Below are 60,948 nucleotides of genomic sequence, written 5' to 3'. Positions count from 1 at the left end.
TGTGGTGTTCATTTTACGCACCCCTGTGTCAGGGGCTCGAGGCTCAGGGCACAGGGGCAGTGTGTGGTGTGTGACCGGGTGGTGTTATCTTTTCCTATATTTAATTATCAAATTTTATTTGGCAATAAAATCATAAAGACCTGGAACTGGCTCTTGAGCCGGGCCTGGCGAGGCCCAGTCCACTGCAGATTTTAGGAAGACCGAGAGGGTGTGCCATCCATAAATCAAAATAGGCAAAGACAGAAACACTTTCCCTTGCTGAGACGCTTGACTGAGGGACAATCTCTTCCTTCTTTCTCTGCTGTTGGTAGGGAAAAAAAAAGGACAAGAACAGAAAGGACAAACATGGCGAGTGAAGGAGAGATGATGGTTGAATCTGCAGGAGCTACAGCAGCACCTGCAGAGATGGGCGAGATGAGCGAGACGAAGCCTCGGCATCGCCTGGAGCGAAAGTGGACGTTTTGGTTTGATAACCAGTCGAAGCCCAAACAGGGTGCTGCTTGGGGAAGCTCTCTTCGCAAAGGCTACACCTTTGAAACCGTCGAAGAGTTCTGGTGGTACGTAGTCAGAGAGTTGGAACTCATTCATAATATTCTTTATTCTTCTGTTCATAATGAATGATTTCGTTGAGCAAGAACTGAAGTGAAAAGAAGAAAGAAAATTCTTCTTTTGCATCACAGTCTGCTTGATTCTTTTATTTATTTTTTAATTTTTTTCTTCGTTGATTTTATTTTGTTGGGTTTTTGTCCTCCCCTATTTATTTTTTCTTAGTTATTTGTGATTCGGACTTGTTTGAATTTAAAGGTTGCCTTTTTTTCTGTCTTTTTCGGCTTACATAAGCTGTGATTTGACCCCCTACAGCAAGCAACGATCTATGCGCTCTTTCTAATTTTCATTCCGTCATGATTTTCTAGATGTAGATACAACCCATGTTTCTATTTTCACTCAGATCCTCCCTTAATTTTCAAGTAATTCTCTTTGCAGCTTGTACGATCAGATATTTCGACCTAGTAAGTTTCCTGCGAATGCCGAATTTCACTTGTTCAAAGCTGGGATTGAGCCCAAATGGGAAGACCCCGAATGTGCCAATGGAGGCAAGTGGACTGTTATCAGCAACAGAAAGACCCACCTCGATGCCATGTGGCTTGAAACTGTATGCTTTTTCTGTTATTTGTTTCTCCTTTGACAACAATTGTTTCAAAGCTTATTTCTGATATAACTATAACTAATCTGTGACCAATGATTCCATTTTGTAGCTGATGGCACTGATTGGCGAGCAATTTGAAGAAAATGATGAGATCTGTGGGGTGGTTGCGAGTGTGCGCCAGCGGCAGGACAAGGTTGCATTGTGGACTAAAACAGCTTCCAATGAAGCTACTCAGGTTAAGTCTATAGAAAAAAGATTGCCTTTTTAGATATCTGTATCACTCTGTTTGATATGGTTTTTTGATATCCTAAATGCAGTATTATTAGATTTCATATTAAAATTTGTTGAAATTGACCAATTTGTGTCTTCATATTTTGGGTAGTCGCCGAGTGTAATGGTTGGTTAAATCTAATTTCCTAGTGCTCGATTGACTTTGATATTCTGTGGTTTGGGGGGGGGGGGTGGTGGTGGTCTGTGTATGACTAAGAACTTGTTGAAATTAGTTGTCAAATGCTGAATGGTCATCACTATTTCATTTTCAAAAAACTTGTGATGGTATGTGCTGGATAAAGAAACAATAGAATCCTCTTTGAATAGAACAACTTTCTCCTTCATTGGTTCTCTTTTCAACTGTGGCTAGAAACTAGCATTCCAACTCTTTTTTCATTTGAGGGGCACAAAATTTGTGCATTTGACATTGACAATCATGTTAGGGCCCGTTTGTTTGACGAAAAAAAGGGGTGGGAGAGTTTAGATGTTTTCCATGAAATCCCAAAACCCATGGTTGATTGGTTGGATTGGGGTGGTAAACTACTAGACAACCTGTGAAGTCATTATTATAACTGTCGGCTGATGTGGCATGCTAATTTTCCCTCCCCACCCTTCCTCAAAATCCTACCGTTTTCGGTAGGACTTAATGGGAGAAGGGAGGAGAAAGTGCTCATTAACCGTAATTAGCATGATCGCCTTCAACTTCGGAGTCTCCTTCCTTGGGTGCAAAGAGAGAGAATAGGGAGGTTGGGGCTGCCAGTGGCCATAGCCAGTCAGAAAACCCGATGCGAGCGTCGATCAAAACAGAGAGTTTGCAACAACTTTTCACACCAGACCCGGAGTTCTTGTTTCAACCCCACACCAAACCCAACACCAGACTCAAATCCTGTGACTGTGTATCGGGCAGCAACGATCTTCAAAATCGATTTGTTTGCACAACAAGTAAAAGAATTTTGTCTGGAGCTAGGGTGTAAAGGGTTTTGATTGGTTGGTTAGTTTGCTACTGCCTGTAAATAACTTCTGTCCGGAGCTCTGAACAGTCATTTCGTCTGCTCATTTGATTCTTTGTTGTGGATCAGTTAACCAAATGAACAAAGATTTTATACAAAAAAAAGTTTCTTTACACATGAGTGCGCAAGATACCATTCATCCAGTTGTCTAGAGTTGGTTCGGGGCGTAGTTGTAGGTCGGTTGAGGAGGGCTGAGGCCAACTAGATGGTAGGGGAAGTGGGGCGAAGTGACGGGGGAGTGGTAGCTAATATATGCAGAGGGGGATGGGGTGCAGCTAGCTGGCGGGGAAATGCTATGAAGGGGCTGGGTTGGGTGCTGGTCAGGAGATGCAGAGGAGGAGGAGATTGAAAAAGACGACGTGGATGATGAGGAGGTTGAAATTGGGTATTTTATTAATGTTGACCCCACTATGTCATGTTTCCCATCCTTTCCTTTGCTTCCCTTTCCTGTTCCATTACTCTACTACACATGGGTCCCACCCATTTTACTATCCCACCCCTTTCCTTCCGCCAAACAAACAGGCACTTACAATTGAGTGTGTTGGTTACTTTTCTCTTCCATACCTTAGGTTTATGGTTTGAGTCTCAGCCAAAGAAAAATGCACAATACAGAAAGTCTCGAGGCACATTGCACACAGCATTAAAGGGTTAAATCCTTTGACCATAATGCATCAAAGCATTGATCACTGATGTGGATGTTTCATTGTTCCCAAATATGTTTTAAAACAACACTGTTTGCCCTTATAAAGAGACCAACGCTTAAAAGGATTATGGTTCTTATATCTAATTTTTTTCCAGTTTTTCGGTGTGCTTAAACTAGCCCTTCATTTTTAGGCACAACAGGACAAGGACCCTATACATCCGACTGAACTTGATGGAATATTTGGGGAATTGAACTTATGTCAATGAGACACAAGCCCTCTTTATTTATAATAAATGATAAGAAGTACAAGTTACAATTATACCCCTAGGGCAACGCAAGTTAAACCCCAGTGGACAATTATCCCCTTGTACCCATATTACAACACTCCCCCTCAAGTTGGTGCATAGATATCAATCATGCCCAACTTGCTAATAACAGAAACAAAGCTCTTAATAGAAAAACCCTTAGTGAACACATCAGCTAGCTGATCACCCGATGGGACAAACGGAATACAAATAACACTTTGTTCTAGCTTCTCCTTGATAAAGTAGCGATCAATCTCCACATGTTTGGTTTTATCACGCCGGATCGGGTTATGGGCAATACTGATTGCTGATTTGCTGTCAGAGTATTGATGCATGGGCACCTCAACTAGGACTCCAAGGTCCTGAAGTAACTCCCTAAGCCAAAGCAACTCACAAATGCCATGGCCATGGCACAAAATTCTGCTTCTACACTGGAACGAGCCACCATTGCTTGTTTCTCCAGGTGACTAAGTTACCACCAACATATGTATAATAGTTAGAAGTAGATCTCCTATTATCAGGGCAGCCTGGCCAATCAACATTTGTGTATGACTCAATGCGAAGATGGTTATGAAATGAGATGGGAACACCTTTTCCAGGAGTAGCCTTTAGATATCTCAAGATTTGGTATCATAGTTATCAAGGCGTTGCCTAGGCATCCATGCCCCTTGGTCACCTTGGACGCCTTGGGCGCCTAGGCGGGCGCCTTGCCGCCATGGCGATGTCGCCGTGATTTTTGACCCTCTAAAACGCCATAGTCGCCTTCCCGCCTTGATAACTATGTTCGGTATACAACATCCAAGTGAGATGAATATGGATCATGCATGTATTGACTAACCATGCTAACAGCAAAGGCAATGTCCGGGTGAGTGAGATAAATAGATTAGTCTCTTAAAGAGCCTCTGATAGCTACTCTTGTTAACCGGTTCTCCATCCTTTTTGCGATGATGAGAATTAGGATCCATAGGCGTGTCAGCAAGCTTACAACCCAACATTCCTGTATCGGTCAAGAGATCAATAGTGTATTTCCGTTGAGAGGGAAATACCTTTAGCTGAATAGTCTACCTCTATGCCTAGAAAATACCTCAATTTTCCCAGGTCTTTGATCTCAAACTCTTGTCCCAGGAAAATTTTCAAGGAAGAAATTTCCTCCATTCTACTCCCAGTGAAGACAATCTAATCAACATAAACAATCAAAATAGTAATATGGGCAGATGTCCTCTTGATGAACAGAATGTGATTGGCATTGCTTTGCTTGTAACCAACGGATACCATTGCCTTATGAAACGACCAAACCAGGCCCTGGGAGATTGTTTTAAACCATATAAAGCACGGTTGAGTTTACAAACCTTCCCAGGACTCTCCTGGGAAGCAAAACCTAGTGGGATATTCATGTATACTTCTTCCTCAAGCTCTCCATGCAAAAATGCGTTCTTGACATCCAGTTGTTGGAGGTCCCATCCTTGATTCATTGCACATGATAGGATTACTTGGACTGTATTCATCTTGGCTACCGGTGCAAAAGTTTCCTGATAGTCAATCTCGTAAGTCTATGTGAACCCTCTAGCAACCAACCTTGCTTTGTATCTGTCCACAGTTCCATCAGCTTTGTGCTTTACCACGAACACTCATTTACATCCTACAACCCTCTTTTTTGAAGGAAGCAACACCAATTCCCACATGTCATTCTTCCCAAGGGCCCTCATCTCTTCATTCATTGCCTCTTTCCATTATGAATTAGCCAGTGCTTCCTGCCAAGTGTTAGGGATGGAAACAGACGATAGCGAAGAAACAAAAGCATGTAAGGAAGGAGAAAGAGAATCATATGATTACTACATTAGAGATGGGATGTTGGGTACATGTTCTTTTTTGTTTTCGAGCAGCAATTGGTAAGTCTAAAGTTGGATCACTAGAAGGAAGAGATTTACCAGACAAATTTGGAACACATGTAGGACTTGAATCCGGTAAGGCCGATTGGCTAGGAGAGATGGTGGTGGTCTTGGAAGCTTGTCCTTTGTTGTTCTTTCTGTGAGAGCGTACAAAAACCTTCAAAGGAGAAGTAAGTGGTGCTTGCTCCCTCTGAACCGTTGGCTGAGGTGGAGGCTGTTCCTCTTGCACCATGGGCTGCCCTCTTCAATTTCTTCATCTTCTTCCATCATGGGCAGCTCCAAAGGAGCAATCATGAAAGACACCTCTTCACTTGGATTACTAATCTCCCCCTGAAGTGGTGTAGGAGAGGAGTAATAAGGGACCGTTTCTTGAAAGACAACGTCCATGGAAACAAACATCTTGCGCGAAGGAGGGGGATAACGTTTGTAACCCTTTTGTGTTGCAGAATAACCCAAAAAAAGTGCATCGAAGTCCCCTAGGATCAAGCTTGCCATGCACATAGTGATTTCGTGCAAAGGCCACACAACCAAAGACCTTCGGAGGGACAGTGAAAGTAGAGGAACCCATGAGAAGATCCAGAGGGCAGCAGCCATCTAACATACGAGAGGGTATCCAATTAAGGAGATATGCAGACAAGAGACCAACATCGCCCCAAAAACGTGGAGCAACAGATATGGAAAACATAAGAGAGCGAGCTAATTCCAAAAGATGGCAATTCTTCCGTTCAGCCACCCTATTCTGAGTCGGCATCTCAACGCTGCTGGTCTGGTGTATAATCCTATGATCATAGAGATAAGACTGGAGAGCACCAACCATATATTCTTTTCCATTATCCGTGTGAAGAATCTTAATCTTGGCATCAAATTGGGTTTGCACCATCTTATGGAAAGACTTAAAACAATGGAAAACATCACTCTTCTGGTGAAGCAAGTAAAGCCAAGTCGTGTGACTAAAACAATCAATGAAAGTAACAAACCATCGAAAACCAGAAACAGACATACGCCGAGCAGGGGCCTACACATCAGAGCGAACCACACCAAAAGGAACTAAGCTTCTATTATCAGAAAAAGGATAATTATGTCTAGTCTGCTTTGCCAAAGTGCAAGCATCACAAATAAAACCATTTGGATTACACTGTTTAAATACAACTGGAAAAAACTTAGATAACGTCCCTAAAGGGGGATGGCCCAACCGGCAATGGCCCTTGTGGAGTTCATATAACACAAGGGTAGATGATCCAGGGAGAGAACAACAGTCGACAATGCTGAAGAAGAGCCCTCAAGCAAGTATAGACCACCATCCATCCTACCACTGCCAATTGTACTGCCCGTTTTCAGGTCCTGAAAATACAGTGGGTAATGTGGGACAGGATTGAAGGTTCAACCAGTCCAAAAACAGGATCTGAAATCAGGGGGGTGACTAAGGTTAATGGAAATAGGGCTGGAATGCTCGGATGGATTTAAAGGGTTGGTCTAGGGTTAGGGTAAGGTGATGGAATGCGACTGAAACAGTAGGGGACTAAATGGGTTAAACAAAATTCAGTAAAACAGCAGGTTTCCCCTCTGCCAATTTCAACAACAGGCCAGGAAAACTGAGTTTGGGCAGAATTGGAGAGAAATCCAATAGCAGCCAATCTGCTGGGCAGATGAGGCTGAAACTTGGATCAAGTGGGGGTCTTGGAGGGGAGAAGGTGTGCTCAAAAGATGGGCGAAAGGTGATGGTTAGATTGAGCAGGGGAAGGGTGTAATGGAATTAGAAGGTTAGGCTGAAAATAGAAAGTAACCTGAGAATGAAGGTCTGAGCAGCAGCAGGGAGTCTCGGTTGATGGGAAACGCCTTCTAATGCCTTAACAGCTTGTAGGAGATGAAGAACAGCAACTGGAAGAGACCTCCTGGGCTTCCCACCACTAGGAGTCAGCTAGATCATACACTAGCTTCTTGTCCAAGGATCAAACACCAAGAGAAAACTTCAGTAGAAGCAAACTTGCATGGTAGCAGTAGTAGAATGTCAAAATCGTGGGCTGCTTGCCCTCCTGGGTTGGATTTATAAACTGAAATAAAGAGAGCAAGGATTCAAAATTGGAAAGTCTCAAAATTAGAACCTTCCAATTTTGGACCTTACTTGAGTTACAAGACACTACCAGCGCAATTAAATAGAGGCTGATGTGAGACTGACTATTCTAATAACAACTTAAATAAAGAAAAGACTCAACTAAACTATGGGACCAGCATTTAAACTAGACCAGCTGAACCAACCGGTTCACTGGTTCTTACAAGACTCAACAAATAAAACATAAAACAACCCAGTGGAACCGTGGGCTACTGCGGGACAGTAGCCTACTCAAAATCGTGGCTGGTTGCCAAGGTAGGCAGCAGCCTTCTTCTTTTTCTTCCTTGAGTACACCCTTGGTTCTGCATCAGTGGGATGGAAAAGAAGTTACTTCACAGTTTAAATCCTTTGTTAGACTACTAATAGACAAAAATTAGTAGAAAAGTTAGGGACATGCAACACAAAAGAAAGAGATAAAGTAAAGGAACATTTAATGGACCCTTTTCCTGAACAACTGCATATATCTCCAAGTCATAAGTCGAGTAGCGCTTCTTTGCATCATTTAATTTTTCGCTATAAAAAGCGATTGGGTGCCCTCCTTGCATTAATACGCCACCTAAGCCGACATGTGAGGCATCTGTAGCAACCTCAAATGCTCGGTCAAAATCTGGTAGGTGTAAGACTGGTGCTTTGGTCATCTTCTTCTGGATAAGGTGGAAGGCCTTTGTTGCCACTGCTGTCCTTTCAAATTTTCTCTTACTAGACTTCATACATTCAGTAATAGGGGCCATAACAGCACTGAAATTTCGAATAAATCTCCTGTAGAATGAAGCCAAACCATGGAAACTTCGAACTTTAGTGAGTGTCGTAGGTACCGGCCAGTTTTTGATGCTTCTAACTTTCTCGGGATCAGCTTCCACCCCCTAGCTTGAGACAATAAAGCCAAGAAATACAACCTTGGGCAGCATGAAAGAACACTTCTTGAGGTTCAAGTACAACTTCTCTTGATGAAGAACTCTCAAGACTTGTTTAAGATGGTCAATATGGTCATTTGGGTCCTTGCTATACACCAAAATAAGCAACCAAAAATCGACCAATAAAAGGACGAAGTACCTGAGTCATAACAAGCATGAAACTAGGTGCATTCGTCAAACCGAAGGGCATGACTTTCCACTCATATAGGCCATCCTTGGTTTTGAACGCGGTCTTCCATTCGTCTCCCGGGCGGATACGAATCTGATGATAACCGCTCCTAAGGTCTAATTTAGAGAAGATCTTTGCCCCGGATAGCATGTGTAGCATCTCATCAAGCCGTGGAATGGGGAACTGGTACTTGACAGTTATTTTATTTATTGCCCTGCTGTCCACACACATCCGCCACGAACCATCCTTCTTTGGAGTAAGCAAGGCTGGTACAGCACATGGCCTTAAACTCTCCACAATAAAACCCTTTTGAAGAAGCTCATTAACTTGCCGTTTGAGCTCATTAAGCTCCGTAGGACTGAGGCGATAAGCTGGTAATTTGGTTGCACCAGACCAGGTACCAAATCAATGGCATGTTGGATATCCCTCATAGGTGGGTAACTCATCTGGCAGCTCATTAGGGACTAAGGGACCACATGGTCCACATCAGAAAAATCAGAAAGTAACTCTTTGATGGGTGGAGAAAATGTTACCTCGGGTTGAGGAGTAACCTCCCTTGTAACAAGAGCCAATACCATTCCCGTATCATGGCTGGTATGGAGGAATTCCTTATGAGGAACGGCCAGCAGTTCTTTGTGTGGTACAGCCAGCATCTTCTTCTCATCACCGATGCTCTTTTGGTTGGTTCTCAAAGCTCTGTTGGCACAACTCAACGGGTACATTGATTGGATGGAAGACGGTGTAAACTTCCTTGAACTGGAATATGCACTGATTTTTTCGTCACCAACCATGACATCATTGTCATACATCCATGGTCTACCAAACAAAACATCAGTGAGGCGCATAGGAATCACATCACACCATACCTCTTCCTCATACCTATGAAGTTTCAGTGATACAAAACAACGCTGATTTACTTCCAAGGTGTTACCATTCAGCAAGGATACCTTATATGGTTGAGGATGCTTCTCCACCTTCAAGTTTGCCTTCTTCACAAAGGTGTCCAAAGCAAGATTCGAAAACTCGGTCTCGACCAGGTCGAGTTTTTTGAGATCTCGGCGAAACAATGTATTTTTTTTTTTTGGGGGTTTCGGAACAATGTTTCAGTGGGCAAATGGCCATTGTTTGCTTTGAAACTTTATGGGAAGCTTGTTTTAGGCTTAATAAACATATTTAAAGGTTCAAATTGAAAAAAAAAAAAATACCCAATTTGGTGTTTTGAATTTGCACCCTTGGCTGGCTGTAAAGGCCGAACTTTTAATGTAAACTGTCTATTCTACACATTGTTTGAAAGTAAAATAAGTAAATTATGCAATAATGGTTGAAGATTGAAGACACATAACTTTGAAAAGAAATAGTTAAAGACTTAAACCATAAGTCAATAATACATAACAGAAGTCCCAAGTCTCAAGTCTCAAGTCCCAACTCCCAAGAGTCCGAGACCTAACAATAAGTCAATAATTCCAACTAGGCAACTACCAAGTACAATGAATAATAATACATAAGCCCAAGTCCCAAGCCCCAAGTCCCAACAAGTGACTGCCTACTGATATGGACTATGACGTGCTGGATCGAGTCCACTTATGGTCCGATGGAGACGACGCGCATTGTCCTCTGTCTGCTTGACATATGAATGCCATGTCATGTTGTTCGAGAAGAAACGACAGTAGTCCTCCACAATTGCACTATAAATGGTCTCATCTACATACTGCATATAACCTATCCTAGGGTATAGGTCACCGTAATATGAGGAACCAATCATTGAGCCACTCTCATAAAATCCATACGGATACATGTACGGATGGTGGGTTGGGTAGGCGAAGAAACTATCGACAAAGGCTGATCTAGTATGTCCCTGTGATTGTGAGGAGGCATCATAACCATAACTCGGAACGGATGAAGAAGATCCATGATCCCCAACACCAATGGAATGCCAATATGAACTGTACTTTCCAGTAAAAGATGGGGCACGCCAATAACCACTTCCTCTACTTTCCCCTATACTCATCTCGCCCATAGTGCTAGACAAGCTATCAATGTCCATGCAATCAGCCTGCCTTCGGTTACGATTTTTTCTCTTGCAGGTGTTGGGACGTCCTCCGTGGTCCGTATCTTGTGTGGCATGATCAAATTGGGTCTCACCCGTGAAACGAATCGGCTCCGGCTGGCGCTGCACCTCCTGAATCTCCTTTCCTTAATCATATTGCTCTTACATTCCTTCATATCTATCACCGTCACCACCATCATCATCGTCGTCACCGCCATCGTCACCATCACCATCGCCATCACCATCACCGTCATCGTCTCCATAACCTCCATAAGTAGACGGACCGGATCGAGGCTGAGTCTGCTGACTACTTGAGGAAGTGGACCAATCAGGGTCCTCATCATCATCTACACCGGGTGTGGGCTCGAACGGTCGAGGTATCTGTGAGTGTATCCGACCCTCTATAGCCATGTACTCATCCATATTAACATCCATCTCACTGGCTATATGTGGGTTAGGCCTACCCCCAGGTTGATCCATCACCGGTTCACCTCTATCTCTAACCCAATCCACAATGGGATCCTCATCATCTAACTCGATCTGGAAAACATCGGCGAGCTCGATCTGGGAAGTGTCATTCTCCATACCAAGGAGTATGTGTTGCATCTTCAGCCTCATGTTTAAATGCACATACACCAAGTCAGCTAGGCGTTGGGAACCTAATCGATTGCGCCTCTTTGAGTGGATGAGCGAAAACGTACTTCAGTTTCGCTCACAGCTAGAGGCAGAACATGTCTGGGATAGGACCTTGATTGCTACCTTCCTCAAATTTTCTGCCGCACTCCCATACAACACCCACCATTCAGCTGCATTACAACAAGAGCACAAGTTTAAATACATATGTAAGTAAGAGAATATACTAGTATACTACTTATTAGTTATTACTTAATTGCTTACCAGCATCACTACAATTTTGGCCAGCCTTTGCGGCTGGGGATCCAAAACTCCCCATTGCATCCCTGAAACTTTTCATCTATACCCATTTGGAAAATTGTGTATGTTAGGAACCTCATCATATGCGTAATTATTTATTATATTCATAAAGAAGTACACAACTCACCTCATTGTTGCAAACAGCCTGTTGGGTTTTACTTGGTTCCAACTTCTCAACCACTGCCTTCACTGCTTCTATAAGGTTTGTTTTCATCCCAAGTCTATGGTTATATTGATACTTGGGGTTTAGGTAATATGCTGAAAATTAACATATAGAATTATAGATATTATCAATGTATTCTATATTTTATGAAGGTATGAATAACAAAATCTAATGTGAATTAGACACAAATTAAAATACTCACCAATCTTATGTAGTGGATTCATAAGTTGAAGCTCCCAACGGTCTTTGATAATCTTTAGGTACTTCGCACTGCCACGTGGCATAGTATTGTAGACTCTATCTTTCAACATGTCTACAACAGCATACAACTGTGGCATGGTGGGCTTGAAAGCACAGTCCACCATCCTCAAGACCGAGACAACTGGGTCTAACACGTTGACCCAACTGGGTCCAAAACTCCTTAGATGCAATGGTTGTTTGTGCTGCCCTACCACCAGGGGCACTCGACTCCCTCCACCAAAACCATTCTTCAGATGCAAACATAGCTCTGAGTCCAGTCTTCTTTGTCTCAAAACTCTTTAGAGCAATGTAGTTTGTTGCAAATCTGGTGATTCTGGGCCTGACCAAGTCCCCACCACACTTCTCCCCAAGCAAATTCAGTGCAAACCCATGGTTGTAAACAAAGGTGCTCACTTGTCTAGCTCTCTCAACAACAGACTGCACCAATTTCAGCTTTCCCATGTCCTTTCGTATCAAATCAATGCAATGGGCTGCACAAGGGGTCCAGAAGAGCCCTACTTTTTGTTGTTCATCATCTTCTGGCCAGCCTTCTTAAAGTTACTTCCATTGTCCGTCACAATCTGGACAACATTCTGCACTCCCACATCCTTAACAACATCCTTTAACAACTTATAATGTATTTTGCATCTTTTACCTCCTTAGATGCATCTACAGATTTTAGGAATACTATCCTCTCATCACAATAAACCATAAAAGTGATGATTGATTTTCTTGTGGGTCCAGTCCATCCATCACACATGATCGTGACCCCGTAGCTCTCCCACATCACCCTCAGCTAATCTATATATTCTTTCAGGTCGTTTTTCTCTTTTGGTAAATAAACATTCATCACCTCTTATGCAGTGGGCCCCTTGACCCCTGGGCTAGCCTCAGCAACCGCATCTAGCATCGGCTAGTAATAGGGCCCCGTGTTGACGTTTGCTGGGATGCAATGGAATAACAACCACTTAGACACAACTTCTCCAACCATTTCCTTCACATTACCCCATGCCCCCTTAATGCTGGGCTGCTTGTTGCCTTTTTTTTCTATATCTGGCGGGATCCTGCTATAGTATGGGGTCCACTCATGGTGGGACCACTGGAACTGGAGGTGGAGGTGGAGCTGCCCTAGTACTCTTAGATCTCCTGAAGGGAAATAAAGGATGCCTACCACCTCCACTACCACTGCCACCTGCCGTCATGGTACTAAATCTCGTTTCGTTTCGGTGTTTCGGTCTGACCGAAATTTCCGAGATACCAAAATTTCGTCGAAATATGGTATTTTTCTGTGGGTGTGAAATGCCAAAAATGACCGAGATTTCCGAAAATTTTGAAACGAGATTACCGAAATTACCGAGATTTCCGAAACGAGATGACCGAAATTTCCGAAATATTCGAAATATTGCATTTTTTTATATCGGACTTGCGTTTCGTTTCGGACAGGTCGAGATACTCGAAATATTTGATATCTCGACCGAAATTTCGCGAGTTTTAGTACGATGCCTGCCGTAGACCGACCAGCTCCTCCTCTATGTCTATCCTGCTCATCATGTAAGCTGGCCATGCTCCACGCCTGTGCCCACCTAAAATCTCTAGCCTCCGCCTTTGTCTCCACATCATCAGGCACATATGTAGGGTCTTCACTGTCATAATCACTATCACGATCCCCCTGTACACCAGTTCGGCGGGTCGCACAAACTGCCTCCTCAAATGCTGCTTTTTGCTTGTCCTTTTCTGCTTTCCTCCTCTTCCCTCCCTTCATGCTCTCACCCATAGCCCTAGCAACCTCAATAGGTACCTCCGTGCATGTCATCACATCTGTGGCACTCCCTGCCAAATGTTGTTTCGGTCTCGTGGCCCCACCTGAATTCATCACTTTATGACAATAGTTACATAGTGTTTTTCTTTTGTCACCATCAATAGGAACACCATGCTGCCATGGTGCCATGCTCTATCTCTCCTCTCACCTCCACCTCCCCTACCTCCTCCTCTGCCTCCTCTCTTACCTCTTCCCCCATCGCCTTCACTATCAACCATGATATCACCTCCTTACTGTTGGCTGTTGCATAAAAAAAAGAAGCCATTATAAACATGAAAACATCAAACATTCAAACTATGGTACAGAATTTGCAGCCTCATATGTGCTTCAATTGTTGTACCATAAAGGCATAAACATCCCTTATTTTTCTAATTAAAACAGAAATTTTTTTCTTATTTCTCCCTATTTATTCAATTAAATATTGGGCCTAATACTCAAAAAACAAGTATGATACAGCATTTGAAGCCTCATATGTGCTTCAATTGTTGTACCATAAAGGCATAACATCCCTTATTTTTCTAATTAAAACAGAATTTTTTTTCTTATTTCTCCCTAGTTATTCAATTAAATATTGGGCCTAATACTCAAAAAACAAGTATGGTATAGCATTTGAAGCCTCATGTGTGCTTCAATTGCTGTACCATAAACTTCCCTTATTTTTCTAATCAAAACAGTTTTTTTTTCTTCTTATTTTTATTTTTTTGAATATTGTAAATATTTTTCAAAATTAAAAAAAATTTATTTACTTGCTGAAAAATAAATTCGACACTGTGAGTCGTAGATCGGCCTCTGGTGTTTAACATATATATAATTGAGCTCCTTCCAAGTATTAACCTTATTTTTTTCTGATTTTGGTTGTAGGAAAATCATTTTTTTAACCAGAAAAATTGGTTTTAAAAAAAATAGAAACAAAAAAAATATTTTGACACCGTGAGGTCGTAGATCGGCCTCCGGTGTGTAACATATATATAATCCACACCCATACAACAAGTATTACTCATATTTTTTCCCCAAAAAAAAAGGTTTTGTGAATAGTAAATTTACCTAAAATGGAAGAATGTAGCCAAATGTGGAGGAATATGGAGCTCCCAAGTCTCTTTGTGGTGAATCCCAGTAACAAATGGTGAGATTTGGCCAAAAAAATGAAGAAAGTAGCTCAACCTTAGTGTTTTTCTCCTTCTCTAGCCCAAAGAGCTCTGTTTCGACCGAGAGAGTTCGACGAATTAAAGGTCGAGACATGGTTCTTTTATAAAGCAATTTTAACTTAAAAGCCGATATCTTGCGAGATTTTAGAAACTCACGAGATGTCGGCCAAGATTTTCAAAATATGACATTTTCATATTCCGTATTATAACTTGTCTCAGCTGTGTCGAGATTACCGAGATTTACGAGATTTCGGCGAGATTTTGAACCGTGATCATACCCACATTTTGACTTCCAAGTTTTTGCTTTAAGAGCAAGGCTTAGCACCTAATGGTGGGAGGGGAAATTTATGTCATAATTCAAAGCAGGCTCATCTTGTGGGTGGTGCCTGTCTATGGGCTTGAGTGTCTGCCTTAGTGGGGCTTATTGGATACTGTTTGATCATACCCACATTTCGGTGCCCAAGTTTTGCTTAAGAGCAGGGCTTATGGTGCCCAAAGTGAGATCCTCCTCTTGTCACAACACGAAAAGGCTCAACCTTGGGTATGTGAGGCGGGGAACTGCTTCTAGCATGGGTCAACGATTCGTCCTCTGGGTAAGATGCGATGGCTGCTCAGTGATCTTGCTGGTTCCACTAGGTTATCAATCAAAATGTGGGGCTAGGACATTGGCATCAGCAAAGGATGCCCAGTGGAAGGCGCTCCTTGTACCCTATGTAACTAGGTGCAGAGTTCAAAGTGCTTCTCAATGCTAACATCCAGCATGACCAGGTGTTTAGGGTGACACTCTAATACTGGGTAATCTGATATCTCGCTCGGCGACTCACGAGTGACAGATGGCCCACTTTCTGAGTGACCAGTTTTGGTTGGGGGGGGGGGAGATTGGATTAGTTGAGGATTGTCATCTACTCATGACCATAGTTGTCAAGGCTCCTAGGCAACCCAAAGCGTTGGAGGGCCGCCTAAGCGCTTAGGTGACAAGGTGCCCTAGTACAGCAACAGCAACAACAATGTGGACTGAATCTATGCACTAATTTGCATTATATCTAGCAACTTACTATGCCAACAACATATTCAGCAACAGCATATTACAGCAACATCATTACAACAAGGCCAATCAATATATGCTACTATTAGCAACAACAGTACAGTAACAGCAAGCCTTTCCTGTTATATGCTACTATTACCGCTTAAAAAAAAAGAGAAGAGGAATTAGTGGAAGCAGAGAGTGGGTTTTGTGGAAGGACATGGGAGAGAGGGTCTCAGGGAGGGGATTGGGGAAAGAGAAACAGAAACAAGAACAAAAAAGAGAAGAGGAAGAGGAAGACAGAAGAAGCAGAGGAGGAAAAGAAGGAAAAATAAACAAAAACAGAAATCAGAAGAGAAGAAGAGGACGAGGAGAGAAGGTACTGTCACTGAGAGTCCAGGAGAGGTGTTGTTGGCGTCGTTGCCGCTGGAGTTGCCACCCATTGAAATCGCAGAGCCTCGATGTTTAGGGTTCTTTGAAGTCTATTTTGATCACGTATTCATGCCTTTTTTATTATTTTCTTGTTTCTTTTTTTATCTTTTTTTTTTTTTTAACATCTTTAAGCCCTGATTCGAAGTATTTATGTACCACAATAATATACACCAACCAATGAATAAGTTAGAAAAGGAATCTCATTCATTTAATTAGAAAGAAAAAGCCCGAACTGCCAAGGCGAAAGGATGCCTTGCACTCTCAGAACCGACTGGACACCAAGGCCGGGCCTAGGCGACGCCTGGACAACTATGCTTGTGACATTTCTGTAGGTCATGAGCGCCCTCATCTATTAGTGACATTTCTGCAGGTCATGAGACATTTTGGTCGATCATGGGTGGCCTCTTATACTCGTGACATTTCGGTTGGTCACGAGTGCCCTCAAGTCAGGCGCCCTGAAATTGATCATCTTCAAAGTGAGGGTGTCCTCAGCAATCAGGTCAGGGAAAGTTTTTTACCTCACCACTCATTCCGTGAGTGGAAGATAGGCGTTTGACCATGACCATGTGGCTTGACCACATGAATGTTCTTTATGTTCAACAGAATGATTGACACCATGAGAAATATCCAAGTGAAACGGGGATTGTAGACGGCAACAGGAAGGGAGTGACCTTTGTTGACCCGGCACCTCCATGACATCCATTATCACCTTGCACTTTAGCTGATCTTTGAGAACATCTTGTCGGATTGGTGGCCACTGCCTTTCACTCAATCGTGATTACTGATCAAACTAACTATCCAGTGGTGGCAGATGTGGTTATGTCACGGGAGAACCGTGCTTCTTGAAGTAGAAGAAGAGACAGAGGGAGTGTCGCCGGTCCAGACGGTAAGCTCTCAGCTAGCAATGGATGCATCGAAGGCTATCAGTGGCCAAACTCACTTGGGTGCAACCTTTACAAAGCACGCACTTGGTCTCTGCTTCACCCTTGGGTACTGGGAAGTATGGGAGTGGTAGTAAGGTGAGGGACTTGACAGCCACTTGATGGCAAGGGCGAGTGCCAAAATGCAGCCCAAAGAGTAGGCCACTATGTGGAAGGATTTCCCCTTGAACAGCTCTAGCTCTGACCGTTGGATCATTTTCATGAGCTTCCTTAGTGTGTAGAGAGAATCTATTGGCTTGGGACTCCTCCCAAACCCAAGCAAATCCACGACAATCACCCAGTGCATCGTTTTGCCACCCTCGAAAAGTTTGGAAAAATTCAGAATGCCAACAATGAGATGAATCCATGAAAGAACAAAACATTTTTTGTCTTACACTTGTCCTTGAGCCCTTTGGTTCAGAAGAATAGGGAGCTCTCTTTTTGCAGGAGGAAGTCCAAGAAGTGCAGGTCATGCAATCATAGTCAGACCACCGGAGAATGGGATGCGATCGCTACCGTTCGCTCTTGCCTTGTAGCGTCTCCACAATGTAGTTGATGTTGAATGTCTATCTCCTGGTTCCATTCTTGGTCCTCTTGCGAGTCCAGACCATGTCCGTCTGTGAAGGTAATGGTAGAGAAGCCCTTGCTGCTGGTGAGAGGCAGAAGATGCACCTCACCATAGCGTCAGCGTGGCAGAGCAAGCCAGCTTCGTCAGTGGTGGAGCCCCTCTTTTCTCTTTTACATGCTGTCACAGTGGGAGATGAGGGATTGGTTTGATCTCCTATCCACCAAGTTGAAGGAAGTGACCCCTTTCCTTTGAAGGAGTGATTTGATTCTGAGATAGGCTTTTTAGCTGCTGATCGAGTGTGGCCAGTGCTTTTCTTGCCTTATATTTGGTTCAACCTGAACTAGGATTCTTTCTGCACTGCAAGGAGAGAGTAGTTTATCTTTTGATTTTCATATTATTGTCATCCTCAAAGAAGTGTAATGGAGAGGCAATTGTTTCACGCTTATAAGAAAGGAGTGGATCAATGGTGATGGCTTCTGAAGTGAGTAAAATTGCAGAAGCATTTGACTAGACAATCTTAAGTATATACTTGAGCTGAAACAGCTGCCTTAACAATAAATCCCACAAGTAATTTGGTAACGGTTTCGGTGGCCAACCAAGGTAGCACTTGGAGCTGCTTGCAGGCGAGACTGAGAAGAATAAAAACAAAGGAAAGAGGCATTGAAAGAGATGAGGTTTTCCTTCCCCTTTTTTCTATTCAAGGGCTTTCCCTTCACAAGAGCAATAGTGCAGGACAGACCCATGTGCTAGGTCTCTCACACTCTAGTCAACATATACTTGACAATGAGGCAAGAGGTTTTTTTGCTAAACCATACCAGAAACTGGGGTCGCGATGGGTCCAGAATACTTGCACCTGCCATATGACAAAATATTCATTGTTGCCGAGGTGGAGAAGAGAGCACACACCTAGTCAACCCATCCATAATGGAGTCACCAAATTGTGGTGGTGGGTGGGGGAATGTGAGATGCGTGGGAACGGGTTCTGCCAAGCATCTTGTGGTCAAAAGGGGAAGACCAAGAGAGGAGAACGTATTTTCGGTTTGTCTCTTTCTTAGGAGGGAGGATTGGGAAATGTTCCACCATCATTGGGCTTCCCTCTTCTTGCTTTTATAGATTAGATCTGCTTTTTGTTTCCTTTTACCCCCATTGTGACGTGACAAGATGACAAGTATGACCTCAAATCATATGTGAGAACCTCGAGTCTGGCTGGTGCAAAGATTGATTAGCTTCTTAGTTGTGCTTGCCAAACTTGAGCAAGGGTCCTAGAGGTCCCTAACCGCCAAATCTTAACCCTTTTGAGCAAGATGGCATGTATAAAGTATGGTGTTGGAATGTAGCAAGAGATGGGTCTGGATTTTATTATGTTATTTTTGAAAGACCCATGTGGGGGACATATGGGGCTCATTAGAATATCATGATGGGTGCTTAGATTCTACACTATCTATCCCCTCCAGGATTTTAATGAGCCCCATAATCCTGGTAACTAATTGACCTAAGCTGTCACCCCCCCCCCCTCTGCCCTATTTATACTTTTTTTTTTTGCATATGTAATTGTGCGTATGTTGCATGCAGTTGTTAATTAGAACCAATTCATAAAAAATGGCTAAGTATATGTATGAAATAAATAAATCACATATGAATTGGTCTGGAGAGACTCTGGACCTGCTGGACTAGAAAAACTTCTTCCGTTTTCTTTCTATATGTATTTAGTGGTATACTCTGTTAAGTTACTTGTCTACTTGACCGAAAATCTAATCCTGCTTTGACATTTTCTGTTTGTCTTGAACACATAATTGACGTACTGTTTGCTTAATTTCGGCTAATGAAATTTAACTTTATCAACAAAATTATAAATGACGTTTTGTTATATGCAGTATCTGGTAGGACTTGAAGACAACATAACATTAGAGCTTCACCTTAACTGTTGCACCTTTTAAATCATTGCAGACTCTTTTTAACAAGTCTGTAAAGGTATGCTTCTGTTATTTATGTTGATTTTTCAATGTATGTTCCCTTGCATTATGTAGATGAGCATTGGGAGGAAGTGGAAGGAGATCATTGATGTCACTGATAAGATCTCATACAGCTTCCATGTAAGTGTCATTTGGTGGTAATATTTACCATGTCATCATGCTTGAATACCCTCTTCCTCAGATTTACCCTTTGCATATTGCAGGATGATTCAAGGAGGGAAAAATCGACTAGAGTTCGATACAATGTGTGAGCAATCCTTCATCACATCAATTTTTGCCCGAGATGTGAACTGTGATATGATCATTTTATGATGATTTTTTCATATGGATCTATTAAACAAAAAGTATCAAGTGATCTAATTGTAATACACCTTGGATAAGCCTAGTGTTTTACAATATTGATAATTCCATCTCTTACAAATTGTTATGCTCTTTGTTAATCTGCTTTTATGGTGATTGCTATAAAATACATAGATTCATAAAATTGATGGTTGACTGGTTGGTCATCTCCCCAATAAGTTATGTGGGCAATAACCCCAGAGAGGGATATAATTCTTCCTGCAGCAGGTGTTCCAGATCCAGTTGGAGAAATCCTTCTCTGCCCATTAGAACCTTGCACGGTTTAAAATAGGATCCTTTAGGGTCTTCTTAAGCACTTAATAGTATTATGGGATCTGTTTGGTTGCAAGGGAAATTAAAGGGTAGGGAAGTGAAATTTTTTAAACCTAAAAATGAAACTTTGGTAATCATTATCCAACATGATTGTGTAAACTATTTAAATTTCTTATAATATTTAGTCATGATGCATTTTTGAGGTATTTTTTATTTTACTTTTCAAATTCCTTGGGATTTAAACATAAAGTGAATTGGGTTGATTTTGAGTTAGTAATATAACCATGTGGGGTAATGTTGCAAAAGTTTCTTTCTTAGGTTTGAAAATTTTATTTCCATACCTTTCCCTTTAATATCTTTTGGAACCAAACGGAGTCTAGGGAAATGTGGGATGCGGTTTCATCCAAAACAATAAAAAAAAATGTGGGATGTTATTACTTTACACGGCGAAAGGTTTTATGGATGGGTTCACCCATATGGAGAATCTATAGATGAACATACCTATTTCTGTCACATGGAAGGCTGATGAAGCAAATCTAACCATTTGAAATCTAGGGAATGTTTGGATCATTAACCCTCACATGTATGTCCATGTATCCTTCTGATCGTATGTATGTGTACCACCTTTGTAGTTCCAAACTTTTCAATGCCCTGTTTTGCCATATGGCTAATTCCACCCTTGGACTCTACTGTCCAAAATGGAGTTTCTCATCCAACTTGTCACGCGGAAGAATTAGATCTATCCACCTATGGAAAGGTTCCAAACGAGTGTTCCATCCATAAAAGCTTTTCCCATTTTGTTATACATGTTATGTAGCTCTTTGAACAACAATTCCATATTGGTGCCATTTATTTCCATGTAAAAGATGTGGAAGACAAAATTTTACCTAGAAAATAAGTTTGAAATATTGAAAAATAATCCATGTACAATATAATTTAGGGAAATTTATAAAACATCCCCTGAAAATGGGTTGAAACTCGGATCACCCCCTGAAATTTGAAAATACTCAGATCACCCCCTAAATTAGAGCCCTATACTCAAATTAGACCCTACCGTTAGTTAACTGATGAAGTTAGCTAGTTAAATTTTTTAAAAACCCTAAACTACCCGTGAGAAGAGTCAATTACTATTTTACCCTTAAATCTAAAAATCCAACATGTATTTTTTTTTTCTTTAATTAAGATAAGGAATGGGAATATTCCCTCTCCTCTACAACCACCATTGCCCTAGCAGCCGCCGCCGCTGCCACCGCCACCACCACCACCACCACCATCTCCACCACCATTACCGCCGTGCAGCCCCATCCCACATCATCCTCTTCCCGTGCAATCATCACTACCCCCTCCCCCTCTCTTTCTCCTCCCTTTCCTCTCTGTTTTGCTGCTCTTCTTCTCCTCCTTCCTATTGCCACCGCCACAGCCAAGATCGAAACCATGGCTAGGCTTAAGAACACCTGCAACTTTTTTTTTTGGTCAAACAACTGCAACTCAATCTCAAGGAGTTCACCGGAGGGAAAAAACAGAAAGAAGAGCTGAAATCATCCCTAAAATCATCCGCTGCTATTAGATTTACACAATTCGTTTTTTTTAATAAAGAATTTTTTTTCTTTAATTAAAATTGGGAAATCCATGTAGCCAAGGAAATAAAGGTTCAGGCAGAGAGGAAGAAGAGTTCAAAAGAGCCCTTTTCTTTTTCTTAATAGGTTTTTCATACTGAGCAGTATTTGATTGTCATCCTTTTCCTTCTGTTTCGGATCGGAGGGGAGGGCTTGGTCACTCGTTTAATCTATTCGACGAACGAAATCTCAGTTTCTTTCAACTGTTAAGGAGTTCACTTATTGAATCTTGAGGTGTTACGCTCTTTCCCTCGTGCTGAGGGTGGGGTTTCTCTTTCTTGGTTAGGGTTTCCTCTCCAGTTCTTGCTGGGTCTACGATTAGCAGAGGCGCGGTTTCCTCGAGAGTGAGGCTGCCCTCCCGTGAGGGGAAGCGTGCTCCATATTTAGATTTGTAGTAGGTTTCCGCTTCTATGATCAAGGTTTGGGGGGTTTCGTTCTTTGGCGATCATTCTTTTGCAAATTTGAGGTTTTTTTTTCCCTTTAATTTGAGGTCTGTTTTTGGTATTTTTGTGATGACGTTTTAATTTCTTTATATGTCTGAGTTAGTTTTTTTTTTTGTTGCATTTCTGGGATTGAAATTAATAGAAGTTGTACAAAATTCTGATTTTATGGCTTTCGGCACCCCATATGTGTTAGATCTGATCGAATTGATTTGTTTTCAGTTGTTTTTTCAATGGAGTTGAGCTTTGATTGCTCATTGGAGTTGAGCAAAGCAGAGGCGGCAGTGGCGGAGTTGCAAGGAAAGGGGTGGGGTATTTTAGGTTGAAGATGAAGGAAGGGTAGTTTTGTAAATTTATTCTAATGATTTAGTACAAGGGTAAAATAGTCCTTTTACACCAATAACTAACAGCATACTAACACCGTTAGTGTAGAGGGGGTGATCTGAGTATTTTCAAATTTCAGGAGGTGATCCGAGTTTCGACCCATTTTCAGGGGGTGTTTCATAAATTTCCCTATAATTTATATCAATTTTTACTTAAGAGGTTCTATTTGTTTCGTTGTAAAATTTTTCATGATATTTTACATGAAAAGTTTCCTCTATGTAGATTTTTCTACTTTTTCAATGCTCTTGGTTTTTAACATTTTACATCAAAACAAACAATGAAAAATCTTATTGTACAAGAACATTTTTCTTTCTGCCTTTTTTCTTGGACACAAACGGAACCAGAGGGAAATTTTACAATGAAATGAGCAGGATCATTATGTACAGAATGGATGTAGAATTGATTTTATAAGAAACCTCAAACACGATGGCTGTTGTGACTTGTGACAAAATATTTGCAATTGGTGCTTAGACTCCGTCTGTTTCGGTGTAAAATTTTTTACATGTTGAAAATTGAAATAGTTTTCCAATTTTACATGTTGGAAAGGCAACACAGTTATGCTCTACAATTTGATCTCAGTGGAAACTCAATTAGAACAGTAAATGCATCTTGACTTGCTTAATTAAAAATTATAGAACAGAAGGTATTCAATGGAAAATATTCAAAGAAACTATACTGAAATTAAATTACAATATATTTCATCAAGCAAGGAATCCAAGCCTTTCTCCATTCTTCTTTGCCAATCGAATCAATCCTTGTCTTTGTTTGGCATCTGCCCCTATCGATTTACAGAATTCAGTGATTACCTGAAAAAAAATTTTTGATAAGTTTAAATTTTCCTGTCACACAAAAAATCCTTAAAATAAGAAAGAAATAAAAAATTGAGAAAAGGGTACCTGTGAGTGCAAAGCAATGGCTTTGCCTCTAATCTGATTGAATGGTTTCTTGCCAATGAGATTGCGAGTAAGAACAACAACTGGTGCAAATACACCTTTTCCTTCATTAACGTTCTTCATAATTGGTTGTGACCTAACTGGCTTAGCCACACGAACCAATCTCGGGACTGAGTTTGTAAGGGCAGTGTAATTTTCACCAACAAAAGAAGTCCCCCAGCTTCCATGGAATGAAGAACAAGAAAGGCCTCCTTTGAACCCAGTTGCAGAAATTGATGTAGCCATTGAAGAACAAATCAAAGGATTAGCTATTCAGCTACTTTAGTCTTCTGCTTGCTCTTAGAATTGAACTGGTGAGAGGTGTGTTTCCTCTTTCTTTTGAAAGGTTTGGGTGTAAAGTTGAGAGAGCCTCTGGTTTACGATTGGATCTGAGAGAGAGAAAGAGAGGCAAAGAAGGCCACACGTTCACGTTGGTGGGTGGGTTTGAAGATGTGATTTTAGGTGGACGACGTGCCTTGGTTTTATAGATCCGTTCCGTATCTCTGGAGTCTGGACTTTGGAGAAAATAAACTCTCTCTCTCTCTCTCTATGGTCCCCATCTAATGTTATTTGGTCCGCGGATGGCTTTTGGGTCGAACACTTGGCATTGTTTTTTTGTCGGTGTGGGGCCCACTATCATATGACCCGTGACAAGTAAGGCTGCAATAGGGTCGGCTTAGGCCGAGCTTTCCAACCTTGACCTGTTCTCAGGCCTATGTCGGGTCTGATCCTGATTGGCCCTAACTATGGAGAAAGGCAAGGGAGATGTAGGGGCTGATTGGCCCTAACCATGGAGAAGGGTAAGGGAGATGTAGGGGCTGGGCCAAGATGGGGAGAAGAAAGAAGAAAGAAGAAAGAAGAAAGAAGAGAAAGAAAAAGAAGAAAGAAGGAATAGGAGATAAAAGAAGACAGGGCTGGCCAAGCTTAGCCCAAGTCCTTAATCTTGGTCCGACCCGACACTGAGGGCCAAAAATTTCTAGCCCTAACCCGCCCTCAAGCTCAGGTCTTGTTCGAGTAGGGCTCCGATCGACAGGGCCAAACTTACCCTTTACTAGCAAGGGGTTTAAAACGATAGATTTGGTCTAGTTTTGGTTGAAATGTGTTCAATTTTATGCATATATTGGTTTAGATTGAAACTGGATTGGTAAGGTGTTTGGTTGGTTTTGGTTTGGTCAGATTTGATTCATTAATCATTTTTGGTTTTTTTCTTGTTTCAGTCCAAATAATTGGTTTTGATCGGTCTTATTGGCCAATTTAGACGATATCGGTCTTTTAACGGGTTCAAAAAATCAAAATCAATACCAAACTAATAAGAGTTTGATTGGTTCGATCGGTTTTAATCGTTTCAACCACGTTCTCATTTTCTACACCCCTACTAACCAACCGTCCATTCTAGAAAGTTCTTAAGTTTCTAAGAACCCTCCATTGACAGTTCTTTGACTTTGACTATTCAGTAAGGATGCATCAAATTGGATGGCCAAGAACATCCGATGAAGTTTCTATCAAGGCACATGTGAAACCTGGTAGTTGGGATGGAAGTATCAACTGGTGTGTCCTATTGCTTCTACCCTTCTATTCCATGCCAAAATGTGGTTCTCTTTTGTTTAGACAGAGAAATTAGAATGCAATTCTTTAAGATTGTATGGCTTATGGCTCTTCCATTGAAAATATAGTCTCTATGCCGACACTTGAGACTAGCTAGTTCATTTTCAAACCACATACCCTCGTGGGTTTTACTTGGCTGGTTTAAGACAATGTGCTTTGATCACGGGGTTCTAGGTTTGAGTTTCCACGAATGAAGCATTACACGAGGTGAGGGGAGGTTTCGTGTAACCGGGGTTTGGTTTGAAGAATAGGTAAGAGTTATAGTTTGAAAAAACGAATCAAAATCAATAGAATTGATTGACTTCGATTTCAAATAATGTTAGATTCTCAAAACTCATTTTAGAATCAATCATAAATACATATTTTCTTTATGGGAAAATGTTTTCTGTGCCGATGGCGCAAGTTGAGCCCAGACACATGGAGGTGGGCAAAATGACCACCCTGTCCCTTTGAATGGCAGGTCTATGTGTCTGATCACAGATTGCACTATGGCACGGAAAACATCAATCCTTTTTTTATTTTTGACCACTGTTTGTTTTAAAGCTTTGGGTAGATGGACAGAAATTGAACATTCTAGAGGGCTCCATAGAATATTTAGACCATGTGGTAAGAATGTGAGATATTTTCCCAAGTCATACTTGTTAAAAAACACGTGTCATTAAGAAAATTCCCACTACTTGGTTTGTATGAAAAATTTTTCTCAGGTCGAACACTTGGCACTTTTGTCACAATGTGGGGTGACCGCTCTCTGTGGCAAATATGGGTGTCAAATGGTTGGTTTGGCTTGGATTTGATCATTTTTTTTTTCGATATTTATTGGGGCAGAACAAAAACCTGACCAATAAAGTGTTCAATCAGTTTTGATTCGGTCTATGGTCTATTATCAGTTTCTTATATTGGCCCCTTTATCAGTCTATTATCAATTTAGTTTCGATTTTCATATATAAAAACAAAAGGAAGAAAAAAGATGTAAAAAGAAATATTAAAATTTTCGATTTTATCAGGTTTTTTTTTTTATTTTGGTCCAAATGATCAGTTTTAATCGATCTTATTGGCCGGTCTGATCAATAATAGTCTTCTAACAATTGTTTATAACTAAAACCAATATCAAACAGATATAGAATTCGATTTGGTTAAATGTTGATTTGGTTCAATCAGTTTTAATCGGTTCAACCATCTGGTCTCATTTTTGACATCCCTGCTGGCAACCGTGATTCCAAGAACCTGTCTTTATTGACATTTCTTTTGTCTGTCTAGAAAGTATTCATCAAATTGGACGGTCAAAAAACGCTGCAACTCCATAATAAAAATATTTTCAACAAAGATACAAAAATAAAAATTGGACGGCCAAAAACATCCGATGAAGTTTCTATCAAGGCACATGTGAAACCTGATAGTGGGACCCCTTCAAGTATCAATCAACTGCCCTTCTAACGCATGCAAAAACGTGGTTCTCTTTGTTTAGAGACTGAGAAATTGGATTGTAATTTCTGTTGTTATATCATCACCCATTGAAAATTGAGATTCCATGTTGACAATTAAGATCAGGGTTTTAGTTCATGCACCGGTCGATATTGATAGATATGTATTGGTTAAATCGGGTCGTATCATGTGGATACTGAATCAAAAAGTTATGGGTTTTTTTTTGTACAAAAAATTTAGGGTTCAAATTGATTCAGTGTCACCATATCGACCAAGTATGAGCATCAAGCATTACTGATGTCAATACAGATCAGCCGATATGCCTGATACATATTAATATAGGAGCGTAAAGGGGCTTTTCCAAAGAGGGAGGAGAGAGGATAATACATATTGGGCATCCAGACGGCGGGCCCAATCTTTTTCTCATATTTTAATTTGCTTTTCAATAATATTAACATTTATTTTGTAGCTAAACACGTGTGTGTTGTAGGTATACCTGGGAAGGTCGATACATTTGATGTGGAAGGTAAGGAGTGTTGGGGACAAATGTGCAACCGGGAGGAAGAACCCAAGCAACAATCTTACACAATGTAAGGCATTTACCATGGTTCGACGAGATTGCCTACATCCACACATGAGAACTAGAGATCTTTTACTATTTCCTGAAAAACTCTCTACATCACTCTTCACCTCACAAAGTATTCCCCTTTGTTTATGACTAGGGTTTTTTCACACAAAGACAATATATAGGGAATGCAAAAACTCTAATCCCCACAATTAAAATTCTATCTCCATACATGTAATGGACTCAAAACCCGACCCAATTTCAAATACAAGCCTAGTCATAAATATATAGACCTGCTAAATAGAAGATACACCCAACCTCAACAATCTCCACCTTGACTTGGATTTTCAAAGCAACCCTGAAGAAAACCGATATTATTGTCGACTCTGCAAACTTTGCCATTGTCTTTGCCTTTCTCCCATGTGCAAACCAGCATGGCCCACATCCCCGGTTGGGGCATCCTTGCCTAATAGCCATACCCAAACCAACATGGCCAACACCCCCACCCGGGGTGCCCCGTATAGCTCATTGTCATCGCACAATGTGACGTGGCTCCACCTCTCTCACTGTTGCAGCCCTCTTGGAGAGATCACCGTTACTCACTATATCTGAAGCGAAAGTCACCCGTTTCTTTCCCGACTTGCATTTGTTCATCGCCTGAATTACCTACAATCTCTGGTCTCCACCTGTGCCTCTTGCCAGAGTTCCAATAATAGCTCCACCTGTTTCAACACTCCCTACAAGTCTATATAGATTACCAATCATCCGTCCTCCATTACAACCATGGTCCCTCTTGAAACCCTGAAAACTCGACCTTCAGATGAGCATCTGAAACCTCTTGACTCCAATGTTCCCAATGAAATCAGATTCTTCCTTAGATCCGGAACATGCCTCACCCCAATCAAAGTTCACACAATTCCATCAAACATGAGAATCCGTATGGTCCCAATCCTAGCAACCTTGCTTTTCGCGTTACTTGTCATTTTGATAGTACCACTATCACAAAGAATGATATGTAGCAAATTGATCTTTGATTGAACACATATGAAATGAACAACTAGAATCTAAAACCAATTCTCGGTTCTCCTTTCTTCAGCATGTGGTGGTGAAACTTGTGAATGCCCAAGTTTATAGAATTGATATTGGCAGCAATGAAAAAATTTGATCATTTGAGTCACGCAATAGCAAACAATGTGGATTCATCGATTACAGGAAATTTCAGTTCCAATACTGTTGTCTCAAGTTGCTAATTCTAAGTGAAAAAAACCTACAAATCGTCCCCCCCCCTTCTTGTTTATGCTTCTCTCCCGCACTGCCCCATATCCCGACTCCTTTGCCGCACATCACCTCGCTCTGCTTCCTTACCTTTTATATGCCTCTCTCTCTCTCTCTCTGCCCCTGTTTTGCTTCATTATGCACAAAGCTCCCATAGCTCCGCCTAAACCAGCTTCCCTAACTCCCATAGCTCCATTGAAACCAGCTTCCCTGGTCGCTAACCCCATCATGATCTCTCACACTTTTCGAATCTCATCACCAACCTCCCACACTTCTGCCTCATAGTCTGTAGTTTTTTCTAATCACCCCTTCCACGATTCTCTCTTTCTCTCGTGGTGGATAGGAGATTTCTCACGATTTTTTATTTTTTCTCGACTCCATGGCAAGAATGTTATTTTGGTTGCATAGGAAAATTACATGGAATATGAGACATTTCAAATTTAAAATCAAAGAATCTTCCATCAGCTAAAAGATAACCAAATGCCGAGAAAATGCAAAGATTCAAGAAAATCATACAAAAACTGTACAATTTTCTTTTCTTTTCTTTTCTTCTCTATCCAACCAAACATAGCCCAAGTGAAAATTATGTGAACTATATTAACCCCAGGTCCTCCAGTATTGATTTTGTGTTTTGGTATTGCGTTTTACGATCAATAGTTCTGGGTGTCTATAGTACTCTCTAATGCACCATTAATGCTGAACCTTGATTGTGATTATTTCATCAATAATAGCAAGGCTATTAGGGAAGCTATATACTGTCTGATGGATCCTCAACTTGGGAAAAAGCTCTGCTATGTTCAGGTCCCACAGAGGTTTGCTGGTATTGATTGCTATGATAGATATACTATCCCAAATATTGTATATTTGATGAAGTGTTGAAGGTAAACATCGATGGCCACCATCCAACCACTGTCCAAGACCACCAACTATGACTACCGTCCAAGACTTTCTATCAACCATGACAAAGTTGCCATAAATCCTTCGTGGAAAATCAATAGTAAAAATCTCTATAAGGAAACCATGGTTCGTGTAATTTGTATCCTAGTTGTAGTAGCAATAGATTGTATGTTGAAGTTTTTTCAATAATTTTTTTTATGTTTCCTTCTCTGTAACTCTTCAATTTTAGTATCAGAGCCAAGTTATTAGTTTTCTCATCTTCCATCGATCATCGATGTTATATTTTTTCAATGTTTCAGTCTTTTGAATATAAACATCGTCGACGACCACCGTCCAACCACTGTCCAAGACTTTTCATCAACCATGGCAAGATTGTCAAGGTTGTCATAAATCCTTCGTGAAAAATCAATATTGAAAATCTCTATAAAAGATAACCATGTTCCGTGTAATTTGTATCATAGTTGTAGTAGTAATAGATTGTATGTTGAAGCTTTTTTCAATAAAGTTTTTGTAGTTTCCTCCTCTATAACTCTTCAATTTTTGTATCAGAGCCTAGTTATTGGTCTTCTCCTCTTCCATTGATCACCAGTGTTATATTTTTCCAATGTTTTGATCTCTTGAAGGTAAGCATGGTCGACGGCCACCGTCCAACCACTATCTAAGATTACTAACGATGGTCACTATCTAAGACCACCGACTATGACTATCGTCCAAGACTTTCTATCAACCATGGCAAGATTGTCAAGGTTATCATAAATCCTTCGTGGAAAATCAATAGTAAAAATCTATATAAAAGGAAATCATGCTTCGTATAATTTGTATCCTAGTTTTAGTAGCAATAGATTGTATGTTAACACTTTTTCAATAAAACTTTTAATGTTTCTTGCTCTGTAACTTTTCAAGTTTGGTATTAGAGCCAAGTTATTGGTCTTCTCCTCTTCCATTGATCACCAGTGTTATAATTTTTCAATATTTCAGTCACGTGAAGGTAAACATCGTCGACGGCCACCGTTCAACCACTATCCAAGACCATCGACCATGGCCACTGTCCAAGACTTTCTATCAACAATGGCAAGATTATCAAGGTTGTCATAAATCCTTCATGGAAAATCAACGGTGAAAACCCCTATAAAAGGAAACTATGCTTCCTATAATTTGTATCTTAGTTGTAGTAGCAATAGATTATGTGTTGAAACTTTTTTCAGTAAAGTTTTTGTAGTTTCCTTCTCTGAAACTCTTCAATTTTGGTATCAGAGCCAAGGTATTAGTCTTCTCCTTTCCATCGATCACCGGTATTATATTTTCCCAACGTTTCAGTCTCTTGAAGGTAGTCATCTTCAACCTCAGAAGTTTGTGAGTTCTTTGTACCTTCTTCACCATTGATGTATTGCCTCTGAACATGAATTACAACAATCCGTTCCATGGTCTTCCTCCATAGGCAGTTGTACCATTCCTTGTAAGTTGTCCTTCCATACTTCAGTTGCGTTTTGTTTCATTTTGCTGGTCTGAAAAAAAAAAAAAAAAAAAAGAATAGAGAACAAGGAGAATGGAAGAGGAAAGACTATTAAACAAGGTTGGTGAAAAACTAGCTCTTCTGTGACATTTAAATGTTGTGTTTAAAAAAAAAAAAACTATGCATTTAAGATGGTGATGGTAGCATGTCGGAGAGATGATGGCGAACATTGTTTTTTGTTTTAAAAAAAAAAAGGTGAAGTAACAAGTGTCCTTAAAAGTCAAAGGGAGAATTGCCTTGTTGTTATTTTATTTTTAAAAGGATGTGTGTGTAGTTTGAGAAGTGCTTTTTTGTTTATTTAAAAGAAAGGAAATAAAGAAAGTGTGAGGTGTGTGTCGGTGGAGATATAAAAAAAGGAGGGTAGTATTGTTGAGCTATGTATTAAAAAAAGGGTGAAAAGAGATTAAAAAAGGAGAAAAAAAATTCTAAAAAAATGTAATTTTGTTTTAACTGGTTTCACTTTAAGTGAACCCATTTTTTAGCCAAACAGTTAGGAACCGTTATTCTGTCCATTCACGATCAGGATTGTGAAACCGATTGGTCAAGGATTAGGCTTACTTAGTAGTGGAAATAAATTTACCATACTAAGTCATGATGGCAAATTTGGAAAGTGCGGGTGGAATCGAAAAACTCAACAACAACAAAAACTATTGGAGGTCTTGTCTTGAGTCATAGTGCAAGGACAAGATCTATGGGAGGTCGTTGGTTGCAGTGAGGCCGAACCTCTAGAAGGCAGTGCAGCCATAAAGAAATGGAATGTAAAGGATGGAAATGCCATGTACGTGTTGAAGACAACCATTCAGAAGGAACTGTTAGAGAATAAAGGCCAAATCACCCAAAGAGGCTTGAAATTCATTTGCTATTTTGCTGTATTATTTTTGCGAACAAACGATGCACGTCTTAAACTTCTGGAGAATGAGCTGGGATCTATTGTTCAAGTACGATGATAGAAGGACAATATTTTCATGAAAGTGAAATCACTATGTCATGAGATTTCACAGTTGGATCCTAACTCTAAGATTAGTGAGTCGATGGTGAAATGAATTATAGCTCCGGGACTCAAACCCGAATATGGTGGCTTCATGACACAGTTCGTGGTTAGCCGACTTAACCATCTCTCTTGGAAGAGAGTTTGTTAGCTAACCAAGAAACTCTAGCCAAGCAAATGGTAGGAGTTTCACTGAAAGATCAAGAAGATGCACTTTTCATTAATCAACAGAGAAGTAAGCCAAAGAGAAGCCACTTTTTCAGATAGACAAAATGAGAGAAGTCCTCAACAAGGGGGAGCTCATCATAGCCGATATGAATCCAATCGGCAATTTAGAGATTTAACGTGTAGAAATGTTGAATGTTATAATTATGGCAAGAAAGGTCATTATGCTCGAGATTGCCACTCAAAGAGGAAGCTGGTGGAAAGTAATTCTGCGACATCGATCAATTTTCAGACCGATAATAGTGAAGATGAGTGGGATGTGCACGTTGCCTATTGTACCATCAAACCTATCACTCAAATTTGCTCAGGAGAAGAACTAGCTCTTACAGCAAGTACTGGAGGAATCAACTACAATTACGATTGGATTGTAGATTCTGAATGTTCAAACCACATTGTTTGAGTTAAAATAAAACTGCAAGCGTATGGGTCAATCGTAGCTATGGGTCGAACACGAGGAGATATACGCCACTTTATTTAATTAACTTAAAAGTAATGCAAAGTGAACTAAATTAAAGTGTTAAATTAACAAAAATCAATGCATCCTAACTCATAAGCATCTAACAAAATTAAGGAACTAAATCGGTGTCTTAACACATGAGCATCTAACCTATCAAACTAAAGCGAATTGAAAGGAATAAAAATGCAGCCACACATACTAACCACATAAAAAGAAATAAGAAAATAAAAATGCATCCACAAACCACAACCATATAAAATTAAAATAAAAGAAATAGAGGGAGAAGAAGAAGAAGATAGAGAGAGAGAGAGAGAGAGGAGATGGAGAATGAGATTGAGAGTTTAGATAGTAAAACCTGGATATGCTTGCATGAATGTAATTGAAAAGCTTGAATACATGCATAAACTTACCATGGCCTCCTCTTCTAAATCTTCAAGTCTTGTCATCAACTAAAGAACTTAGACTAGAAGGCTTAAAACCTAAATCAGAATTAAGAAATTACAACCCAATTGAAGACTTAAATTGAAATTAAAGCATAAACTAAACCTATTATAACCATTAAATAAAAATCAAAAAAGCAAACTAGAACTTAGAAAAGCCAAAAATCACAAATTAGAAGGAGAAGAAGAGAAGAAATTTCACTAAGTGAATGAGCAAAATTTACAAGAAAGGTAGGGGGTATTTATAGGAGAAAGGGGAGAAGACAGAAGAGAGAGGTGTAGGAGAAATATTCCCTAAGAAAAGAGAATATTCTCTTCTCCTTCCTCCTTTACATTGCCTTGAATCCTAAGAAAAAAGAAAAAAAAATAGAAAGAAGGAGAGAAAAGAATATTGTTTACATAAACCTTCTATTTCTAGAAAAGTAAATTTCTAATTCTAACTTGTGCTTCCTTTTCTTTGTAGATATCTTCTCCAAGCAATAAAATCAAAGCATCTATGATTTTTCAACCTTCCATAGATGAGAAAATATCTTTCAAAATAAATCTATCCTAAGTAAAATTCCAGGAATGCCCTTGAAAAGTTGGAGGAGAGAGAGAGAGTGACGACTAGGATAGTGATGACTAGGATTCCACTCAACCAAATAACAAAATTCCCAATGTGTCCTCTAAAAATCGTGGGGCATTAAATGCAGCCCATAAAAATCGTGAACACCTTGTGGGCCTTCAAAATTAATGAAATCTAATGGCAATGTGGGTCCCTCTATGTGGGTAGCAGTCCTTCTCTCTCTTCAAGAATGCAAAATTACCGAAATGGCCTTGTACTTGCAGTAGATCTCCACCATTGCTTAGAAATATCTTTTATAATGTCAAAAATATCCTTGGACAGTGGTAGACTGACTATGGGCTTGCACTACAGCTCCTTTCTGACCCATTATCCTTTCTTGGGTTGAAAAGAACAATCAATTGTACGGTGGGCTAGACGAATGCGTATTTGCGTTCCGTCACATCCAACTTGCTCCAAATTTAGTCCTCCTACAGCCATGGAAGAAAAAATGATAATTTTACGTATAACTTGGGACATGCAGCTCCCGATAGTCCAGAATAGCCCAAAACCTGAAAAACATAAGAAAGCACCAAAGTAACTCTGTCCACTGTGGTAAAATGTATGCTTTATGCCCTAAGATTTCACACATAAATGTGCTCATCAGATTCCCCCACATTTGAACGTTACTTGTCCTCAAGTAAAACAAAAAGAAAAACTAACATAAAATGCAAAAAAAATCCTAACTCACTTTCGTAGGAATCACGGTTGCACTTAGCATGTGCAACAAGCCTTTCAACCCCTAGGTTACCCCTAGTGGACGAGTTGTGTCTCGTGGGTGTTTGCAGTGAATATACAACCAAAATTCAATAAATAAAAAAGAATGATGTAAATTTTTCTCATGACATAAGTAAGATAGTGCACACAATCTCAAAGAAATACTCAACTAAAGATTAAGGAGCCAAAGGTTCCCCCACACTTGAATTTTATCACCCCACATCAATTCAAGTAACAAGTATGCATCAAGGTCAAGGGATCTCCTCATATTTTTTGAGAACACTACTCACCTTCAAGTAAACCACTCATAGCACCGATGGAACCAAAGACTTAGGCATTAAGTATTTTTTACCATACTTTCTTTTCCAGGCATTAAGGCAAAAGTTTTTTTCTTTTTTTCTTTCTCAACAACAAACTCTTTTTCTACTCCACTACTGTTCTCTGAATGACATGGTGGAGCATACACCAGACACCCAAATACTTGGTAGCTTTGCTTTTTGCATGTATCCATTAGACATTGATGCAAGAGTTTTTTATTTTTTTTGAGTTTTCTTCCAACGAATTTCGATTAAGTCACCCTGCTTCATGAGGCACAGTGCCCTGTCTAGTCCCAAGGAATTCCACTTTTCTTTCTGTTTCTCTCTTCTTCTTTTTTTTTTCATTCACTTTCACTTTTATGCCTTGCCATAAACAAATTGGTCTCAACTACTAGCCAAAAGATCAAAGAGGTCCATAAACACATAGAGGAATCTAACCATCACATGAAGTAGCACTCATATTTTCAAACTCAATCCCCATCACCGGATACAAACTAACTACCATCCTTGAAAATGGATTTTTTTATTATTTCGCATGCTAGGGCACCTAATTCCCTCTCACTCTCGCTTTGCAAATCGAAGAGACTTATGCACATAATCAAAAACTATCGCCACAATCAAAATTCATAATTAAAGTCCAACACACCCCCCCCCCACACTTAATTCATGCAGTGTCCTCAATGCATGCAGAAAAGAGAATAAGGACAAGGGAGGGGATACATACTAGGATATCAAGGGTCAAGGTAAAGAGGTTCATGGAGATCCATGACCTCTTCTTCAACTGGAGTAGGCATCTCTATGTACGGTTTTAATCTTTGGCCATTGACCTTGAAAGTAGCTCCTGTACTTGGATTGAGGACTTCAACAGCCCCATGAGGATAAACTTTTTGAACAATATAGGGGTCATCCCATCTAGAATGCAGCTTATCTGGAAAGATATGCAAACGAGAATTGTACAACAAAACTTTCTGGCCTACCTCAAAAGATTTTCTCAAAATGTGCCTATCCTGGAAAGCCTTGGTTTTTTCCTTGTAAATTCGGGCATTCTCATATGCCTCATTCCTAAACTCTTCCAACTCAGATAGTTGGAGTTTCCTATGGGCACCTGCAGTGGGTAAGTTAAAGTTAAGCTTCTTAATAGCCCAAAAGGCCTTGTACTCAATCTCTACAAGTAAGTGACATGCCTTTCCATACACCAAATGATACGGAGATTGACCAAGATCGGTCTTGAAGGTTGTCCTATGGGCCCACAACGCATCTACCAATCGGTTAGACCAATCCTTGCGGTTCGGGTTGATGGTTTTCTCAAGAATTTGCTTGATCTGCCTATTTGAAACCTCAACCTGGCCACTGGTTTGAGGATGGTAGGGTGTGGCCAACTTATGGACGACACCATACTTTCTCATGAGGGCCTCAAAAGGTCGATTACAAATATGCTTACCCCGATCACTAATGATAGCCCGGGGAGTACTAAAACGGGAGAAGATGTTCTCCTTCAAAAATTTCACAACCACCTTGTGGTCATTGATCTTACAAACAACTGCCTCGATCCATTTGGACACATAGTCCACAGCAAGTAATATGTACATGTTACCAAAAGAGTTAGGGAAAGGCCCCATGAAATCAATACCCCATACATCAAACACCTCAACTACCAGAATTGGGTTGAGGGGCATCATATTTCTCTTAGTAAGACGCCCTAAGGATTGACATGAAGAACATGCCTTGCAATAAGTAAAAGCGTCTTTAAACAGACTAGGCCAATTAAATCCACACTGTAAAACCTTGGCCGCAGTCTTATTAGGCCCAAAATGGCCTACATAAGCCTAATCATGGCAAAAAGATAAGACAGATTGTTGCTGATGATCAGGGACACGTCTCTGAATTACTTGATCCGAGCAGGTCTTAAAAAGATAAGGATCATCCCAAAAGAATACTTAACTTGTGAAAAGAAACGATTCTTATCTTGGGTGGACCAATGTGCCGGTGTCACACCTGTAACCAGATAATTAACAATGTCAGCAAACCAAGGTTCACTAGACACTGCCATCAGATACTCATCAGAAAAATTATCGTTGACTGGAGAATCAACAGTCAAGGAATTAGGCAGCCGGGATAGATGGTCTGCAACCAAATTTTTAATCCCTTTCTTATCCCTAATTTTAAGATCAAATTCTTGTAACAAAAGGACTCACCTAATGAGGCGAGCCTTGACATCTTTCTTCTGCACAAGATATTTGATAGCTGCATGGTCAGTATAAACAATCACATGTGATCCAACCAAGTAGGGCCTAAACTTCTCTAAAGCAAACACAACAGCTAAAAATTCTTTCTCAGTTGTGGTATAATTAATTTGTGCATCATTAAGAGTCCTACTTGCATAATAAATCACATTGGACAATTTGTTGATTCTTTGCCCAAGAACAACCCTTATAGCAAAATCAGAGGCATCACACATAAGCTCAAATGAAACTGTCCACTTTGGAGCTTGAATAATGGGGACTGAGGTCAAAGCTCTTTTCAATTGCTCAAAACTATCATGACACTCAAAAGAGAAATCAAATGGACAGTCCTTTGCCAAAAGAGAAGTGAGAGGTCTAGCTATCTGGCTAAAGTCCTTGATGAATCTCCTGTAAAAACCTATATGGCCAAGAAAAGATCTAATGTCCTTCACACTCTTGGGTGGTTGTAAATTGGCAATAAGGTCCACCTTAAATCTATCAACCTTGATCCCTTCTTTGGACACAATGTGACCAAGAACTATGCATTGCTTCACCATGAAGTGGCACTTCTCCCAATTCAAGACCAAGTTCTTTTCTATACATCTTTTAAGAACTAAAGAGAGATGATGCAAGCAATTAAAAAAAGTAGAGCCGTGAATAGAAAAATCATCCATAAACACCTCTAGGAAGTGTTCTATCATATCAGAAAAGATACTCATCATGCACCTTTGGAATGTAGCAGGGGCATTGCAAAGCCCAAAAGGCATACGCCGGTAAATAAAGGTTCCATAAGGGTATGTGAAAGTGGTCTTGTGTTGGTCCTTTAGAGCAATAGAAATTTGGTTATAGCCTGCATAACCATCAAGAAAACAATAATATTCATGGCCAGTTAGTCTCTCTAACATCTGATTAATAAAAGGCAAGGGGAAGTGGTCCTTCCAAGTTGCCGCATTCAATTTTCTATAGTCAATGCATACTCTCCATCCCGTTTGGATACAGGTTGGAATCAACTCATTATTGGCATTCTCAACTACAGTGACTCCTCCTTTCTTAGGCACAACCTACACAAGACTCACCCATTGGCTATCAGAAATAGGATAAATGATGCCATTATCCAAGCATTTTAGGATCTGTTTCTTAATTGCTTCTTTCATCACATGATTAGCCTTCCTTTGGGGTTCCCTAGAAGGTTTGGAACTCTCCATCAGATATATATGATGTTGAATAATGGAGGGACTAATACCTTTGATGTCAGACATGGTCCAACCTATGACTTCCTTATGGTCATTTAGAAGCTTAATCAACTCTTCTTCCTGAATAGAAGTCAAATCAGAAGCAATAATAACAGGAAGAGTATGATCAAATCCTAAGAAGGCATACTTGAGGTTAGAGGGCAATGCCTTCAACTCTAATGTGGGGAGCTCAATAATAGAGGGTTTGAGAATGAAAGTGGATAGGGGTCCAAGGGGCTCCAAAGGTGGTTGGATGCTTCAGACCTCAGATAAGGGGGTATCATCAACACCCTCCAATTCCTGCATACATTCTTGAAATCCCGAATCAAAATCAATCTCAAAGAACGTATCAATATCATTGGGAAATCCTTGAAGCATATGCACCTCATCATCCATATCAGGCTGCTTGCCCAACCTAAACACATTGAAGTCAACAGAAGTATTGTCAAAAGATAATTTCATGAGACCATTCCTACAATTGATTAAAGCATTACTGGTAGCTAGGAATGGCCTACCCAAGATGATAGGGATTTGGTCCTTGAAGTTGGCAGTAGGTTGGGTATCTAAAACAATAAAGTCCATAGGAAAAATAAATTTTCCAACCTTCAACAGGACATCCTCAATCATTCCCTTAGGAACTTTAACCGATCGATCTGTAAGCTGAAGAGTGATTTTGGTGGGTTTCAGTTCTCCTAATTTAATCCCAGTTGTTGGTAGACATGAAAGGGTAAGAGGTTCACACTTGCACCAAGGTCCAATAAGGCATGATTAATAGTAGTATTGCCTATAGTGCAAGAGATGGTGGGGCTGCCAGGATCCTTATGCTTGACTGCGAGATGAGAGAACTGATGTTAGCAGCCAAGAATGCCTTTTTGGGCACATTGGTGATCCGCTTTTGGGTGCATAAGTCTTTGAGGACTTTAGCATAAGCGGAGATCTGAATAATGACATCCAACAAGGGGATATTCACCTGAACCTGTTTGAACACATCCAATATCTTCTCCACAGAATGAGATTTCTTGCTAACCAACCTATTTGGGAAAGGGGCAGGTGGGGTATAAATTCTTTCAGGGTTGGGCATTTTAACTTCCTCAACATAATCTTGTTTGGTTTTCTCAACCAAATCATTTGGAATATCTTCAGGTTCATCAGACGAACCTGGAACAGTAGGCACTTCAATGGCCTCTTCAGAAGGGGGAGAGTCAACAGGAGTATGAGATGGTAAAGACTGAGGTGCACTAGCCTGTTGATACTCACGGTCACTCCTTAAAGCATAAACAATATTTACCTGTCTGGAGGGCCCTTGGTGTTGTTAGCCTTGTGCAACATTGGTTGGAGGAGCTTGGATACCTTGCTAAATATGAACCTGATGCCTAGGATTTGGCTCAGGCTAGTTAGGTAACTTCCTTGTTTCCCTCTCATGCAGGATTGTGACAAGCTGGGTGAGTTGTTTTTTCATGTTATTATGGCTTGTCATGAGAAGAGCTATCTTGTTGTCCATCTCATTCAGTCTTATTGCCTCTCTTGTATTGGTAAACCCTGTGGGTTGCTGATAAGGTACAAGGAGAGGAGGCCTAGCAGAATTAATAGAAGGTCCTGGATGAAGACGAGGGGAGAAAGGGTTACGAAACAGTCCTTGATTTTGTGATGCAAAGTTGGGCCTTTAGATACCAGGCTGGCCTTGATGGTTAAAGTTGGATGGGCCTGCTTGGTTCCCTTGATTCCAAGAGAAATTGGGATGATTTCTCCATCCTGGATTGTAAGTATTGCTAAATGGGTTATTTTGGTAGAGAGCACTTACATTCTCAATACTGAAATTGCCCACCAAGGTGTTGGGACATTCCTCAGAAAGGTGTCCAAGGGTTTGGCACCAACTGCATACCGACACATGGTTGACCTGATTAACTGGTATAGACTCTTTAAGAACTATGGACTCCAACCGTTTTATGAGGCTGTCAAGTTTGGCCTCCTTGGCTGGCATACCCTCAATGAGATACCCCTTAGTGGTCCTTTCAGCCTTTTGGGAAGATTCCCATTCCCTAGTATTATCGGCCAAGTTGATTAAGAATGTCCATGCATCATTCTCCTCAGAAAACGAAGTAAAGCCTGCTGGACACATGGACTCTACAAGTTGCTTAGTCTGATAATCAATACCCTCATAAATAATTTGGCATAATTGCCACAAGTCGAAACCATGGTGAGGGCATTCTAAGAGGAGGTCTTTGAATCTTTCCATGAATTTAGAAAAGGACTCATGTGGTTTCTGCCTGAACTGGAGGATGTCACTGTTAAGCTTATTAGTCTTGTGAAGAGGGAAGAATTTTCTCAAAAAGACAATGGTGAACTCATCCCATGTATTAATGGAGTTTGTAGGTAGTCCATAGAGCCACTTCTTGGCCTAGTCTTTCAAGCAAAGGGTATAAACCTAAGCCTAACTGCATCATTAGTCAAATTCTAGACCTTAATTAGAACACAGACCTCCTCAAATTCCCTAAGGAAAAGATATGCATTCTCATTAGCCATCCCATGGAAATGGGATAGCATGCTGATGAAGTTGGTCTTGAGTTCATAGTTATTCCCTGTAACAACAGGCAGACTAATGCATGAGGGTTGTGCAGCCCTGGTGGGGTAGAACCTATCCTTAAGAGTCTTGGGTTATTGGTCAAATGTGGGGTTAAGGGTAGTGGAGGAGGTAGTATTCTAATAAGACGATTAGATGAATCATGAGTCCACACCGTAGCCACCTAAACAGATATGAAGTCTCCTTTGAAAAATTAAAGAAATAAAAATAAAAGACTTAAGAAAAAAAAAATACTAAAAATAAGAGGGAGCCCAAGGTAGATAGTGCATCTATCCCTAAAAAATCGAAACAATGGTTCTAAGGCTGTAAGGATGCCATATAGGTTGACAGCAAGGGAACCCGTATAGTCTTCTATAGCCACCTACAGGCGACTCCAAATGGATTCTGATGTAGAGTGGAGGACTACTATACGTTTATGTTTCCAACGCTCTCACTATGTCGCTTTCCTGTTATCAAGAGTGGTCACCTCCAAAGATAAGTCACATGCCAATCCACCCAACCAAGTCAAGATGTAGCATCATAGGTAACTTAATCCTATGAGGGACACCAAAAGATGGAGGGTTGAAGCATATAAAGGACTTTAGATTAGGCGCACACTATTTGAAACAGAAGAGAAACAAGAAGAGGTTTTCAAAAACTGATTTTTTTTTTCAAAAAAAGAAGAGAAAATAATAAACTAAAACACTTCGAACTACTTAAAAATCAGATAAATAAAATGGACAATAATCTCCCTGGCAACGGCGCCAAAAACTTGTTTGAGTTAAAATAAAACCGCAAGCGTACGGGTCAATCGTAGCTACGGGTCGAACACGGGGAGATATACGCCACTCTATTTAATTAACTTAAAAGTAATGCAAAGTAAACCAAATTAAAGTGTTAAATTAAACTAATTAAACTAACAAAAATCAATGCATCCTAACTCATAAGCATCTAACAAAATTAAGGGATTAAATCGGCGTCCTAACACATGAGCATCTAACCTATCAAACTAAAGCGAATTGAAAGGAATAAAAATACAGCGACACATACTAACCACATAAAAAGAAATAAGAGAATAAAAATGCATCCACAAACCACAATCATATAAAATTAAAATAAAAGAAATAAAGGGAGAAGAAGAAGAAGATAGAGAGAGAGATAGAGGAGATGGAGAATGAGATTGAGAGTTTAGATAGTAAAACCTTGATGTGTTTGCATGAATGTAATTGAAAAGCTTGAATACTTGCATAAACTTGCCATGGCCTCCTCTTCTAAATCTTCAAGTCTTGTCATCAACTAAAGAACTTAGACTAGAAAGCTTAAAACCTAAACTAGTATTAAGAAATTACAACCCAATTGAAGACTTAAATTGAAATTAAAGCATAAACTAAATCTATTATAACCATTAAATGAAAATCAAAAAAGCAAACTAGAACTTAGAAAAGCCAAAAATCACAAATTAGAAGGAGAAGAAGAGAAGAAATTTCACTAAGTGAATGAGCAAAATTTACAAGAAAGGTAGGGGGTATTTATAGGGGAAAGGGGAGAAGAGAGAAGAGGGAAGTGTAGGAGAAATATTTCGTAAGAAAAGAAAATATTCTCTTCTCCTTCCTCCTTTACATTGCCTTGAATCCCAAGAAAAAAGAAAAGAAAATAGAAAGAAGGAGAGAGAAGAATATTGTTTACATAAAACCTTCTATTTCTAGAAAAGTAAATTTCTAATTCTAACTTGTGCTTCCTTTTCTTTGTAGATATCTTCTCCAAGCAATAAAATCAAAGCATCTTTGATTTTTCAACCTTCCATAGATGAAAAAATATCTTTCAAAATAAATCTATCCCAAGTGAAATTCCAGGAATGCCCTTGAAAAGTTGGAGGACAGAGAGAGTGATGACTAGGATTCCACTCAACCAAATAACAAAATCCCCAATGTGTCCTCTAAAAATCGTGGGGCATTAAATACAGCCCATAAAAATCGTGAACACCTTGTGGGCCTTCAAAATTAATGAAATCTAATGACAATGTGGGTCCCTCCATGTGGGTAGCAGTCCTTCTCTCTTCAAGAATGCAAAATTACCAAAATGGCCATGTACTTGCAGTAGATCTCCACCATTGCTTAGAAATATCTTCTATAATGTCAAAAATGTCCTTGGGCAGTGGTAGACTGACTATGGGCTTGCACTACAGCTCCTTTCTGACCCATTATCCTTTCTTGGGCTAAAAAGAATAATCAATTGTACGGTGGGCTAGACGAATGCGTACTTGCGTTCCGTCACGTCCAACTTGTTCCAAATTTAGTCCTCTTACAGCCATGGAAGAAAAAATGACAACTTTATGTGTAACTTGGGACATGCAGCTCCTGATAGTCCAGAATAGCCTAAAACCTGAAAAACACAAGAAAGCACCAAAGTAACTCTGTCCAATGTGGTAAAATGTATGTTTTATGCCCTAAGATTTCACATATGACGAGAGACTAGGAAAAGTTTCTTTCTACGTTAGAACATAAAGGCAATCGAGTCGTCGTGACAACTAACAATGTGAAGTTGTCGATCACTCACATTGACAAGGCCACTTGCATTCCTCGCTTCAACCTTGATGAAGCTTAGTTGCAGAATGTCTATCATGTGCCAGGTTTAAAGAAAAATCTAGAGCAAATTACTTAGACCTCCCCTGACCTTTCTAACAATTCAGGGAACCTCCCCTGCCCTTCGGATAACTGTTCAGACCTCCGCTACTTTTCAAACTTGGTTTCACTTAGCCCAAGTTCGTTAACGGTGTTAGTAAAATACCTGCTGTGACCAAAATGCCCCTTAGACCTTTCCCTTTCTTCTTATTCTTCCTCTTGCCACTGCCACCGCCCCACCATGTTCTCCCTCTCGTTCCCAACAATTCCGAGTGGGGCTCTGCTGGCGACAATAATGAAGGTGATGGCTCTTCCTGATTAATTTGCTCGACAATATTAAACCCTAATTTGCTCAGGGTTGATGAGTTTGGTTTTGAGATATATATAGGGGGTTATTTTTGCTTGTAGTGTATCAGTGGAATATTGAAGCCCTCTATCATTTCTTACAGACGGTTTTCTAGGGTTTCTCAATGTTCTTGCAGACAGTTCTCGAATGCCATACTTACAGAGGTTGTGAGAAGCACAGGCTAGAGAAATTACGACAAGATAAGACTGAGCGACGATGGCATCGAGCTCGAAATTGAAGATCTGATAATTCGCTCAGCCAGAACAAATGGAGAGCTCGAGTATCAATACAGGGAGTGAAGCACCCAGAAGAAGAAAAGTAGCCCAAGATAAAAGAAAGCCTAGTATAGAGGACTGGTGGAATTCGAAGAAACAGAGGAAGGTTTTAACTGTTGGAGGGTTTGATCAAGATGGGTATCTTTTTCTTCTTCTTCTTCTTGTGGTTGCTGGGATGCTTCTACATTAAGGAGAGGGGGTTTGGGGTAACAACAAAATGGCAGAAACTAAGAGCAAAATTGACTCTATTAGGGAATGGATGGTAGACACAAGGTTCGGGCTGTCAAATGTCTCTGGCTTAGCTGCATAACAAGATCAATTGCTTACAACTGGTTACAACCTAACATGAAAACCATCGTCAGGATCATTCACGCTAGGTTGCACGCATAGGCTCTTACACTTGCTGCATTAGCTGGAGCTGCAGTTGTTGAGTACTATGACCACCGGTGAGGAAAAAAGGCTGACCGCTATGCCAAGTTCCTGTACATTGAATAGCCACACAAAGATTGATGACATGAGTACATGACCCACCATCTGTAGTATTTGAGATTGGTATCTAGTGATGGGTTTCATAGATTTCATAAAGGGTGTCTGAGAGTTTTGGAGAGGAAGTTCACCCAATCTTACTCTACTAGTGACTTTTGAAGTTTTCCATACTCTAGTAATGCTTCTTCTTGTGAACTCTTCTATGATGCTTAGTTATGTGTTTTACAGAACACCAATGTTAAGATAAAAGTTTGTTCATTTGCCATTAACTCTCACGAGAAAGAATAGAGAGCAATGATTCTTGCAAATATAAAATTTAGATTTATTAGAAAAAAGAGAGAGAGAGAGGGGTTTGGGCGGAGGGTTCTGATGTTTCTAAATGAGGAGGTTCCACCATTAAATAAGGAGTGTGTTACTGTACAACAAATGGAAGGTGGTGATGTTTGAATCTACAGAGAGATTCTAGGGTTTCTCCATGTTATTAAGAATCGATATTGCCATTTTAAGTGGTGGTATATAGGAGAAAGAAGCTTAAGGGATCGACAAAAATGGTGGATATATGGTGGTCGATGTTGGGTGCTGCGGTTCCGGCTGTTGTTGCAGGGCAAGCTATAAGGATGAAGAGAAGGCGTGCTGAAGAGGAGAGGATCAAGAGTGCCCGCGGAAGGGAAAAGAGTTTCGATGACATCTTCGTCTGTGAGAGTTTCTGTACTTTGAAGAGAATGCTGAAGAGAAAATTACAAAGAATTTTCATTAAACAAAAAGATTTTAAGTTTGGTGGTAGAGTGAAATTGGGGATTAGAGGTTGCAGGTGGTGGTTGGAGGTTACAACGGTGGAGTAGAAAGAAACTAAGAAGAAGAAGAAGAAATGGTGGGTCCCACCTCTTTATATTAAAAATTAAAAAACACATTAAGAGCAATAGGGTAACTTCCTAAAGGGAAAATAGGTATATTTATCGGTTTGCTTTGTTTTCCCAGAAGATGTGAAAGTCTTTTGGAATATTGAGAAATCTGAACCACCAATCATACAAGGGCGATGATTAGAGTTTATCTATGCGATGTAGGCCAAATCAGCATACGTAAAGAAGATTAGATGCAGTGAGACTGCAGATTTTTAGCATGCACAATTAAGACAGGGCTACCACAAACTTAAAGTGATGATGGTCAAATCTATGGTGAAGGGCCTTCTACATCTGGAAGTGTAGATTGACGCAATATGTGTTGGGTGTCAATTTGGCAAGGCACATCAATTTTCATATTCTAAGTCTAAGCATAGAGCCAAGAAGCCCTTAGAACTTGTTCACTCAGATGTGCTTGGTCGAGTAAACCAATCTTCGATCAATGGGATGCATTACATGTTAATTTTCATAAATAAATTCTCAAGGTAAGTGTGGGTATTTTTCTGAAAAAGAAAATTCAGAAGTATTTTTTTTAATTTGTGGAATTTCAGGAAAACATGGAAAGAGAAGTTGGACAAAAGATTCAACACTTACCCATTGATAGCGGTGGAGAGTACACATCCGGGGAATTCATTGTTTATCTGAAAAAGCAAGGAATTTGACGGTAGTTGACTTGTCCGAATACACCATAACAGAATGGAGTAACAGAAAGAAAGAATCGACATCTTCGTGAGATATGTTGAAGCATGATGCATGCCAAAAACATACCTAGTCATTTTTTAGTTAAATGCATGAAGACGGCAGCGTATGTGATCAATTGGTTGCCGCAACCTAAGTTGGGGGTTGTATCATCGTTTGAGAAATTATGGAAATACAAACCCAATGTAAGTCACTTTTGTGTAAAATTCACCAGAAGCAAATGATCATGGATCTCAATCCAGCCCATCAAGAGCACAGGAAAAATCACCAAACTCATAGCGAACAGGTGTCCATCAGCTGAGAACACCAGAAGAACTTCGTCAAAGCCAGTTCGAAGAGTTTGAAGAAGAAGTTAGCCAAGAACTTCGACGGTCCAACAGAGTGAGGAAGCTGAATCCAAAGTATTTTGATTTTTCCTTTGCTGAAGAAGTCAACATACGAAACCAACTACATATACAGAAGCATGCTAGAGCAAGGAATGGTGAAAGGCGATGGAAGAAGAGATTCTGGCATTCAAGCATAATCAAACTTTGGACTTAGTTTCAAAGCCCAAGGAAGTCAAGCCCATCTCATACCGTTGGGTTTACAAAGTGAAGACACGCGCTGATGGATCAGTAGAAAGGTATAAAGTTCGATTGGTTGCTCGAGGTTTCTCATAACAATATGGTTTAGATTATAACGAGACATTCAGTCCGGTCACCAAAATTACAATTGTACGGATGTTCATGGCACTTGCAGTAAGAAAGTCATGGATACTATGGTAAATGGATGTAAAGAATGCCTTTCTTCACGGAGAGATTGACCGTGAGATTTACATGGAGCAGCCTCAAGGATTTCAATGTCAGACTAACAAAGCTATGTGTGCAAATTACAAAAAGCTTTACCTGGATTGAGTAGGCACCTTGTGCATGGTACAGAAAGATAGTTCAAATCTTAGTTCAAAGTGGATATTCAGTCACACCTACAGATTCATGCTTGTTCGTAAGAGCTCAAAATGGTAAGATATCATTCATACTCGTGTATATAGATTACCTAATCATCATAAGAGATGATGAGAATGAAAATCGTCAGATCAGGGAGAATCTATCTATACAATTTCAGATTAAGAAGCTCGGGGAGCTCAAACATTTTCTTGGACTTGAGATTGATCGAGTCAAAGAAGGGTTGTTCTTGTGTTAGCAAAAATACAAATGAAATATCTTATAAAAGTATACCATGGATAATTGCAAGCCTATCTCTATACCGGTAGAAGTCAACGCTAAACTAAGTGTTGATGGCGAAGGTGATTTAGAAGACTCGACCATGTACAAGCAACTAGCAGGTAGTCTGATTTTATCTGACACTGACTTGACCTGATGTACTTATGCAGTTGGCCTAGTGAGTCATTTCATGCAAAAGCCAAAGAAGCCTCATCTTGAAGTAGCTCGTTGTATTTTACAATATGTGAAGTGTATTGCTGATTTTGGTCTCTTGTACAGAAAAGGAGAAGCGTGAGAGCTATTTGGTTATTGTGATGCTGATTATGCAGGTGACTCAAGAATGAGAAGATCAACGACTGGATATACATTCAGTCTTGGATCAAGACTAGTCTCTTGGTGTAACAAGCGACAGTCGATAGTATGTTTGTCAACTACAGAGGCAGAGTATAGATCAGCAGTAATGGCAGCACAAGAAAGCACATGGTTGATGCAATGAATGATCTACACTAACCAATGAATTATTCTGTATCACTATATTCTGATAACTTATCTGCCATACGATTGGCAGAAAACACTGTTTTTCATGCAAGGACCAAACATGTGGAAGTGCACCATCACTTCATTCGAGAAAAAGTCTTGCAAGGAGGAATTATACTGCAGCCAGTCAAAACAGATGAAAAAGTTGCTAACATGTTCACAAAAGGACTTAGCTTTACCAAGATTGCCAAATACAGAGATGAACTAGGCATGACAAGCAGACTTGAAAAAAGAAGAGTTGATGTTGAGGGGAGAATGGAAGGTAAACATCAACGGCCACCGTCTGATCACTGTCTAAGACCACTGAGGACGACCACCATCCAAGACTTTCCATCAACCATGGCAAGATTGTCAAGGTTGTCATAAATCCTTCGTGGAAAATCAGCAGTGAAAATTTTTATAAAAGGAAATCATGTTTCCTATAATTTGTATCCTAGTTGTAGTAGCAATAGAATTTATGTTGAAACTTTTCAATAAAGTTATTATAGTTTCCTTCTCTGTAATTCCTCAGGTGTTCACTATTCCTCTTCTTCGATTAACATCTTTTTCATTTCCTTTTACAAATTCAAGGTTCAGGGCCTTCTCCTGGAATTTTGATAGCATTATTCAGGACTACCAAACTCATGATGGATTAAATGTCCAAGTCCCAAGCCTAGGCTAATAGAAACACAAGCCCATGAATTATTCTCAGCTTTGAGTGTTTTCTATTCTATCAAACCTAGCTTGGGGGGTACTTGACTGTAGCGTGGAAGCACCCTAAATTCTGTGATTTAGAAATGGCAGAGACAAAGCAAATAAAGCTTTCCCAACTTGGCCAACTAAAAACTCATAGAAGCAAATTTCAGCTTTGCCTGATAAGAGACCAAAAACTTCAATTTTCTATTTGAAATTGATTTCAACTTCTCAAATTGTAGTAAAGTCCTCACCCCCCCCCCCCCCCCACCCCCATCAACATGGAAGGTTTAGATGGGATCCAAGGACCAGTATATGTAGGAAACAGTTGTGTCTTCAATTGGCTGGTGCTGTATGGATACAACCCACCGGTGTCAAAGAAGCGACCCAAGATGACATGTGACTGATAGCCTTCCGGTTGCACCAAGTTCTGAAGTGAGCTCTTGGATCTGTTGAAATATTCCTTAGCCGTTACTGCCATCTTTGGTATGGATATGGCTCTTGGGGCCCCTTATTTGGGAAGCTATATTTTTGCTTTCTGGGTTGTTATTCACCTCTATCCTTTCCTCAAGGGATTGACGGGGAAGCAAAACAGGACACCAACCATTGTTGTTCTGTGGTGAATTCTTCTTGCATCTATTTTCTCCTTGGTTTGGGTTTGGATTGACCCTTTCTTGCCTAAGCAGATTGGACCTGATCTTAAACAGTTCAGTGTTGAATACTAGTCAAGCCTTTGGGCCCTTGGCTGCCACTCCTCATTTTCCTCTTCTTGCAATTTGTTCTTATTTTGTTCAGTTATGGTGCCTTCAAATGTTTAGACACCTGAAAAAGAGTTGTGTACATAGTATCTAGAAGTGTACATTGCACTGTTAAGATTAATTTGCTGCTCATGTTGTAAAATGAGAACTATTTTCCTTATAGTGTAACATATACAATGAAAGCTATGAAAATTGAATTTCTTCATACAACTTAAGGACCTAATCCTATAAACAATGTTGCCTGTTTACACCAACTTCAACAAGACAGTCAATCAACTCGATGTACCCAACATGAGCTACGCTTCACCATTCCATCTTCTACACCTAGAGACCCATAAAGAAGAAATGAAAATTCCCCTTCCTCTTCCTGATCTTAGTGTTAGCAAGATAATTTTGAAGCTCTCCAAACACTACAGAGTAGGACCAATAGGCCCTAGACATCCCTAAATCCATTTTTACTTTACATTAGCCTGGCCAAATAGGTGAGGATAAATATTTTGCTTCATATTTCCTCTTATACGACCACAAATCTCCTTGTGTAGGATCCCATTGAAAAATAATGACTCCCTACTTATTGTACTCTTAGTTTGGTTAAATTGAAGCTATATAGACAGCATAACAATATGGACAGATTAGGCTTATAAAAGTCCATCTTCATATCCAGAAACCAACTTGATATAATCTCAACTAATTAAATTAAAGTTCAACATCATAGTCCAGATATGTCTGGGTGTGAGTAGATAGCTCCTGTGCCAGGAAACGCATGGTAGGTCGTGACTCAGGACCAACACTTGTGCAAGATAGGGCCATTTTAACTACAAATACTACATCTTCAGCCAATTGACCTGTGGGAGGTGGAAGCCTTTGGTCCAACAAATCCATCAACTGCAAATCATCATTATTATATGATGATAATGACAAAGAAGATATGAATTCTTTTGGGTGCCTTCCCATCATAATTTCCAATGCTACCACCCCAAAGCTATAAATGTCACATTTTTCTGTGACCTTCATCGTCAATGCAATCTCTGCATATCAAGACACCAAGAAATTAATAAGAATGTATGCAAGAGACATAAATATGAAAACTGAAAAGCTCTGCTTTAACAACTGAAAATTCATTCATATGAAAATTAGAATGAAAATGTAGCTTACCTGGAGCCATGTAACCATAAGATCCAACAACGTCGGTCCAGTTGGATGAATCAGGCCTTAATAACTTGGCTGTTCTAAAGTCAGAAAGCCGAGGCTCAAAACCTGACCCAAGCAAAATATTATTAACAGTTATGTCCCTGTGAACAATTGCTGGAACACAGTCATGGTGCAAATAAGCAATAGCATGGGCCACCCCTTGGACAATCTTCATTCTCTTCAACCAGTCCAGCTCCCCCTCCCCTTCCTCCCCATACAGAACCTTTCCCAGACTACCCCTCTCTACATACTCATAAACCAAACTCAAATAACCCTCCATAGAACAAAATCCATACAGTTTAATGATATTTCGGTGTCGTACATCTCTTAACAAGCGGATTTCATTCTCAAAACTTTGTCGATTTGTTTCTGGGATATCACCTGAATCTGGAAAATTCAGTTTTTTAATGACGACAATTTGACCTGTTGGCAACACTGCTTTGTAAACACTCCCAAAACCTCCTTTTCCAATGCAATAATTCTCATCAAACTCAGTACAATTGACAACATCAGTGAATGTGAATCTCCCTTCACTTTCCAAAATCAATGAGGGAGGTATCTCATCATCCTCTTTGCTACTTTCCATATCTTCAGATGGTTGTCTTGGTTTCCTTCTCAGGATCAGGAGTCCAGTAATGATGGTTCCTGAAAATAAAATGGTAAAAACAGGGATAATGGCAGCAATAAGAATATTTACACCATACTTTCTGGATCTATTGATCTCATCGGAATTACAAGGTGGCAACACTTTTGCTTCTCCACATAAGCCTGCATTTCCGATGAAGGCCTCCTCGGGTGCTCGTTGGAAAATGCCTCCAGTTGGCACCTCACCACTCAACTTGTTGAACGAGAGGTCAATATATAGTAGACTTGACATTCTTGATAATTCTGTTGGAATTCTGCCTGAGAGGTTGTTATGGGAAAGATTGAGATTCTCCAATGAGTCTAGATTGCCAAGATCCGGTGGGATTTCTCCTGATAGTGAATTTGTGCTGAGATCTAGGAATGACTGCAATGCTACTAAAAAGCCCAGCTCAGGTGGTATTTTACCTGATAACTTGTTGTTGCTTAAGTTTAACATCACTAGGTTGGTGCAACTGCCAAGCACCCCAGGAATATTTCCTGTTAGTGCATTTCCTGCGAAGTCGAGTTGTTGGAGTTCACTCAACCTCCCAATTTTGTTGGGGATCACTCCTGTTAAGTGATTGTTGCTCAAGTTGAGATTGAATAACAAATCTAAATCCCCCAATTCAGTTGGAATCTCTCCAATCAACTCATTTGAAGACAGGCTTAGGTCTTGCAATTGGTTCAGACTCCCAATCTCAACTGGAATATTACCTCCAATTTGATTCCCATGAATGTGAAAATAAGTTAGACTTGCACATTTTCCCCACTTCGGTGAGAGCGTACCTGAGAATTGATTCAAACTGATATCCAAGTAAACAAGATTTGGGTGTACTCCAAATGCCTCTGATATGTCTCCAGTGAATCTGTTCCCATCTAGACGAACTCTGATTAGTTCTGAACAATGCTTTAGGCAATCTGGCAGTGTCCCTGTGAAACTGTTGTTCTGCACTGTCAATTTTTGAAGGGAGAAACCACTACATAACCCTAGAGGCAGCTCACCAGAAAAGCTGTTGTTAGAAATTTCAACATAAGCCAAATAGGAACTTCTATTTCCCAAATCCTTTGGGATAATACCAGAGAAATTGTTGCTAAACAAGGAAAGTATCTGAAGATTCTCAAGGTGAGATATGGTGCTTGGAAGCTCCCCTTGCAGCTGATTGTTGTCGAAATCAAGAACCATTACAGATGTCAGGTTCCCAATTTCTGGTTCAATTGTACCAATTAGATTGTTGTAAAAAAGATTTAGCAGTTGAAGCTGTTTTAGGTTCCACAATGTGATAGGTATTGGACCAGTGATTTCGTTCATTGAGAGGTCTAACTCTACTAAATCATTGAGGTTCCCTAGCTCAGGTGGGATTGACCCTGTTAGCTGATTAATGAAGAGGAAGAGGTATTGGAGCTTTGTCAACTTGCCAATCTCTGGTGGGATATTTCCAGTGAAGAAATTGTTTTGAAGTTGCAAAGAGATTAATTGTGTCCAACTGTTAATGAAATAAGGTGAAATCTCTCCTGAAAGCAAGTTGCTAGACATACCTAAATCAGATATCTTTGTCAAATTTGACAGGGACGAAGGTAAGACCCCAGTGAGTGAATTTATTGAAAGATCAAGGAAAGTGAGGTTAGTGCAATTGCCAAGCTCAGGAGGAATATTAGAATCCAGTCCAGAAGCATGGAGATCAAGTAACTGAAGCATACTGAGTTGGCCTAGAGAAGAAGGAATCTGCCCTCCTAATGAATTATTGTTTAATGTAAGAACACGAAGACTGCGAAGCAAACCAATCTCAGCAGGTATACCACCGATGAATCTGTTGCCTCCTAGATGTAGATCTTTGAGACCGGCGAGTTCTGACAGATTTGCAGGCAATGATCCTTCAAAGAAATTCTGACTAAGATTGAGGTATTGAATCTTGTGTAGATTGGTTACGAGTGAGATTGGTAAAGAACCCGTCAGGTTGTTCTGTGAGAGATCAAGGTAAATCAGATTTTGGCAGCGAAGAATGAAAGGTGGGAATTCCATAAAAAGTGAATTGAGAAATAAGCTTAGGTATTGCAATCTTGGCATGCCAATGAACTTAGATGAATCAGGGGATTCCAAGTAATTGGATCCAAGGTACAACTGCCATACGTTCTGAAGATTGCTGAGTTGATACGGAATTGGACCCATCAAACTGTTTCCACTGAGATCAAGAACACGAAGCGCCGACAACTGACCTATCTCTGAGGGGATGAAATCGGTGAAATTATTGTTGGCAAGGTTCAAAAAATGGAGCTTGGAGAGATTACCAATTTCGTAAGGAATAGATCCCATGAGATTGTTGAAATTGAGATCCAAGCGGGTGAGATTTGGTAGTGATGTGAAATTGAGTTGATAGAGTGTTCCATTGAGATTTGAGTAGGAGAGGTTTATCTCGGAAACACTTCCGGCACCATTACAGACAATGCCGGTCCAGTTGCAGCGGTTGTTGATGTTGGTGAAGGACCATGAATCGAGTGACGCAGAAGATAAGCTGTTCTTCCATTTGACCAGAGCTTTGGCTTCTGTTCTTGCTGATGATACTATTTTCAATGAAAAGAAGAACAGAAACAGAAGTTGAAAAAGAAGAAGAAGAATAGAATGTTTCTGACTTGGAGACATTATCTGATCTTTAGTTTTGCAGCTCGATCGTGCAGGCTTCTGTTCCTGTGCCTACTGATCTTCTTCAATTCCTTGCTTAGATTAGACTTTATAGGACAGAACACGGATGCAGATCATTTACGGTGCAGCTGCCTGTCCTGCCTGTGCTGTGCAGAAATAAGGCCGCATGCAAAGACCGCCTTACCCCAGCTGTGCCGTAGAAGATCCAAATCCACAGAACACACACAGAGTCAATGACAGGGTGTTGAGGATGGATAACAGGTCCACTTGGTACTTCTGCTATTCGGCAACGGATGAGACTTTTAGAGGTTAAGGTAACGTCTATACAAATTTAAAAAATAGTTGACATTGTCTTATTTGGCGCGAGCTACAACGGTTATTTAGTGCCAAGTGTCGTCATCTAAGAGACCAAAGCACTCCAACCCGACTGATTTGTACCAGTTTAAGTGGATAGTGGGGCCTACTGGGTCGTGGCGTTTTGTGGAGACTTTTTGATGGGGAGCTTCCGCTTTAATCGGCGTTCATCAGGTCTACGTGCGTACTTACTTGCTGTGCTCATGTTGACTTTTTTACTGACGTGGGAGGTGGGACCCAATGACCAATGTTATTTAATGGTAAGGTTTTTTTTTTTGTTTTGTGGTAAGATTTAATGGTAAGGTCTCTCGTTGACATCGGAGTCATTTCTGTTTTAGGCTTGGTTTAAGTTGACAAGAAAAGGATAGAAAAAAAACAAAGAAAAAATTTGAAATTTTTTGAATTTGAAGAGAGAGATAGAAACAAAATCAATCATGGTCCTTTTAAGCATCATCATGTGCAGTGATATATAACATTTCACTATTTACAACTAGATAGTTCATGAATTAGTCCATAATCCCTTTTAAATGAAGGTTTTTTTTTTTTTTTTTTTGGTAAAGCCTTTTAGACGAAGGTAACAAGTCTAATACAAACGGTATGTATCGGTATATTGATCCCAACAACAAAGAGTGTCCTAGAGAATAAGACTCTCACTGTTGCAGGGTCTATAGGGTCTAATACAAACATTTTCTCCTAGAGAGATTATTTCTATGTTTTGAATATGCAACTTAATCGATGCGCCAAGACTCAAAACAGATCCCGATACCAATATTTAAAACCATGTTAAAACCTAAACATTTACAATTTTTTGTGATAAAAAATAAAGAAAAAATGTTGGGCATGTTGCCAGGGTGGCCAGCTGTCTTTCTCTCTCCTTCCCCTTTGAAAAAGACCCATATACCTTCTTGTGTCCAGCCTTGTGATTGGTATATGCCGTTAACTTATCAAATAAGCTAACTGTATGCCCAGTCTTCTTCAAAAATATATTAAAAGTTATACAATTTTTGAGAATATTCCCATGTATGCCCTACACTAACTATGTTGATGAATTTAAGGAAGCAAATCCTCGGAATTTTAAGGTTTAAGGCTTATCATTGATGGAGCTATAGACTCTAGTTTATTGAGTGTACAAGTTTTAAAGGATATTCCCTTAATACCGTACACTAAAACATTTTGTTGAATTTAATAAATTAAAAGAGATTTAATATTTAAAATCGTTTGGAAGCTATCAAGTTTCAGGTCCTCCAAGATGAGGAGGAAGAAGAGAATAGAAAATATTCCTGTATGGCTCAATTATCTACCATGTGTTAGCTCATTATTAAACCTTATATTTCGGTTTTTTGGATATTTAATTAAAATTTTAATTAATTGGGTAGTCTCGGTCCAACCTGATTAAATCGATAGACCATTTGAAATCTGACCAATTAGCCAAAATTGAGACAAAAAAATGGTTTAATCGATTGATTAACTAATATCGATTACAGACCGAAATCTCGACAGTCGGATAATTATCCGGTCTTAGTTTTGTCTTTGAAGACTAATTACATAAGCTATCGGCTCCCATCTTGCGCCTCAAATGTGCAACACAAACTAAGGCCCAACTGAAACCGCCTGATTGACACCCTTATACAAAACTTTCTATGATGTAGAATATGCTTATCACTACTTGCTCTCTAGTTATAGAAGAGTTCTTCTTATTCCTCATTTTCTTGATTAAAACTACCATGTAAACACAATCACAAGGATTCTACCAAAAAAAAAAACAAAGGCATTCTTTCCGTTTCCTTCCCCTCTTCCTTTTCTCTCATACAATAAAATAATTGAAGTAAACGAAAAATACAATGTGGTATTGGTATCTTTGAGGGCAAAACATTTTGATATGATCGATGTGGATCAATAATGATGCCGATACTGATATCAATATCTAAAACCATATCCTAGGCTTATGTTATGTATGTTTCGAATTCTTGGACCCGTTTCGAAGAATGACCCACTCCAACATTTTTTGTGGCGATCCGAATGGAACTTTTTCTGAGATCTATGATGGTAGTGGAGGGCTTGGGCCGACAGCCCATCACTGATCTCGTTGGGGGGGGGGGGGGGGTGCGGGGGCGAAGCCCCATGGTATGGTTTGACCCAACCCGATGGATCAACTCAGATCCGATGGAGTAGTATTTATGTTCTTTACCTGCTTTATTATAGAGAGTAAGATTTGGAGGTTTTCGTTTTAGGGTTGCAGGGAGAAAGCAACAGCACTGTTTTGGGTGTTCTTGTGAGTTCTTCATTGTAACTTTTTTTGATTTACATAGTGAAACAGCTTCGCCTTCGCCTGTGGATGTAACACACCATACTGGCGTGTGAACCACATTATATCACTATGTCATCTTACTCTATTCTTGTTTCTTTTCGTGCTTTGGTTGGTGTTTTGCTCTAAAAGCTTATGACCCAAGACCCAAGTCCAATCCACCTCTCACCCTCATTATAACAACAACAACAACAACAACAACAACAAAAAAAAAAAAAAAGCAAAATAGCAATTGTTAAAGTGAGACACACCCATGTACATATGTGGGGCCCATTATAAGAGTGTGACCCTGGTTGTGCCCTTTTTTTTTTTTTTTTGTTTTTTCATAAAGGGTCCCTACTTGTGCCTCAGGACATTCTTACCACTCCAATTTTTTCGCTTTCACATAAATTATTGAGTATGAAAAGTTTAGTCAATTATTGTCTTTAGAGTGATAGGAAATAAAGATCTTCCCAATAAGCTATTACCAATATTCCATTCAATGACAAATTTTTAATGGGATTAGTATCTCTAAACAACTAGGGTACTAGTCCACACCCTCTTACATGAATTTTTTTATTTCTTTTCATAGAAAGAGAAAGAGAAACAATTTCATGGCAAAATTGTCAACTGTCGCTTGGTTGACTATTTTGCCATGTAATGGGTGTCCCTGAAACTTTTCCAGCCTTATTAAAGAAATATTTTGTCGTTAATTGGTGTTGTAATTTTAATGATAATTTATTCCGTTAAGAGAGGTTAGCATGCCAGGCAATCCAACCAATTTGAAGACAGTTGTTTGCTTTGTTGTTTAGTACTTTGCCTTTAGAGTGTAGGCTCAGGAGGTCATGGGTTTGATTCTCCCGTCTTTCTCTTGTGCCATAAGACTCCTCATTCTTGATATTTTCTATTATGTGTAATAGTCCTACATCGATCTTATAAGGGATTGAATGTGGGCATATATAATATTGGGTTGCCTTTTCTTGTAGATCGGTTTATGAGGGTGAGTTCTTCCAATCATATCAATTGATACTTTCATTGATCCGTCATTTGCTGTTGGCTACTTGGTAGGGACGACTTGGTGCCAGAGTGCGAGCCGCTAGGAAAGGACTACCTGATCTGGAGTGGGCCGACGAGGATGTCCACCGTTAAAGGGTGGGGTAATGTAATGTACAATAGTCCCACATTGGTCCCGTAAGGAATTAGATGTGGGCATATATAATATTGGGTTCCCTCCCCTTGTAAATCGGTTTATGAGGGTGAGTTCTTCCAATCATATCAATTGGTGCTTTCATTGACCCGTCCATTGCGGTTGGCTACTTGTGAGGGGCGACCTGGGGCCAGAGTGCACACTATCTGCCATCGAAAAAGGGTCCTGGAGTAGGGTGGAGTCACCTAGAAAGGGCTGCTTGATCTGGAGTGGGCCGACAAGAATGTCGGCCATTAAAGTGTGGGGTAATGTAATGTACAATAGCCCCACATCGGTCCCATAAGGGATTAGATGGGCATATACAATATTGGGTTCCCTTCCCTTGTAGACCGATTTATGAGGATGAGTTCTTCCAATTGTATCACTTTCCCCTCTCTCTTATAGTTGTAGTTAAAACTCTATTGGATAGTACACAAGATAGATAAAAATAGAGTAAATTACTTCCCCCTCCCCTCGATTATGTTCTAATGACAAACCCCTCCCCTAGGTGTTGAGTATTGACTCTCCTCTCCCCTGTATTAACAAGATTCTATCAACCATACCCATTCCGTTAAAAATGACTATTAAGTGATGACATCACCCTAAAAATATTCATTTAAATCCCAAAATACCCTTATGTTTGTGATATTCCAATTATACCCCTAACCATATCAAAACCCTAAAAACCTCGTTTCTCCAGTTTGACTAATGGTCACCATCACCACTACCACCACCACTTCCGTAGCCACGGTCACCACCACCACCGCCACCACCATTTCCTTAGCCACGGTCACTACCATGGCTGTATCCACCATCGCCGCCCTCACGACGTCCATAACCACTGCCGCCTTCACCTCTATAGCCTCCGCCACCACCGCTGCAATAACCACCTCCACCACCACCACCACCACCACCGCCAGCACCCCTGGTCTGGGCTTGATTGACGGAGTTACCGGAGGAAGAAGAAAGAAGTGAGGTAGAGATGGGGGTATTATTGTCTTTTTATTTGCATTTTTAACACCTTCAGTCAAAATGGATAAGGTTGATAGAATCTTGTTAATACAGGGGAGGGGAGAGTCATTATTCAATACCCAGGGGAGGGGTTTGTCATTAGAGCATAATCGAGGGGTGGGGGGAGTAATTTACTCATAAAAATAATAATAATAATAATTAAAAAAAAAATTATACCAATATTGATTCTTTCTAAATGAAATAAAATCTTTTTTCCATCCAAACTATGTGGTTTGAAGACTTGGATTTCCAAACTATGCAATGCAAGCTAAACCTACAATTTTCATATTTAGACAATTTTTTGTGCCTCATCTTACCCTCTTATAGATGAAATGTAGAACCTACACTCTTAAGGTGGGTCCTTACCCCTAAGCTTGAGCAAGTAATAGTTCCATTCATATGAAAAATAACTCCAAATGTGGGTCTTTGTTTTACCAACCCTAAAGCACCTACTTCCTCTTCGGATAATCCCATCTCATAAATTAAAGGACCTAAGGTTCAAGAGAACAAAAATAGGGACATGATCAGTTCCTACGAATTTCGAACTCAATTAGATCAGAATCAGTTGAAACCCTAGAAATTATAATCGAGAAGAAAATGACACTTTAGAGAATGACCTATTGTAGAGAGAAGAGTAATTGTATAGATTTGGGTATTTAGAGAGTGAGCTACCACCATCAGTATAATTCACACTTTATAATGAATTCTTGATCATCATGTCTTCGCGTGGAACCATAGGCGAAAGGCCAAATGATGCAGAAGAAAGTATGAAGGCTAGATCTCATTCTAGTGCTCACGACCTTGGAATCTTCAAGGTAAAGAAAAAAACTCTAAATCAAACGAGAAAAAAAAACAAACAAAATAGTTTCTTTCATAAGCTTTAAGATGCTTTATTTTATCCAAAACAACCCTTATATAAGGTCAGATTACAAAGGAAAAAGGAAGCCAAATTAAATATGAAATGAAATATTATAGAAAAATAAAACAGGAAACTAATATTCTAGAATCGCGTACAGAATTTCGGAGGCTGCATACACCCCCTTAAATGTGCAAATTTGGCTCTGAAAAATCAGTTCAATGAATGAATTAATTGAACAACATGTAGAGCATTGTCTGCCCTTTTTCGAAAAAGTATTATGACTCCCGTAACTTTATCTTAGGTAAAATTTATGATCATCAAAAAATTGAGCTGAAAAAATTAATATTTTCGATTCGATCAAGTGGACTTCTGCTAGTCCAACCAATCTAGGAATTCTTCAAAAACCTTCTCTACATCACCAAACCACATAAATTGTTGTCTTGTTTGTGTACATCTTTTGTTCGTGCCTTTTATCATGATTTTATCTAATCTTTTAACTCCAACTATCGATCCTGTCACAACAAAAAATAATGAAAAAACATAAAGATCAAACATAAAACAAGACGATTCAAAAGAAGACTGCAAAAATAAGCCAGAATCAGACTCGAGTGCTGCAGATTCCAATTTGAATCCAGCGATTCCCCGATCCCATGCCGATTCCTCAAACTGTGGAAGGACCTCCACCATTATAATGGGTTCTCATCCGACATCTTTAAAAAAGGCAAGGGAAACAAAAAACAAGTGTTGATCATGGTTTTAGTGCATGGTATCGGAACGGGTATCGGTTAACTTGGAAACCGATATGGTATCAGTACGGATTGGCCATTTCAAATAAATCTGCCCTTGATTCTCCTTTATAAATGAGGGTTTTGACCATTTTACCTCTTGTCTGTACTGTTTCACCAATACAGTATTAGCATGGTATTGGGATCGATCATTTGCAAAACAGGTATGTATCGCCTGATACGATACCGATACCGATACCTCAAAAGTCAAACCATGGTGTTAATACGTACAAAAGACTGTAGGCCCTAATCTTGTATGGTTTAGTTATATTTCTGTACTCCAAAATGCATAGTTCTGTAATTTATTTTAATGGGCTGCCGAGTTGAGTAAGATAGTCCCTTCCTGCCCTTTCCTCCCGCTTTAAATCTTCAAAAACAAAAAATCTGTGTTGCCCGCCATTTTTTTCTTCCTTTTCTCTCTGTAACCAAATGTTGTTGCAGAACCCATTAGACGGAGGTAGCCAACAGCCATGACACGGGACTGCCATTGTCAGATATTGGCTATGAAGAGAGAGAGGAGATGTAGCATATTCAGTTATTCATTGACAGAGAAGCTTCAGAGGCTAAAATCCTTTAAGCCTGTTCTTCACTGCTTGTCTTTTCCGTATTCCAGGTGACTTTACAAAACCCTTATTTTTTGTTGGGATTATTATTGGAGGTGATAAAAAATTGCTTGGTGTTGTTGGACGATGGCAGTTCAAAATGTTTGAGCCACACATACTCTTCAACCTATTTCCTATGGTCTGTTCTGTTCTCCTATTAATGATTAACCATACCTGGAAT

General features: G+C 40.0%; 3 protein-coding genes across 3 annotated transcripts; 1 reads left to right on the top strand and 2 right to left on the bottom strand.

Annotated features, from left to right (window-relative positions):
- The first annotated feature begins 303 nt into the window (after positions 1-303).
- On the top strand, positions 304-20,147 carry LOC122656986 (eukaryotic translation initiation factor-like). The gene is made up of 5 exons (XM_043851709.1): positions 304-557; positions 985-1,153; positions 1,257-1,382; positions 19,776-19,841; positions 19,925-20,147. The coding sequence occupies exons 1-5, from the start codon at positions 346-348 to the stop codon at positions 19,970-19,972; spliced, it is 621 nt and encodes a 206-aa protein (XP_043707644.1). The 5' UTR covers positions 304-345; the 3' UTR covers positions 19,973-20,147.
- A 3,228-nt stretch (positions 20,148-23,375) lies between these two features.
- LOC122655684 (protein PROTON GRADIENT REGULATION 5, chloroplastic-like) lies at positions 23,376-24,005 on the bottom strand. The gene is made up of 2 exons (XM_043849953.1): positions 23,670-24,005; positions 23,376-23,579 (listed from the first exon to the last, which is right to left on the bottom strand). Exons 1-2 carry the CDS (start codon positions 23,949-23,951, stop codon positions 23,475-23,477), a joined length of 387 nt encoding a protein of 128 aa, XP_043705888.1. The 5' UTR covers positions 23,952-24,005; the 3' UTR covers positions 23,376-23,474.
- Positions 24,006-49,929: 25,924 nt separating this feature from the next.
- Positions 49,930-53,686, bottom strand: LOC122655426 (MDIS1-interacting receptor like kinase 2-like). Its single transcript, XM_043849619.1, has 2 exons — positions 50,389-53,686; positions 49,930-50,261 (listed from the first exon to the last, which is right to left on the bottom strand). Exons 1-2 carry the CDS (start codon positions 53,684-53,686, stop codon positions 49,930-49,932), a joined length of 3,630 nt encoding a protein of 1,209 aa, XP_043705554.1.
- Between the last annotated feature and the right edge of the window lie 7,262 nt (positions 53,687-60,948).

The sequence above is a fragment of the Telopea speciosissima genome, chromosome 3 (genome assembly GCF_018873765.1).
Source record: "Telopea speciosissima isolate NSW1024214 ecotype Mountain lineage chromosome 3, Tspe_v1, whole genome shotgun sequence".
Lineage (NCBI taxonomy): Eukaryota > Viridiplantae > Streptophyta > Magnoliopsida > Proteales > Proteaceae > Telopea > Telopea speciosissima.
This window is presented reverse-complemented; position numbering and strand designations above follow the sequence as displayed.

Bases quoted from the DNA above. Each gene is read 5' to 3' on its own strand.
- LOC122656986 (XM_043851709.1), top strand. From the start codon at position 346: ATGGCGAGTGAAGGAGAGATGATGGTTGAATCTGCAGGAGCTACAGCA. The intron at 558-984 runs GTACGTAGTCAG...TTCTCTTTGCAG, and splicing joins ACCGTCGAAGAGTTCTGGTG to CTTGTACGATCAGATATTTC. The intron at 1,154-1,256 runs GTATGCTTTTTC...TCCATTTTGTAG, and splicing joins ATGCCATGTGGCTTGAAACT to CTGATGGCACTGATTGGCGA.
- LOC122655684 (XM_043849953.1), bottom strand. From the start codon at position 23,951: ATGGCTACATCAATTTCTGCAACTGGGTTCAAAGGAGGCCTTTCTTGT. The intron at 23,580-23,669 runs GTACCCTTTTCT...ATTTTTTTTCAG, and splicing joins CCATTGCTTTGCACTCACAG to GTAATCACTGAATTCTGTAA.
- LOC122655426 (XM_043849619.1), bottom strand. From the start codon at position 53,686: ATGTCTCCAAGTCAGAAACATTCTATTCTTCTTCTTCTTTTTCAACTT. The intron at 50,262-50,388 runs GTAAGCTACATT...CTTGATATGCAG, and splicing joins TTATGGTTACATGGCTCCAG to AGATTGCATTGACGATGAAG.